Source organism: Euphorbia lathyris, chromosome 10 (genome assembly GCF_963576675.1).
Source record: "Euphorbia lathyris chromosome 10, ddEupLath1.1, whole genome shotgun sequence".
NCBI classification, from domain to species: Eukaryota; Viridiplantae; Streptophyta; class Magnoliopsida; order Malpighiales; family Euphorbiaceae; genus Euphorbia; species Euphorbia lathyris.
The window spans coordinates 58,539,830-58,611,918 of NC_088919.1; the positions used below are offsets into that span (position 1 = coordinate 58,539,830).

Below are 72,089 nucleotides of genomic sequence, written 5' to 3' on the forward strand. Positions count from 1 at the left end.
GAAACGAGTTCATATTGTGCAATACGAACTCATATTACGAGTGGACTATTTTATCCTGGAGGCGACTAGATTTTTGATCTGCATGCACTTTTCTGGCAGTCCCGCGAACGTCTTAAAGAAAGCGACTTAGTCCGCGACTCTGCCCATTATTTTGTTCGGTCTTTTTCTGTGTTTCTCAATTCTGATTCCAACAATTTTAAGACAATTCATTAGTACTGCTATGGCCACCGAACAATCTAATGGGATTGCTGAAATCAACAAGTCATTCCGGTTTGAGGGAGCTCACTTCCGAAGGTGGAGACATAAAATGCTCTTCTATCTTACCATAAAAAGTTGTATCGATTCTTACATCTGAGAAGCCTACTTTTCCTGAAGAAGCTATTGAGGTAGAGCTTCGTCTTGCTGAAAAATGGACAGAAACAAACTTTCTGTGTAAGAACTACATTCTAAATGGGTTGATAGATGACATGTATGATTACTACACTGTTGAAGATAAAACTACGAAAGAGATATGGGAAGCTTTGCAAAGGAAGTATGACACAGAGGAGGCTGGATCAAAAAAATATGTTGCCAGGCGCTACCTCAAATTTCAGACGACTTATGACAAATCAGTGGAGGTTCAATCTCACGAACTCCAAAAAATTGCACATGAAATTATCTCAAAAGGTATGCCTCTTAATGATCAATTTCAAGTTGTTGTAATTATTGACAAACTGTCTCATTCTTGGAAAGATTTTAAAAATATTTTGAGGCACAAAACAAAAGAATTTTCTATGTAAAGTCTGATTACTCGCCTCCGTATTGAGGGGGAAGCCTGAAAACAATACCTTGAAGAAGAAATGCTTAGTCTCGAATAACACCAAAAAATCCACTTTTGCTCTGAAACCCATTCAAAATTTTTTTAAGAATCAGAACCGCAAACCAAACCAAAACCGCAATACTCGAGTTAATCTGAATTGGAACCTGCAAAGGAACCAAAATAGACCACAACAACAACCACCTAAGAATAATGCTGATTTCTTCTGTTTTAATTGTGGAAAAACAGGCCATATGGCACGTAAGTGCAGGAACATGCCAAGCAGTACTCCTAGTATTAGCCTGACTGAAGAACAAAAAAAATTGTTGCAATGATTTTTGAGATCAACCTCATAGGCGGATCATCCAGAAACGAGGAGTTCCACCGCACACCGAATACTAGGTGAAGTGGAAGAATCTACCTGATGAGGAAGCGAGCTGGGAAAAGGAAAATGTCTTATGCCAGTTCACCGACCTTATTTAACGATATAAGGATGAAGGCGCGATAAGGACGTCGTGAAATTGAGTGGGGGAGGGAGTTATGTAACAATAGAAGCAAACTTTTGTTGCCTTTGAAGATGAGCCTTGGGCTTGAAATAGGCTAACGAAGCAAAACATACCAGTTTGGGTGTCAACTGGCAGGAATTGGCCCAAAAAACCTCAAATTAGGCCTACTGGCGAGAAATGGGCTCGTGGGAAAATGGACAGGCCCAGTGGAACCTCGGGTTGGGCAGGCTGGCTAGTCAACTGGATCCAGAACATACTAGAAGCTTTTGGAAAACTGGCTGGACGGGGTGAAGTTTCCTGACAACACCAAGGAGGATTCTAGGAGGTCCTAGGCAAAGATATTTTGCATGGAAAAAGTCTAGATACTAATTTATAACCACATGTTGTAAATAATCTTGTATAGTTCATAGATTAATCTAGAGAGTAAATCTAGACTACATGTTAAGGAGGTGCCTCAACTATAAATAGGCAACACTCCTCATTTGTATCACAGAATCCGTTGCATTACTTCAAAGCAATACAAAGTTATTCTTTGTAAACTATCTTTCTATGCATTCTCCCAAACTCTAAAATGTTCATCTAGCCTAATTCGTTCTTGCATACTTAAATGAGGTTTACTTAGCGCCTTTGATAGCAAGTCGTCTAAGTGTCGCACGGGTTGGAAAAATAGCCCCGTGACAGGTGGCTCTGATACCACCTGTCACAAGGCTATTTTTCCAACCGACGTGACATTTAGACAACTTGCTATCGAAGGCGCTAAGTAAGTCTGATTTAAGTATGCAATAACGAATTAGGCTAGATGGACGTTTTAAAGTTTGGGAGAATGTAGAGCAAGAGAGTTTACAAAGAATAGCTTTGTATTGCTTTGAAGCAAATGCAACAGATTCTGTGTCACAAATGAGGAGTGTTGCCTAATTGTAGTTGAGGCACCTCCTTAACATGTGGTCTAGATTTAATCTCTAGATTAATCTATGAACTATTCTAGATTATTTACAATATGTGGTCATAAATTAGTATCTAGACTTTTCCCATGAACAAACAGTACTAAATAATAAGAATTTTACATCCCTATCAAATATATGATATAAACGATTGCAAAGGTACAAATGGATACATGATCATTTTAGGAGGAGGAACAGTGTCCTCAAAATCTTCAAGAAAAACAAACAATCATTACCAAATCCATCATGAAGTTGAAGTCTGTAGCTTGGATAAAATCATAGAAGAAGTTAAGTCGCTATGAAACTTCTTAGAAAATATTTATAAATGGCCAAAGCATGTGCCAACAATTTGCATACATTAGGATAAACAAATGGCGATTAAAAAAGAACATAATATGATGTATAATGGTAAAATGGGACACATGTGACGTCAATAAAACGCCGTTAGGTAACTAATCTCACTTGATTTATTTATATTGATTTTTTAAGATCAAAGGATAATACTGCAAATCTTCTAATAAAAGGTTTGAACCGAGATCAAGTTGAAATGACATCAAAAAGAATAAGAATGAAGCCCATTAGAATTTAATGTCATATGTGAAGGAAAACCCAACCTTGCTGGCTAGGGATTTTAAGATCCAGGTTCAAATGGACAATCTAATTAGATAGGCCTTGTAAAGTTACTGTAGGGGTCAAACTCATGTCCATTCGTGTGATGTAAATAGTGATAAAAGATGGAAGGTTAAGCTGTAGTTTTAATGATTCATTGTGCATCAAAACCCGATAAGAGTAATCACCTACGTAAGAGTGAAGTGGAGTCGCTTCAAAGTATACTAATGAGGCATAGTTCTCTAAAAATCTTGCAAACTATCGTTTACACAACATAATAGTCAAAGACATCACATCTACTAGCTAACCAGTAAAGTAAATGTACTTTCACAAGGAAATATTCAAAGGTTGTTGCCTATAGCTATCTTATACAAATAACATCTCTAGAGAGTTATCACCACATCGAATTTGTTTTTCCTTTTCAACTTCATTATTATGGGGGATTTTTGGTAAAATGACAATTTGTATTGTTATTATTTGTCAAATTGAGATTTAAAAATATAATGGATAGATGAAGTTTACAACAACAAGCAATAAGTCTTTGTATTTTTCTCTATGTGATCTTTCCAACGACATATTGTAAGCTCAAAACAGATTTGAAAGAACTGTTTCCGTGTCTTATTACTGATTTGATTTAGGTACTTATACAAGAGGTAAAAATCTAAATAAGGAAAGTTAATACAGTAAAACCTCTATATAGGAATATACTTGGGACCAAGCTATTTGTATAACAATTGAGAGGTTATTACTAAATAGAGTTTGATATAATAAAATTTCTTAACACATAAAATTTTAAATTTTTATCATAGACATGCATGATTTATATATAATGTATAACAATACACATTAATGGAACAAATTAAATATTTAGAATTTCAATTTAGAGTTTAGGTTTTCAATATATAGATAATTGAAAGAGTTTATGGAAAAAATGTAAACATCAATGATAATACTAAATATTTATAATTTCAAGTTGTAATTTGTTTCCAACTCATAGATAATTTCAATAGTTTTTTTAAATATTTTATAATTTAGTTTAAATTCTTAATATATATATATATATATATATATATATATATATAATTATTACTATATAGAGGCATAGTTTCTAAAGATGGGACTTGAAAAGTGTATAACAAATAACGTTTGGGAGGTTATTCCTATTTATAACTGGCCCAAGTTGGGACCGAGTTTTTTTATAACAAAATAGAGGTTATTCCTATATAGAGTATTCTTATATAGAGCTTTTACTGTAAAAGCTAATAAATTTACACATATTGATTATTGATTGTTGACTATAACTATTATTGACTTATTGATTGTTGATTAGGACTATTGACATATATAAAATAGGCAAAAGCATAATTAAGCCCCTGAATTTTGGCTGTTTTAAGAATTAAGACTCTGATCATTTATTTTTCCATATTGAGTCCTTATCATTAATTCTATTATGAATTAGGCCCTTATTTAATTTTTTCGTCGAGTTTGGACTGCATACATCGTTAGGAGATTCGGCTTGTTGACGTGGACAAATAAAAATAAGAATTCCTTGACTAGGAGAGATAAAAGTTAAAAACTAAAATGAAATTATAGAAATTAATTTCCAGTATATTCTTCCAAACTCGATTTTCTTCTCTCCAATTTTGTGATTTTCAACATTAGAATCGTCAAATCGATATTCTCATCTCCTAAACTTGACGGAAGAGTTAAATAAGGGTCAAATCCATAACAAAATCAATGATCAATGGCTCAATGTGGAAAAATAATTAATCATGGGCTTGATCCTTAAAACAGTCAAATTTCAGGGGCTTAATTATGCTTTTTGCCTATAAAATATATTTACAACTTATAGTCAACCTAATAATATATTCACATATATGCACCCCCCGCAGTCGAAGCGAGAGGTTTATAGATGCTAAGATTGTCCTTAAAATCTTTAAAAAAATACAAGTGGTAAACCCTTTATGAATATGTAGGAAATCTGATACTGGGAGGAACATGTAAAAAACGAACTTTCCCACATGCAACCTTTTTGTGAACAAAATGTATATCTATTTCAATATGCTTGGTTCATTGATGTTGTACGAGATTACCGGAAAGGTAAATAGAACTTACATTGTCATAATTTACCAAAGTTGCTTTACGTACCAGACAATGTAGTTCTAAAAGAAGATTTTGAATCTAGAAGGATTTTGAGACAACATTAGCTACTCATATGCATTCGGCCTCTGCATTAGACCAATATAATATAGGTTGTCGCTCAGTCAACCAAGAAATCAAGTTGTCACTAAAAAATACACAATATCCAAACTTCATAATATCGGCGCATCGCCCCAATCTAACATCTGAAGGATAAAAGGTAGTGATCCTTTATTGTGGCTCATTGAGTTTTCTGTAGTCGATGCACACCCTTCACCTAGTTATAATTCTTGTGGGGATCAACTCATCCTTCTCATTTTTCATCATCGTTAAACCTTCTTTTTTAGGCACAACCTGGATAGGGTGGTCAATGTGTTGTCTGAAATTGGATGCATTATACCCGCATCGAGTAACTTGATGACTTGCTCCTTAATTACTTCTTTCATCTTGGGGTTCATTCTTCTTTTGGTTGCACAGTGGGATGTAGTCCTTCTCCATAAAAATCTTATGTTCGCACAATCCCGGTGAAACTCCCTTGATATCAGAGATCTTCCAAGCAAGTGCCTCCTTGTTGTTTCTCAAAACATTGAATAACAAAGCTTTCTGATATGATGTTAAGGAGGTCAAGATGATCACCAGAAGTTTGTCCGGTGGCTCTAAAAAGGCATACTGTAAATGATCAAGTAGCTCCCTAAGAATTAGCTCGATAGAGTCTTCAATAGAGGGCTTCATTGTCGGCTTTATTTCTCTGTCTAGATGTTCAAATTTTGAATATCTTCTTATGGGATAGGAAATTTAAATGGAATTGTTTTTATAAAGGGAAAATTACAAAATTAGGTCAAATGGGAGGCCCATTTACATATTTAACCCATTTACTCAATCTACTACATATCTAGACTGATTTTGTGTGACTTTCCCATAATACCCCTAACCTTCCCACTTCCTCCCTTACGCGAACGTTCTCTCCCCTCTTCTCCTTGGTTGCGCGAAACGGTGGCAGCTCCTCCATTAATGATTCTAAGACTTTTGATCTTCCTATCTTCCTTTAAATTCCACGAAATCTGGTTCATTTCTCCAAATCACAATGAATTTCTCTTCTTCCTCTCTTCATCTCTTGATTCTACAACTTCCTAATCCTAGAAAACGAAGTCATGGTTCTTCATCTTCCATTTCCTGCTCGTTCGAAGAAATGGTGATTCTACGTTATTTTGATCGTTTTTCCCAGTTTATCATATTGGGTTCATCAAAAAATGTAAGTATATGCTGTTTTTTCTGCGTTTTCCCTCATAAATCCACTTAGCATATGCGGTTATCGCGAGGTCTTCGAGGAGAAATTTATCGATTTCACTTCGCGAAACGCTGATTACGCGAAGTTTGTGAAGTAATTCGATAAATTTCTCTCGCAGACTCCGTGAAATCAGCGTTTCGCGAAGTCAGAGCGTCACATTCCTTATACATTTATGTTCGCATACTTAGCGAATCGTCGTTTTGCGAAGCCAAATTTTTCTTTTTTCTGACTAACACGATTAAATTTTTCTGAAGGTGGTTGAATACATAATATTCATTCCTGGAAGCCGGTGTGTTAGGGTGCCATGAGAGACATCCATTAAAAAACGCCCGGACTTCCATCCCTCTGTGGTTAATAATAGCCTATGTATAATGAAGTGATTTGTTAGGAGTTTATTGTGGTAATCTTAGTGAATAGTAGCCTATGTATTATGAGGTGGTTTGTTAGGAGTTTATTGTGGCAATCTTGTTGTAAATTTTGATAATGTTATGATTTTAATGTTAGAATCTGTTGTTGTTTGCCATTTTTTTTGTTATATACCACTTCGCGAATTAGCTACAAAACATATCCAGGCTTCGCATATGCGAATTAAATTCATCAAATAAATCAAACTCTAGCTTCGCAGGCTTCGCATATGCGAACTAAATTCATCAAATAAATCAAACTCTAGCTTCGCAGGCTTCGCATATGCTAACTAAATTCAACAATTATTATGAACATTAGCTTCGCAGGCTTCGCATAATATTGAATTTGCGAAGTCAGACGGGAGGGGATGAGACGCGCGTAAATATTGAGGGTATTATGGGAAAGTCACATAAAATCAGTCTAGATATGTAGTAGGATGAGTAAATGGGTTAAATACGTAAATGGGCCTCCCATTTGACCCAGTTTTATAATTTTCCCTTTTATAAATGCATGTAACTAAGGAGAAGGAGAAACTGCACGACATCCTAACTAGGTTAACGCTTCAAGCAATCCCATTAAAAAAAAAAAGAAAAAACAAAAAGTTCATACAAAACGAAAGAAAACTAAGCAAAATAGAATTTCTCAACATATCGGAAATAAAAGAGTTGCAACAGTCTAGATGCAAGTCCCACCAATGCACCTCACAAGAAAATAAATCAAACTATTGGCTAAAATTTGCCACCCAATTACTCTCTATAAAAAACCATACATATAGCACAGAGAGGATTGAGATAGAACATCTACATCATATTTCCCAAGTTAAATGGAGGTTAATTATAAATTATTTTTATTACTACTAAATTGGTGGAATTTGAAGATTCCTTTTGGGTTAAGGTGCCAAAATACCTCTAACATTTTGGATCAGGAGCAATTTTAGCCCTAACGTCTAAAATGGTGCAATTTTACCCCTAACGTCGGAAGCCAAAAGCAAATTTATCTCTAACGTTGATAAATTGGGTCAATTTGAAAAATAATTCATCAAACTGTCTTCTCGGTTATGAATCTTGTCATCTACACTTTGCACCATTTTATCAGTAATAAATCACAAATGTGAAAAAAAAATAAAAAAAATATATTGTCTTTTGTACGAATTGGACAAAAAAATCACCGAATTCATAAATATTAATTTCCAATTCTATTATTAAATTATAAAAAAACAAGAAATCCCTTTGTTAGAACGAACTCATATGTAATTGGTGCAGAATAAGAAACACAAATATTTGTGTTTTATATATAGTGTTTGAAATTGGCTACCAATGTAGGGGTAAAATTGTTCCTAACCCAAAACGTTAGAGGTATTTTTACACCTTCACCGTTTTCCTTTATAAAACCTTCAAAATAAAATAATTCAATTTTATAAATCTTTTACCTCCATGGAAGAAGATTGATTATTTATCTTTCAATAGCATAAATTCTCGGAGATGAGTACTGATTTAACTGCAATTATAGTAACAAATCAATATATAGAGAAATAACTCCTTACTACATGAGAGGATACATGATAAGAATCACAACGCACTCCAACTGATTTGGAAAATAATAGTAAAAAAATACAAAAGTGGATAGAAATAACACTCCAACAGAAATAAAAGAAATTGTATAAAATAATAGCAGTACTCTAGCTCAAGAAGCAGCTGAAGATCAATAAGAATGAAACATAGATCATAGAACTAGTAGTTAATTATTTAATGAGCAGGTGGTTTGATATCCTTAGGAAAATTTGGAATATGAGGTAATTCTGGCTTTGGTAGCTCTGGTAGTTTAGGCAATTCAGGCTTTGGCAGTTCAGGAATTTTGGGGAGTTCAGGCTTTGGCAATTCTGGCAATTTGGGCAATTCCGGCTTTTGTAACTCTGGCAGTTTCGGCACTTCGGGCTTTGGCAACTCAGGTTTGGGCACTTCAGGGTTTGGCAACTCTGGTTTGTGCAGTTCAGGTTTCGGTAACTCTGGCAATTTAGGCAATTCAGTCTTTGGCAACTCAGGCTTTGGAAGTTCAGGCTTTGACAACTCTGGCAGTTTGGGCAGTTCAGGCTTTGACAACTCAGGCTTAGGCAGTTCGGGCTTTGGTAACTCTGGGAGTTTAGGCAGTTCAGGCTTTGACAACTCTGGCAGTTTGGGAACTTCAGGCTTTGGTAACACTGGCAGTTTGGGCAGTTCAGTCTTTGGCAACTCAGGTTTCGGCAGTTCAGGCTTTGGTAACTCTGGCAATTTGGGCACTTCAGGCTTTGGCAAGTCAGGTTTCGGCAGTTCAGGCTTTGGTAACTCTGGCAATTTGGGCACTTCAGGCTTTGGCAACTCAGGTTTGGGAAGTTCCGGCTTTGGCAACTCTGGTAGTTTGGGCAATTCGGGTTTTGGTAATTCTGGAATTTTTGGAAATTCGGACGGCTTGGGGAGCTCAGGTAACTCCAGAAGACGCCTTGCTTCAACCTGGAATTTGCAGTTCATCAGTGAGGAACTGATCACCAGCAATATTGAAAAAACAATATTAGATGAGATACCAAGACTAGCCATAATTATAAAAAAAAAATGAACAACTTTGCAATATAAGACTTGTTAGAGGGAATTTTAGTTTTTTTTTTGTACTTGTGTTTTAGTTTTGAGGTTCAGATGAAGTTTTTATAGGTGTGGGAAGAGGAAAAAATGAAAGAAATTTGTGTTGATATTGGTTAATTAGTTGAACTACTTAGCTGAATTATTGTTTTTTTTTATACGCCACGAAAGTATGTGTCATAATATGGTGGATTGAATTTGCTTTTTTTTTTCTTGCTTGCTGTCGCCAAATTAATTTGCATTAATTCATTATTTTACTCTATTTGGAATCACAAATTAATTTCTTATATATAAAATATTAGCATAATTGCATTCCTTCCCTACTTTATGCATATTCTTTCGTCCCTAGTAAAAAAAAAAATGTATAAACACATTAATATTTTTAGTAATAAGAAATTTATATTTATATTTAAAAATAAATTACAATTTATATATTTTTTATTTTATAAATTATACTATATAATTATAAATATATATTCATTTCACAATCAATATTAATTAGTCGGATAAGACCAGCTCATCATAATTTTATAAAGTCGAATTCCATCCTAAAAATAATTGAATTTAGGCAACTTTAGGTCAAAGTTGTCATAATCGAAACATACATTAAACCGGATTTATAATTGGATACTGAGATACATTATTCAGCTAAATGATTCGAAATGGTCGGATCAGATTACGAGATAAAAATATATATTAATTATAAACCAGTTATACACATTTGGAAATTAAAATTGTTTTTTTTCAACTATAACCAATAAGTTCTATTGATTCATAAGCATCATATTTCAATTTGATTGCATTAATTTTTATATCAAATTCTTAGTATTATTAAATTAAGGTTTTTTTTTATTCTGGTAAAAAGAAAATAATCAATGAATTATGAAAGTAATTAAACTTAAAATCTAAAGTTTTTCAAAACTAATTGTTTTATTTTATTATTTTGTTATTTAATTGAAAAATCGGAGTTACACAGGTTTTAATTTGACTGTCGGATCTCGAATTGACTTCGGTTCTCAATTTTTGAAGATTAAAAACCCCAATAACCCAAGTCAAACCTAGACGATTTTCAATCAATAAGGTGTTATGAAGATCAAAAGTCAAAGTAATGCAACCATATTTTGTTTAATTCCTTAAAAAATAAAGGCTTATATTTGTTCTCGAAAGTACTGAATCCAGATCTTGTGCATTTGCTTCCTGAAATAATAAAAGTTTAGCAATATTATTATTGTACTCATTTCAATCTACAATAAAACTTTAATATAGGAATACACTTGGTACCGGACTATTTGTATAACAATTGAGAGGTTATTACTAAGTAGAGTTTGGTAATAGAGATTAGGGTAAATTTCAAATAAAACCCATATGGTTTCACTAATTTTCAGATAAAGGACTGTGATTTACTTTTTGTCAAAACGAGGATTGATGTTTCACACTTGGATTAATGCTATTAAAACTATCTTTAACGACCTGAAAATGAAAATTTTCAAGACGTGATTTTAATAGTATCAATCGTAAAAGTCCTTATTTTGCTAAAGTTGAAAACCTCAATCCTCGTTTTGACAAAAAGTAAACCACAATCCTTTATCTGAAAATTAGTGAAATCACAGGGGTTTTATTTGAAATTTATCCTAGAGATTATTAGCAAGTTAGGACCGAGTTTTTCTATAACAAAATAGAGGTTATTCCTATATAGAGATTTTACTCTAAGAAGATAAAGAACAAACTTAATCCTAATATTTTAAGAAAAATGTAAATTTAGTCACAACGTATGAATTGTGAAAATTTAACCCCAATATTTTTTAGCAAGATTTATTTTAGTTTTACGTTATCGAAAATAAAAAAAAATCTAATTTGACTGGTATTTAATGGTTACTTTAAAGGCTTTAAAGCATTATTTGGATTCTGACCTATCCAAAATTTTGTCATTTGACCTATAACCTATTATTTTGTCACATTTGGCCCCTGACCTATCTCAATTGGTGAAATTTCACCAAATTTGAATGAATACTTAACTGAATCGTTATCTCATTAACAAGTAATAGTATTTTGACACTTGAAGTTGACACGTGATATTTTTTTTATAGTTTTTTTTGCCACATTATGTGGACATAATTAATTAGATTAAAAAAAAACAAATTCTAAACTAAAATCTATTAAGTTCAAGTATCAAAGTATCATTACTTATCAATGAGATAATGACTCGGTTAAGTTTTAATATAAATTGGGTGAAATTTCACCAATTGGGATAGATCATGGACCAAATGTGATCAAATAATAAGTCATTGGTAAAATGACAAATCAGGAGGCCAAATAGTAGGGCTGCACATAACTAACCGGAAAACCGAAAAACCGATTTCCGAAACCGAAACCGAAACCGAATCGAAAAATAGGTTAACTGTAACCGGTGACTAGTTTACGGTTTTTCATTTTAAAAACCGATGGTTAACCGAGACCGAAAAATAAACCGATTATTTATCGATACACATAAAACTATTATAAATATGTGTAGAAATTTAATTATCAATATATAAATATACATATTTATATTGAATTTTTAAGTTAAGAATATTAAAATAACTTAAAATTTATTTGTTTTATCGATTTTGTTAATTAAATTTGAAGTTCAATAGTTTTATTTAATATTTAAATAATTATATATTTATATTAAAGTGAATAATTATATATTTAAAGTGATATTTGCTACGAAAAGTCACTAATGATTAACCGACCAAAATATAGGTTAACCGACCGAAGTATTAAGCTAACCGAAATACAGTTAACCGAATTAAATGGACTGGTTAACCGACCATGTGTACCCCTACCAAATAGTGCTTTAATTAGACCTTCCAAATATAATTATATCTAAGATATTTAATGTATTACTAACAAAATTATAATTTTTTTTATTAAAATGCTAAAAACTAAATCTACTATATATATAAGTTGAATACGATTTTTTTTTTGTCAAACTGTCTAAAATATTTGCTATATTATTAATACAGGTACAAAAAAACCAAACAAAAGATATACAAAACTGCTTCAATTTATTGACAAACTTGTTTGGAACGTCCGTTGTGACAACTAAATATTATCAATCCGCTCGTGTGAGATGTGGGCTAGCGTGTTAGAGAAATCAATTCTCCAAAATATGTTTATGATAACAAATAAGATATGCACGTAATAGCTTGATTTCTAAATAATCACAACAATTGGATTGAAAATGTAAGGATTGAAAAAATAATTTCTCTTAGGTTTTTAGTTGCACTAAAGGTAAGTTTAACCAGATTTAAAGAGATTGCTTGATTGAAAAAAAAAAAACGACATACAAATAAGTTTTTTTTTCTTTATATCTATTTTCTTTATAATAATGCTTTTATTATAATTGGAAGGAAATGGAAGCAATTACAAAGTGGAATAATTGATAAAAAAGACAATAGTTCTATCACGAGCTATTAAATAAACATGAACTTATACGAAATTAATAAGTACTTTGTGGTTTGATGTGGTATCTGTAGTATTTTTTTTTTACAAACACAACTCTATGATTGCAAAATTTTACGTGTTTTTTTTACTTTGCCAAATTTGACCGATAACGACCTCAAAATAAAAATTTGGAAGAATTAAATTTGTTTGGTATTATATTTACTATGTAACCATATTCTTAATTTTTCAAAATCATCATTTTTGGAGTTTTCTCTCTCTAAGCACTATTTTCTCTCTCATAAAAAAACAACCCCTAAATGACCTCAAACCTAAAAATTTGAAGAATTAAAGTTGTTTAAAATATCATTTAACTCTTGAAAATTTTCATTTTGAAGTCGTTATCGATCAAATTCTGACAAAGTGAACTCAAATGCAAAATCTTGCAAACCACAGGGTTGCGTTTGAAAAAAAAAATACCATAGATACCACATCACAAATCGGTCAAACCACATGGTACTTTTTTATAATTAATCCTATTTTTAATAATAAAAAACTGAAATTTATATTTAAAAATAAATTATAAATTATATATTTTCTATTTTATAACTATATAATTATAAATATATATTCATTTCATAATCAATATTAATTAGTCGGATAAGACCGGTGCATCATTCCAAATCCATCCTAAAAATTGTAGAATTTAGGCAACTTTAGATCAAAGTTGTCATAATCGAACCATAAACCGAAATTATAATTGGATAATGAGATACATTATTCAGCTAAATGATTCGACGTGGTCGGATCAGATTACGAGATAAAAAAATATATATTAATTATAAACTAGTTATATACATTTGGAAATTAAAAGGAAAAAAACATAATTAAGTCTCTGAACTTTACATGTTTTAAGGATCAAGCCCCTGGTCAATTATTTTTCTACATTGAGCCATTGGTTATTGATTTTATTATGGATTTGGCCCTTATTTAACTTTTCTGTCGAGTTTAGGAGATGAAAAGATCGATTTGACGATTCTAATGTTGAAAATCACAAAATGAGAGAGGAGAAAATCAAGTTTGGAAGAATATACTGGAAATTTCTATAATTTCGTTTTAGTTTTTGAAATTTATATCTCTCCTCATCAAGGAAGTCTTATTTTTATTCGTCTATGTCAACAAACCGAATCGTCCTAATGATGTATGTAGTCTAAACTCGACGAAAAAGTACAATAAGGGCCTAATTCATAATAGAATCAATGATCAAAGACCCAATATAGAAAAAATAAATGATCAGAAGCTCAATCCTTAAAACAACCAAAATTCAGAAGCTTAATTATATTTCTTTGCGAAATTAAAATTGTTTTTTTCAACTATAATCGACCAGTTCTATGGATTTATTATGATAGTTCAATCTGTTTGTATTAATTTTATATCAAACTATTAATATTTTTAAGCTAAGTTTTTTTATCATTTAGGTAGAAAGGAAAAAAATCAAATGAATTAAAAAAGTAATTAAGCTTGAAATCTAAAGTTTTTCAAAACTAATTGTGTTATTTTATTTTTTACATTTTTTTTAATTAATTAAAAAAATCGGAGTCACACATGATTCAATTGGACTGTCGGATCTCAAATGTAGTTCAGTTTTGAATTTTTTAACATTACCTAATAATCTGACCGAGGTCAAACCTAGACGATTTTCGATCAATAAGGTGTTGGAAGATGAAAAGTCAAAGTAATTCAACCATATTTGGTTTAATTCCTTAAAAAAAAAGATAGGCTTATCTTTGTTCTTCAAAATATTGAGGGGGCGTTTGGTTTGAGGATTTCAGGAAAGGGTAAAGGAAAGGAGAGGCTCCATTCCATTTGTTGATGTTTGTTTTGCTAAATCAATGATTCCTTTTCCCCTCTTTTAGTTTTGGGATTACCCCTAACTCCTCTAACTCATTCCCCACTTCCCCCTAAGGTTTTGTATTCCCTTTCCCCTCTCTTTCTAACTTAAACTTCTACACTCCTTATAAAATTTTACTTTACTCCCTATTTTATTTTTTATTTTTATTTTGGTCTCTATATTTTTTTATTTTTACATTTCTTTATCTTTGGATTAATTTCATTTTCGTTATATATTTTTAATTTTTTTACTCAAAAATATTTTTGACTAAATTTTACTTTTTTTTATTTTTGTTTAATCTTTATATTTTTTTTATATTTTTTTATCACTAGATTAATTTCACTTTTGATCATTATACTTATTTATTTTTACCTTTTTACTCTGAAAAATAATTTTAACCAATTTTTTTTCTTTTATCATATTATTCAGTTTTAATATTTATTTTTAATGATTTTAAAATAATTATTTTCTTTTTAAATATAATGTTTATGCATTTCCTCTAGCAAGTGAGTGATGTTCAGGATTGTTTGGATGAAGTTATTTCACGTTTTATGAAAACTATAGTAAAAGAGTTGAATCTTTTTTTTATTATATATGAAGTTAAAAAAATAGTTTTGATTTCCTATTTGAACCAAACATCCACAAAGGGAATGGGGTGGAATTGCATTCCCTTTCCTAAACATATCCAAACACATAGGGGTATGAATGCTTATTCCTTTCCTTTCATTTCCTTTAGTTTCCCTTTCTTGATTCCTTTTCCCTTACCCATTGTGAACCAAACGACCCCTGAATCTAACATCTTGTGCATTTTGAATAATTAAATTTTAGCAATATTAGGAGAGTGTTTGGGTGTTTCTTTTCGTGCTCATGTTTTCCTTTTCAGTTCGAAATGGAGAGTTTTAGGTGTTTGGTGAGTGACATTCATGTTTGCCTTTTACACTTGAAAAGCAGTATTAGGCGTTTGGTTAGTGATCTCCTGTTTGTTTTTTACATCTGAAAAACAACCTTTTACAAAAGCAGAGAACCTTTGCTTTTTGGAAAAGCAACTTTTTCCAACAGCAGCAGCAACAGCAAACAGCAAACCATAACAGCAAACAGTAGGTAAAACAAATAGACCCTTATTGTACTAATTAATTGACAATTTCATATATATAAAAAGATAAACACCAAACTTTTTTTTTTTGAAATGGATAAACACCAAACTTAATCCCAATGTTTTAAAGAAAATATAGATTTAGCCTTAACATATCAACCGGTTAAATTTAACCTCAACATTTCTTAGCAAGATCAATTTTAAGTTTACGTTATTGAAAATTAGAAAAAAAAAACTGATTTGATCGATATTTAACTGTCACCCACTTCAGACCTTTTTAAATATTAATTATATCTAAAATATACAGTCTACTACTAACAAAATTACAGTTTTTTTATTAAAATGCTAAAAACTATTTCTGTTACATATAAGTTAATCACAATTTTTTATTATCAAAATGTCTCAAAAATTTAATATGTTATTAATATAGTTACAAAATACCTGTACGAAATGGCTTTGATTTATTGTAAGGGATTGTGAGGAAAAGGGCTTTGATATGTGTGAGTATATTTATAATTGTGATTTTGCTCTTAGGAGCTCTTTTTCTATCCCACATGAGAAACTTATCAAAGTTTCCTAGGGTATATAAAGATTTGGGCTTTATAAGCCTTTAAATTGTGTTTAGTGGGTTTTCGCAAATATACCACACGCGCTCGCTCGCTTGTTCGCGCGACACCCGACGGGACTGGCCCCGAATTTTATTTTAATTTCTTTTCACAATATCCGTTTTACTCCTTTGAAGTTTTCTTCAACAAATTATTTAGTTAAAAAATGGATCCTGATTTTCTCTTGTGTTATATCCTGAATCATATGTCCAACCCACTGTTCGATATTTTTGTCAATAAAAAAGCAGCCAAGGAAATCTGGGATACCCTGAAAGAAAAATCTATGTCTGGTGATGTTGGTAAACGAAAATATGTGGTTGGCAGATGGTTGAATTATCAAATGATTGATGAAAAACCCATCATTGATCAGATTCATGAATATGAAAATCTTGTTGCTGAAGTTCTGGGCGAAAGCATGACTATGTCTGATCTGCTGCAAGCGAATGTCCTCCTGGAGAAATTTCCTCCTTCTTGGAGTGACTTCAGAAACCACCTGAAACATAAGAAGAAAGACTTCAGTCTCTAGGAGCTTGTCAGCCACATGAGAACTGAAGAAGCAAATAGAATGAAAGATAAGCAACTTTCCTCAAAATCTGTTTCAGTTAATGCTAATATTGTTGAATCTGCTGTGGTGCCAAAAGACACGTCCAAAGGACAATCAAGCAAGTTCCAGAAAGGCTCAAACTAAAATAAGCCTTTCAAGAAAAATGGAAGGATTCAAAAGAGAAAGGTTGAATGCTTTGTGTGTGGAAAACCTGGCCACAAGGCATTTCAGTGCTACCAAAGAACCCACAGAACACCAATCAAAATCCAAACAACATAGCTGCTCCAAAATCCAATCTGGTGGAGAATGAAGAAATTATTACTATTGTTGTGGTTGAATCGAATCTGGTGGAAAATAAAACGGACTAGGTACTGGACACTGGAGCTACAAGGCAGTTATGTTCAAACAAGGAGCTATTTCATCACTTTGAGGACGCTGCTGATGGAGAATGAGTCTATATGGGAATCACCACTACTGCTGGTGTTGTCGGTAAATGAACAATTTTAATTAAATTAACTTCTAGAAAAAATCTGTCTTTAAATAATGTGATGTATGTGCTTGCTCTTTGTAGAAATCTGATTTCTGGTAGTTTACTAAATAAGGCTAGTTTGAAAATTATTTTTGAGGCTGATAAGGTTATTCTCACTAGGGATGGGACTCTTGTGGGAAAAGGGTACCTAGCTCATGATGTACTTTTTAGTTTGAACACTGTCTATATGAACTCTGTTGGAATTAATGCAAGTACCCCTGCTTCTATTTACTTGTGTGAATCTATTGATTTATGGCATGGTAGATTAGGACACATAAATTTTGCTTCCATTAAAAAGTTGAAAAATATGCATGTGATTAATGTTGCTAATTCTGAAATTAAATCCAAATGTTCTGTATATGTGGAAGCAAAATTTGCAAAGAAACCTTTTTTACCTGTTGAGAGTAGAAGTACAGAACTGCTTGGTTTAATTCACTCTGATTTGGCTGATTTTAAAAATTCTGTTAGCAAAGGTGGTAAAAGATATTACATGACATTTGTTGATGACTTTTCTAGATATACCAAAGTGTATTTATTGAAATCAAAAGATGAAGCTCAACAAATGTTTATTAAGTTTAAATCAGAGATAGAAAATCAATTAGATAGGAAAATAAAAAGGCTTAGGTCCGATATGGGAGGAGAGTTTGAAATTTTTTTCCTTAAGTCCTTCTGTGAGAATAATGGCATTATACATGAGACTAGTGCACTGTATACACCTCAACAAAATGGCTGAAAGAAAAAATAGGACTCTCAAAGAGATGATCAATGCCATGCTAATTAGTTCTGGTCTATCTGATAATATGTAGGGGAAGTTGTCTTATCTGCATGCTATATTTTGAACAGAGTTCCTCACAAAAAGTTAGATAAGACTCCTTATGCACTTTGGAAGGGGTTTACAATCAATTTGAATTTCTTGATAGTTTGGGATTGTCTTGCTAAAGTTGCATTTTCATCTTTTAGAAAGCCAAGCATAGGACCCAAGACCTTTGATTGTGTTTTCATTGGATATGCCTCAAACAGTGCCGCCTATAGGTTTATGACTCTAAGCGACTACACTATATGTGAAACTAGAGATGTAGTATTCTTTGAAAATGTCTTTCCCCTAAAGAAAGACAAATTGTGTGATGCAACTAGTGCTTCTAATTCATTATCTATTCCTACTCCACCTGTGTCTGGTTCATCTCTACCTCAGGATGAAAATGAAAATGAAGATGATAATGTTTTTGAACCTAGGAGAAGCAAAAGAAGAAGAATAGAAAATAGCTTTGGACCAGACTTTATCTCAGTGTTTCTATTAGAAAATCCAGATACCATAAATGATGAGATTATGTCTGCTTATCTAATAGAGGAAGATCCAAAAACGTATAAAGAAGCTATTACCTCTATAGATGTTGATTTTTGGAAAGAAGCTATTAAGAGTGAACTAGATTCCATTATGATCAACCATACATGGGAACTAGTTGATCTGCCAAAATGTTCTAGACCTATAAGGTGTAAATGGATATTTAAACGAAAATTGAGGCATGACGGATCCATTGAAAAATTTAAGGCTAGACTAGTTGTAGTGGGGTATAGTCAAAAGAAATGAATTGACTATTTTGATACTTGTACTCCTGTTACTAAAATCTCTACTATTAGAGTTCTGATTGCTTGCAGCAATTCATAACCTTGTGATACATCAAATGGATGTAAAGACGACATCTCTAAATGGCGATTTAGAAGAGGAGATCTATGTACAAAAACCAGAGGGACACGTCGTACCTGAACAGGAGGACAAAGTGTGCAAATTGAGAAAATCACTATATGGGTTGAAACAAGCACCCACGCAATGGTATGACAAATTTAACAGTGATTTACTTTCCAATGGGTATGTGATAGGGGTTAAAAACCCCTATCTTTGGGTACGGTTTTAGGACGGTTTTTAGGTTTATTTGGCTAATAAGCGAGCAATTCTCGCATTTAAATGCTTTTGTGTGAGTTAGTTAGAAATTGGAAGCATTCTATTTACTTTTCGTCGTTTAGGCTCGTTTTATGATCAATTTAGGCAAATACGGCCGAAATAACACGCATATTAGAATTCCGTTATCTTTTGAAGCTAATTGGCCCGTCAAAAGTCGCACCAAACGAAGCGTTTGCTCAAAATAAGCGATTGACGGATCAATTCGGCTTTTGGACTAATGTTTTCTGGAGTTTTTATGCGTGTGCAGGTGTAAGTTCGGACGAAAAAGGGTTTGGAAGTCATCTGGCACGGATCGAGCGTGCTTCGGGCGAAAACGCTCGGCGAGCAGGGCCCCCCGGGCCATTTCTGCTCACCGAGCAGGCCGCCAGAGGCCTGCTCGGCGAGCAGGGCGCCAGGCGCCTGCTCGGCGAGCAGGGGCTGCTCGTCGCAATTCTGCTCGGCGAGCAGACCTGCGGGAATTGGTCAAAAAGACCAATTCCGCCCCCACAAAGCCACGTTCGGCCCCACGTCTTCCTACACCAACAAGGACACGAAATTAGGTCAAAACGAGGCCCGAGACGCGTCTATAAATAGGAATTTCCAATTGTAAATTAGAAATCTTTCGATTTTGTAAATTATTTAAGCTTTCCCCTTATAATTCCTCTCCATCTTCTCCATCTTCCTCAAACTCCATTGAAGCTCCTTCAAAGCTTTCTACCGAGGAATTATCAAGGTCCGTCCTTAAGATCAAGTCGCCGGCTGCAGAGTAAACAGGTTCCCTGAAAGGGATTTTTGTATCTTCTTTCATCTTTCTATGTTTGTACTCTTTGATACAGTTGCCGAACTTGTCTTATTGTATCTTGTGACAATCATCTCGCCTTTAATAATAATTTAGCTCTTGTTTTGTTCTATGTTTATTGTCTAATTCTTGTCTTACGCTTTATTCAATTGGTTTAACTCATTCAAAAGCCCCAAAATCTAGTAGGCATATATTGCGAGCTGAATCTGACCTAGTCAGAGCCTAGGAGATTGACGACCTCTTAGTTGATTAAGCGCCAATTTACTGAGCCTTAGACCTAGTTTCGGCCTTAGGAAATCACGCGCTAGGAACCTCAGGAGGGTAAGTAGGGTTAATCGTCTTGAATACAAGTGACTTGGATTAGGTTTTACTCAATAGACTTGATAATCTATCTTAATTATTATCGATCATTCCATGTTCCTTCGAATAGTTTCGTTAATGAAAGATCAATTAGGGGTAGAGTAATTTAGTTAGGCTTAGAATAACTTAGCTAGAATTAGATAACTTAGTTAGAATTAGATAATTTAGCTAGGATTAGCACAATTCAACCTAGGAGTAGATTAATTTAACAAAACCAAACTCAAAACCCCCTAAGCCTAGATAACATCCGAGATCGAGTAGCTTGATACTTGCAGAAATAAATCCTGTGGACGATAACCTGGACTTAAACCAGAAATTTATTACTTGATAACGACGGGGTACACTTATCCCTTAGTGAGGTTTCGCGAGAAACCGCATCAAGTTTTTGGCGCCGTTACCGGGGATTTATTTCTTCTGCAATATCGAACCAAAGGTCAACTTGTTAGTTTAGGCACTCTTTGTGAATACTTTCCTTGTTAATATCATATATACTTGTTTATAATCATGATTCTTTGTACTACATACCTATACCGATTATATTTGTTTGTATACACTTATTTATATATACTCATTTATGATAGCCATCCTTATTTATACTTACGCTTGTGTATATTCGTTTGTACGAATATGTAGCTATCAACTTCACCTATACGTGTCTGTATATGTTTATCTGTACCATTCTTATACTTGTACAAAACTGTATGATTTGTATGATTTTCTTTCAGCTTTCATTTATTTCTGTATTTATCTTTTCTCAGCGTATGCCTACGAGATCAGCAAAAATACCGGTTGTCCCTCTTAACCCTGAACTTGAACGTACTCTTCGCAGGAGCAAACAGATCGGAAAGCTGAAGCAAGACGAGATCATCGAGCCTATCGAGCCCGTCAAGATGACTGACAATGAACGGAACAATGAGAACACCGGACCAGAGAGCGACACTCGTCTGATGAGTGAGATCCTGGCACCCCACCGACATCAGAATCTGTCAGGCATTGCTGCTCCAAACATTCCGACAAACACATACGAAATCAAGTCTGGTATAATTCACTTGATCCAACAGACTGGATTGTTTGGAGGAGAAGCACATGAAAGCCCGAATGATCATCTGGATCGCTTCCTAATGTGCGCAGACACTGCAAGGACCAACGGGGTCCCCCAAGATGCTGATAGACTAAAACTTTTTCCATTCTCTCTGACGGGGCAAGCTTTGGAATGGCTGAGAACACTGGAGCCTGGTTCAATCACAACATGGGCAGGGTTGGAGAAGGAATTCTTGTCCTACTACTTCCCTCCCTCAAAAACAGCAATGCTCAGGGGTGAGATCACATCCTTCCACCAACCTGAACATGAGGCGCTCCACACATCTTAGACTCGATTCAGGAAAATGCTACGCATGTGCCCTCATCATGACATACCCAAGCATCAATTAGTGAGCGTCTTCTATCACGGACTGACACCCACCAACAGAGCCATTGTTGACTCCGCAGCGGGTGGAGATTTGTTTAGAAAGACAGCAGCAGAGGCATATGACATGATCAATGAGCTGGCCAGAAAGAGTGTGCAATGGCAAGAACAGAAGCTCGCCGGCCCCACTAGGCAGCGGGTATTTGCTGTGGAAGAACAGGAGCAAAATCCAGTTGTTGCAGATTTGAGTAGGAAGATGGATGTACTGTTGGCTACGCTTAGCCGACCTCCCACCTGTGTGCACTGTGGCGGTGACCACAATGGTAAGGATTGTCAAGCAGGTAGCCCTTTCGCTGGAGATGGGGTGGAAATGGTAAATTATGTTGGGGGGCAACCAAGATACAATCAGAATTACAACAACGGTAACCCCAACAACTACAACTCCTACAACAACAATGGCAACTACAGGAGGCCTCAGCACCCGAACCTCTCTTACGGGAATTCAAATCAGAATGTGCTCCGACCTCCTAACGGATTTGTTCAAGAGCATAGAGAGCAAGGGCTTGGCATGCCCCCATACCAATAGCAAAATCAAGGGCCAATGCAACACCCTAAGGAATCTGAGGAAGTGATCACTCTTCTGAAGGAGATCTCAGCTAGGCTTGCCAACAACGAAGCCTTCTGCAAGGACTTGAGCAATCAGGTGGCTCAGATTAATAGGGACAGGCAGGAAAGGCCACAGGGTTCTCTCCCGAGCACAACGGAGAAGAATCCAAAGATCCTGAGAAAGGATTGAGTAAGGGGGAGAAATCGGGTTCCCCTCGGTTTTAATCCAAAGTTTGAACAATTTGATTCTGCATTTTCTTTTCTCGTTTTTATCTTTTGCTCTTATTTCCTTTTATTATTTTTGGTTAATTAAATTTTGATCTCGTTTGTGTTTACTGCCAAACTTTGTTCCCCCGCACTCTATAAAAACAAAACAAAACAAAAAAAAAAAGAATTTCGCCCAGCCTAGGCGAATTGGGCACTGCCCAACTCACCGGGTTGGTCGGCCGAGCCAGCCGGCTCAGCCGACAAGGGCTGTTCGGGATTTTAAAAATCCCGAGCCAAAAAAAATATGAAAGAAGGAAAAGAATAAGAAAAAAGAAAAAAAAACAAAAAAAGGGGGGGGATGACTCATCATCCCCTTCCCCACCTTCTTCTTCCATTCTCTCTTCTTTCTTTTCTTTTTATCACAATTTTTTTCTTTTCATTCTTCTCTTCTCCTTCTCTTTTGCTTCTTCAAAACCTAACCCCCCAAATCCTTCATTCTAACCCGAATTCAAGATATAAGGTATGAATCTTTACCTATTTTTGATTTCTAACATGTTTATAGGCCTAGATTTTAGCTTAGGGTGATAATTTTTGAGATTTAAGGAAAACCTAAGTTTTGGGTTTTTTCCCCTTTTCTCAAATTAATGTCTTGTTTGCTTCTAAATTCTTGATTTCCTTGCAATTTATGTTAACATAATGATTAATCTATAGTTTGGGTGTGATTTTTATTCCTAATTTGTGAATATTTGGAGAAATTGCTCAATTTGGGCAAAATCTCCATTTAAGCTCAAAGTTCAACTATTCAATTTATAGTTAGAAACTTGTCAAAAAGGTTGGGAATTGCATTCTTTTTGTGTTTTAGTCATTGGGTATCTCCAATTTTGTATGAATTTTGTGAATTTCGGGTAAAACACTTAGAAGACCAAATGCTTATGATTTAGTCCCTAAGTGCCTAAAGCTATGATTATGCCTATGAATGATTTATTGGGGGGTTTATGTTGAAGCTTGAGAATATTTTCTAACTCTCCCATTTTTGGTCTATTCCTCAGGAAATATGGGTCGGAAAGGAAAAGCTAAGATCGTCGTCGAGAACGAAGCCGAATCGGAGGTCGAGTTCGATGAAAGCCTCCAAGCTAAGTATGATCCACCCTTTGGCCTTATTGATGAGCGTGAGGGTCTTTTGTATGATAGGTTTTCCAAGCAAGACCTTGCTACACATATAATTGTCGATCAAACCTATTTATCGAGTCTAGGTCTAAAGAAGGATTTCAATGAACTCCTCAAATTCCACGGCTGGTATAGACTAGCCACAACCCAGACTCCGGTTTATCACAATTTCACCATAGAATTCTTGACAACTTGGAAAAAGGAGCTACCCTTGGGCGGTGGGAAGCATTCCTTTAGGTTAAACGGTAAACCTTATCGCATTGATGCTACCACACTAGCAGCCTTAATGGGGGTTTATAATCACCCAGAGGCAATCTCAGACTTTGAATTGCCTCTAACAAAAGATATAGCTTGGGAGCAACTCACAGGCATATTAAGCTTTAACTCCAAGACTGCTAGCCCGGGCGCTCTCCGAGACCCGCTTCTCAATCTCGTCCACAAGTTTGTGGCCCATAACTTGTTGGGCAAAAACGAGAGCAATAAAGTCTCAAAGACGGAATTGCTCATATTATGGTGTGTGGCCAACCACAAACCCGTGGACACTGTCAAGGCCGTATTTGAAGGCTTCTCGAGCCAAACAAGTAGAAAACGTGGTTCCCTAGGCCTTGGGCATCTAGTGACCAACCTGCTTGAGAGCCAATTCAAGAACTTAGATAATCCCGAAATTGCTATTTATCCTACTCTGCTAAACTCCAAGTTTTTGGGGAAATCTACTTTTCAAGAAGTTTTAAACAGGAACCTCCTCCTAGAGGAGCGAGCTCCAGCGGAGGAGGAAGAAAAAGAGCACGAGTTCCACAACAGAGAAGGGATAAAGAACCTGAGGAAGAAGAACCTGCAACGGCAGGAGACCAAAGGGAATACCAAGCGTCGGGGACGGAGGCCCAGTTCCAAGCCATCAACACCATGATGGCAGAAATGCGGGATCTTAACCTTCGGACTTTTAACACTGTTCAACAGATGGACCAACGGTTCACCAACTTTGAGCAGAATATGGACCGAAGGCTTTCGGGTCTTGAATACGTAGCGGCTGATTACTGCGAGCGCTACAACATGCCTTGGCCTTACCCCCCGGCCGATCAGTAAGTTGTCTTCTCCACCCTAACTTTTTTACACTCGTATTTCATGATCTATAATGCAATGTTGGAACTTATTGCATATTTTAAGTGTGAGGAGGAGGGGTAGACAAACTTACAAAAATTGTATAAATTTTTAACTTTTTGCTGCGTCGTGTCTAGTTTAGGTTTGCGTTTTGGCGTTTTATTATGTTTTTGCATGTTTAGGACCTAAAACCGTGAACCTCCTTCGAATCTAAACTTCGTTATTTGTCTTTAAGGGCTGAAAACCGAATCTAAAATTGCATGACAACTAGTTTAGGCGTAGGACACAACTCTTGTATCTGTAAAAGCATGAGCTACAGTTTGCATTTAGACCCTACTTTTGAAGAAATGCTAAAATCATTACTTAGGTAGATAACTTAAGAATTGAAGGCATGTGATATTAAACTTGAGTTTGGGGAAAACTAGTAAACACAAATTGAAACCCAAAGAATTGTGAGCTGAATTTGAGCCTAAGAGCGAACATCAAAAAGCTCTTTTTCTTGACATTTTTGTGTGAATGCTTTGACTTGTGGAAGATCACAGATTTTTCACCTAATACTGTGTTGAACCTACATGCAATGATTTGAGATGATAAACGATGAATCAGCCTCATTAGAATTAACCTTTTCTTTACCTTGTTTTTCTTTTTCATCCACTCTAGGAAGCCCCTTTGAGCCGACATTTTTGTAGTTTGTAGATTTTTCTTTCGTTCTAACCCGTTTTTGCGAACCACAACTTGGTTCGCTACTTAACCTTTGTTTTTGCAAAGCTCAAATTGAGCCTTTGTTTTTCTCTAGCGCTTTATCGTTGTTTATGGCATTATAGTAGCAAGCCAAAAGGCTAAGAAGTGAATGAGCATCACTATCCCAAAAGAAAAAAAAGAGAAAAAGAAAAACAGAAAAAGAAAAAGAAAAGAAAAGAGACGAACAAAAGGGAAGAACTCCATTCCCCAGTTCTTAGAAAAATAAAAAACGTCTCAAAGAAAACATCCCAAAAAGAAAACAATAAAGGACGAATAAAAAGCTCAATCACTTCATATTTGCTAAAGCCATTTAAACATTGTTGTTGTAGCGCTAGAACACTTAACCTTTGTTGTACCTTTAACCCTCTAACCACATTACAACCCCAATTAGAGGATGTTTTTGATATCATCAGAGTCATATAGCATAGTAGAGGAACTCGGATGAACGTTCAAAATCAACGTAATCCTAAGCAAGAATATAAGCCGAGAGTAAACACTTTAGCCACCAAAATTGTGTGAATGAGTGAACTACCTATGGTGAGGTGTTTTACTTAGCGATCCCCTCAAGCTCGTTCAATTGAACATGTGTCCTTTTACTTAAAACTATGACCTATTGTAATTGAAATGCGGCTTTTGGATATCGTGTCTCTACTTTGTATTTCCGAATGCATGTAATTACAGATGCTCGAAATTGTGTCAAGCACCTAGTCAAACTGGGAAGTTTTCTAGCTTGCTTGTGATGGCGGGTTTAGTTTTTTAGTTTACTTGGGGACAAGTAAAGTTTTAAGTGTGAGGAGGTTTGATAGGGGTCAAAAACCCCTATCTTTGGGTACGGTTTTAGGACGGTTTTTAGGTTTATTTGGCTAATAAGCGAGGAATTCTCGCATTTAAATGCTTTTGTGTGAGTTAGTTAGAAATTGGAAGCATTCTATTTACTTTTCGTCGTTTAGGCTCGTTTTGTGATCAATTTAGGCAAATACGGCCGAAATAACACGCATATTAGAATTCCGTTATCTTTTAAAGGTAATTGGCCCGTCAAAAGTCGCACCAAACGAAGCGTTTGCTCAAAATAAGCGATTGACGGATCAATTCGGCTTTTGGACTAATGTTTTCTGGAGTTTTTATGCGTGTGCAGGTGTAAGTTCGGACGAAAAAGGGTTTGGAAGTCATCCGGCACAGATCGAGCGCGCTTCGGGCGAAAACGCTTGGCGAGCAGGGCCCCCCGGGCCATTTCTGCTCGCCGAGCAGGCCACCAGGCGCCTGCTGGGCGAGCAGGGGCTGCTCGTCGCAATTCTGCTCGGCGAGCAGACTTTCCTGCTCGACGAGCAGACCTGCGGGAATTGGTCAAAAAGACCAATTCCGCCCCCACAAAGCCACGTTCGGCCCCACGTCTTCCTACACCAACAAGGACACGAAATTAGGTCAAAACGAGGCCCGAGACACGTCTATAAATAGGAATTTCCAATTGTAAATTAGAAATCTTTCGTTTTTGTAAATTATTTAAGCTTTCCCCTTATAATTCCTCTCCATCTTCTCCATCTTCCTCAAACTCCATTGAAGCTCCTTCAAAGCTTTCTACCGAGGAATTATCAAGGTCCGTCCTTAAGATCAAGTCGCCGGCTGCAGAGTAAACAGGTTCCCTGAAAGGGATTTTTGTATCTTCTTTCATCTTTCTATGTTTGTACTCTTTGATACAGTTGCCGAACTTGTCTTATTGTATCTTGTGACAATCATCTCGCCTTTAATAATAATTTAGCTCTTGTTTTGTTCTATGTTTATTGTCTAATTCTTGTCTTACGCTTTATTCAATTGGTTTAACTCATTCAAAAGCCCCAAAATCTAGTAGGCACATATTGCGAGCTGAATCTGACCTAGTCAGAGCCTAGGAGATTGACGACCTCTTAGTTGATTAAGCGCCAATTTACTGAGCCTTAGACCTAGTTTCGGCCTTAGGGAATCACGCGCTAGGAACCTCAGGAGGGTAAGTAGGGTTAATCGCCTTGAATACAAGTGACTTGGATTAGGTTTTACTCAATAGACTTGATAATCTATCTTAATTATTATCGATCATTCCATGTTCCTTCGAATAGTTTCGTTAATGAAAGATCAATTAGGGTTAGAGTAATTTAGTTAGGCTTAGAATAACTTAGCTAGAATTAGATAACTTAGTTAGAATTAGATAATTTAGCTAGGATTAGCACAATTCAACCTAGGAGTAGATTAATTTAACAAAACCAAACTCAAAACCCCCTAAGCCTAGATAACATCCGAGATCGAGTAGCTTGATACTTGCAGAAATAAATCCTGTGGACGATAACCTGGACTTAAACCAGAAATTTATTACTTGATAACGACGGGGTACACTTATCCCTTAGTGAGGTTTCGCGAGAAACCGCATCAGTATGTAGTTAATATATCGGATACATGTGTCTACTCTAAGTCTTGTGATATGGATTATGTGATAATATGCCTATATGTAGATGACATGATTATCTTAGGGACAAGCTTAGATATGCTTAATGATATAAAGTCTTTTCTATCCTCTCAATTTGACATGAAAGACATAGGAGAAGCGGATGTAATTCTTGGCATCAAAATTACTAAAACGGAAAATGAGTTTTCATTAGGACAATCACATTATGTTGAAAAACTGTTGAAAAAATTTAACAGTTTTGATGTGGTTCCAACCAGAACTCCTTATGATCCTAGCGTAAATCTAACAAGTAATAAGGGAGGAAATAGTGTCTCCTAAGAAGAATATGCTAAGATCATAGGTAGTGTAATGTTCCTAATGAAATATACTAGACCTAACATAGCCTATGTAGTTAGTAGATTGAGTATATACACTCACTGTCCCAATAATGAACACTAGAGTGCACTTTATCGCTTACTCAAATACTTGAAAGGCACCATGAATTATTGTTTGCACTTTAATAAATTTCATGCTGTTTTAGAAGGATATACTGATGCAAATTGGGTGTCTAACAATGATAAAGTGAGTTCCACTAGTGGATATGTTTTTGTTCTAGGTGGTGGTGCAGTGTCTTAGAAATCATCTAAGCAAACCATGGAATCTGAATTTATAGCCATTGAACTAGCTAGTCAAGAAGCAGAATGGTTGAGGGCTCTAGTAGCAGATGTTCCGTTGTGGGGGAATTCTTCTACGCTTATCTCAATGCATTGTGATTCACAGGCAACTATTGGTACTGCAAAAAAACAGTGTCTATAATGGAAAGAGAAGACCTATTCGTATTAGACACGGTATATTAATTGAAACAACTCTTGAAGAATGGGGTAATTGCCTTAGGCTATATGAGATCGGAAAAGAATCTAGCAGATCCTTTTACCAAAGGGTTACCTAGAAGAGTTGTTTTAGTCATTGAGGGGAATGGGGCTAAAGCCCGTTGACTAAAGGAAATATGGTGGACACCACTCGTGGTCAAACGAAACCATATTATTCTTGGTATGCATGTTATTATCATAATTTATAGCATTTTTAGTATTTAATTACTAGTTATTTTGTACCATTTTAATAAAGTTTGATAATGGTTTTTGTATATTTTCTTCATTTTATGTATCTAAGCCACTTTGTGTGTTTTTTAGACACTCTCGCAAGGTTTTCGGCACAAATAACCAAGCCGGGGCTTAAGGCGACAACTTGGGAGTAAAAGGGACCATAAGAAAAGATTTTTAGTGACACCCAGTGTGCACCTCATCATGGATTGGTGCTGTAAGATAAAAGTCCAATTGTTCACACTTGGACAGATTTGACACATTTTCGTATTTTCAACGTATCTCCCTCATACGGAGTCGGATTGAGGCGATTCAAAATGCATTGGAAAGATAAGAGAAAGATGAACAAGTGACTAATAATAATCATCTCTAAATTCGAAGTGTATCAGGCCCAGGAAATTATCCAAATTTGATGAACATGTTGGAGCCTATGATTCCTTTCCCACCTTTACACATTTCAACTCCTAAATCGTCAAAGTCTTCTATCACCCTCTCTTAATGGCTGAATTCAGAAGATTAGGGAGTGGGAGGCCATAAGGAGACTTGGTCTTTGGAATTATTGTTAAGCCCAAAATATACCTAAAATATCATCAATAATTACATCAATATTACTACGAATTTATGCTATTTATAACTGTTTAGGAAGCTTTTACTCTCGAATATGTTTCTTTCTTGTAAGGTACATAAATATTTGGTAAAATCCAAATAGGAATGAAAAGAGCTCAAAAACAGAAGAAAAACCCTACAAAAGGAGTCGAAGACGACAGAAATTAATAACGCCAAATCGAGGACGCGAACGAAAGCCAAATAGGTGAAAAACGTTCCGTGCCGCGACCGCGGCCCCCAAATTCACGGTCGCGACACGCGTTCCCCAGCTTCTCCTTCCTTCGTTTGAAGACCAATTGATGCTCCCCCATTCTCGATAGAGAATTTAATATTCTCGGTACGAGCAGGAGATTTTAGAAGCCTAGTTACACACTTTCGTTTTCGACGAAACGCGATCGTTCGGGTGGATAAAGACGTCCTTTCGCAACGGACACAATCCTTCACAACGGACACGACACTTCAATCAAGACTCTTCAACATCTATAAATAAAGAGTTGATGGAGAGTTGAAAATATGTAGAAAAAAGAGATTAGTATAGAATTTATGCAGAAATTCCGAATCAAGTGATTCAGAAGTTAGATTTCGATTCTGTAAAAAGCAATATGCTGTACACACATTGTTTATTCAATAATAACAAGTTTAGTAGCGTTTAGACATTGTTCCAGTTTAGTTTTCATTTTGGTAGTAGACCGACCCAGTCTCTATTACGAAGATTCAACGAGAAGATTGAGTAGAGGATCCGTCCCTGAGCCTGACAAACTCTAACGAAACCCAAGGAAAGGATTGATCAACCCGTTCACTTGCAAGCCGTCGAATGTTTCCATGCTCCATGTTCTCTGTAAACTTGTATCAATTTATATTTCATCTAATAAAGTCCGTTCTATTCGATAGATTTTTATGCAGCACTTATGGTAACCAATCCACTAAAGTGACTGCTGGTGTTTTCGTTAAAACGTATTTAATCCAAAATCTTTATAAGGAAACTTTGTTGAACACTTAGGCAAATTATTATCTCGAAAGAGTTTTAATTTGATTAAGGGCAACTATCCCGAAAGGGTTTTGTCATGTTCAAAGCCAATTAATTAGAGGTTCCGTCATTTATTTCATCTTTATAATTCGTACAAAGTTTAAAGTTGTTTTCTTTGCTTAATGCAAACAAATACATTCGTTTACTTTTCTAAAAAGTACTAAACGTTCCTATCTTGCAAATTCATTCTTAAATCAGAGTATTTTCTAACATTTTCATACTCTAATCTAATTCTCATTCTAGCAATTTCAAAACCAAAACCGATTAAACGATTTTCCCATATTATAAACCTTAAAGTAAATTTAACCGATTGTAAATAAGTTTTGTTAAAAAACGTTCCCTGTGGGATCGATATCTTTTATTACTACAAGCGTATACCGTGCACTTGCGGAAACCGCTCAACAAGTTTTTGGCGCCGTTGCCGGGGAACGCCAAAATTTTTGACAAAATTTTAAATTTTTCGTGTTTTATTACGAATCTAGGTTTATTCATACTTATTCAAACTTTTATATTTTATTTATTTTCAATTACTAACATATTTATTTTTCAAATTCTGTTTTGTAGGTAGTTTCGGTTCGTGCGAAATTTCAAGTTCATGCGCAGTTCTCGAAGTTCAGGCACGTCACCAGATCCTATTGACCCAGAAATTGAAAGAACTCTTAAAAAGAACAATAAAGAAAAGAAAAAGAAAAACAAAACCCCAATAAAAACTAAAATTACCGAGCCAGAAGTTATGGCCACACTTATGGATTACGCTAGGCCAGGAGTGGCCGGTGTAACAAACAGTATAGTTAGACCCCAAATTAATGCACATCATTTTGAAATTAAGCATGCGTTGCTTAATATGTTGCAAAATAATGTAACGTTTTACGGGTTACCTAACGAAAATCCTAATACCCATTTGACAAATTTCTTAGAAATTTGTGACACTTTTAAAATTACTGATGTAACTGCAGAAGCAATCAAACTTCGCCTTTTTCCTTTTACTTTGAAGGATCGAGCCAAAGAATGGTTAACTTCTATGCCAGCCGCATCAATTGAGACTTGGGAGCAATTAGCCCAAGCATTTTTATCAAAAATTTTTCCTTTAGCAAAAACCGCAAGAGTCATTAAAGAGTTAACATATTTTTCTCAAAATGATAATGAAACTCTTTATGAGGCTTGGGAACGTTTTAAAGAACTTCAACGTTTATGCCCACACCACCAATTGCCCGCCGAACTTTTAATGCAAACATTTTATAATGGACTAAATCCTACAACTAGAGGTTCATTGGACGCTATGTCTGGAGGGTTATTCATGAAGAAAACATCTGCCCAAGCAAGAGAACTTTTGGAGGAAATGGCAATCAACAGCAGTATGTGGCCCGCAGAACGTGGACACGTACCATTAGCGAAACCATCATCCTCAACAACATCATCAGTTAAAGGTATAGTGAATCTTGATCCAGTAGCGATGTTGCAAGCCCAATTTTCTGCCTTATCGTACAAAATTGATAGGTTTATGGCACCGTGTGATTCTAATGGTAAGCCAATCCAAACAGATGTGGATTACGAAGGTATGAGTGAAATTGAACAGGTAAATTTTGTCCAAGGGCAAAACCAAAATAATAACCCTTATTCCAATACATATAATCCTGGATGGAGAAATCATCCTAACTTTAACTGGAGAGATAATAATAATGCTAATGCTAATCAAAATCGTACTACTAATTATCAAAATCAATCAAGAGATTTGATTAGCACTTTATCTTCTAAAATCGACAAATTTATTGATGTTATGAGCGGAAAAATAAGTAATCACGACGATGGTTTTAAACGGATCGAGAATAAATTCGATCAGCTTATTAAAAACCAATCATCTAGCATCCATAATTTGGAGATTCAAATTGGACAACTCACTAAATCAATTCTATCCCACAAAAAGGGAAGTCTTCCAAGCCATATGGAAGAAAATCCGAAAGAGCATGTTAAGGCTATCACTCTTCGTTCAGAGAAAAATTACTTAGGCCCGAAAATGCCCGGAAATTCGACCTTACCTGGAACTGATTTACCGAAGCCCAAAGAAGATACATTAAAACAAAAAGATGCACCAATTGACTCTAGTACAAAAACTTTTATACCCAAACCACCTTTTTCCACACAAAGTCCGCAATAAGGACTATGATAAACAACTTTTAACATTTTTAGACAAACTTAAGAATTTGCATATTAATTTAACGTTTATGGATGCGATTACACAAATTCCCAATTATGGTAAATTCCTCAAAGATTTAATTTCAAAGAAAATCAGTTGGGAAGGAATTTCATCCATTTCGCTAACTGAAGATTGCAGTTCGATTGTGTCAAGTAATTTGCCCACAAAACTCAAGGATCCCGGATGTTTTACCATTCCGTGTAAATTGGGAGATATGGAATTTTCCAGTTATCTCTGTGATTTAGGGGCAAGCATTAACTTGATGCCATTATCTATTTTTAATAAGTTAGGCTTAGAAGAAGACATCAAACGTACCAATATGGTTTTGCAATTAGCGGATCAAACCACTAAAAGACCATACGGTATAATTGAGGATGTTCTAGTTAAAGTTGACAAATTTATTTTTCCTACCGATTTCGTTATTTTAGATTTTGCTTATGACGTAAATTGTCCGTTAATCTTTGGTAGACCGTTCATGAACACGGGACGTGCTCTAGTGGATGTGTCGGAAGGGAAAGTAGTTTTAAGAATAGGCGATGATAAGATTGAGTTTGATATGAATCAAGCGATGAAATATCCTATGGAGGATTTCGCTTGTATGAAACTTGATTTAATTGAAGAATGTGTAAATGACATTGTTCAAAAAGAAGAAATAATAGAACCTATAATGAGTGAGGAACTAGAAGATAAGGACCCAGAAGCTTTGATTCGAGAAGATGGACCAGTTCCGCCTTCAACTATAGTTCCACCTAAATTAGAACTTAAAGAATTACCAAGTCATTTGAGGTACGCTTTCTTAGGCGAAGGCGATTCTCTACCTATTATTATCTCTAACAAATTAACACAAGTCCAAGAAGAGAAATTGAAAGAAGTTGTTAGAAATAGGATAGGAAGTATGGGTTGGCAAATTTCAGACTTAAAAGGTATTAATCCGAGCATCGTAATGCACATAATTCACTTAGAAGAAGATAAGCCACCTAAAGCGGATAGGCAAAGACGCCTAAATCTGAATATGAAAGAAGTAGTAAAAAATGAGATTACTAAACTTCTGGACAATGGAATCATCTACCCTATTTTGGATAGTGAATGGGTTAGTCCAATCCATTGCGTACCTAAAAAAGGAGGCATAACAGTTGTAAGGAATGAAGAAGGTGAATTAATACCTACGCGAACCACCACTGGTTGGAGGGTTTGTATAGATTATAGAAATCTAAATAAAGCAACTACGAAAGATCATTTTCCTCTTCCTTTCATTGATCAAATGATCGAAAGGATAGCTGGTCATGCTTTCTACTGTTTTCTAGATGGTTACTCCGGATTCTTTCAAATATACATTTACCCGGATGACCAAGATAAAACAACCTTCACATGTCCTTACGGAACATTTGCATATAGGAGAATGCCTTTTGGTCTATGTAACGCACCTGCAACATTTCAACGTTGTATGACTGCGATTTTTAATGATTTCATTGAAGATATCATGGAAGTTTTTATGGACGATTTTTCAGTTTATAGAGATTCTTTTGATTCGTGCCTAGAAAACTTGGATAAAGTTTTGTCCAGGTGTGAAGAAACAAATTTAGTATTAAACTGGGAAAAATGTCATTTCATGGTTGACGAAGGAATTGTTTTAGGTCACAAAATATCTGAAAAAGGATTAGAAGTAGATAGAGCAAAAACCTCTGTAATAGAGAAACTACCCCCTCCAACTACTGTTAAGGGAGTAAGATCATTTTTAGGACATGCCGGTTTTTACAGAAGATTTATTAAGAATTTTTCTGTAATTTCCAAACCACTCACTAATCTACTCATGAAAGATTCTACTTTTGATTTTAATCAAGATTACGTTAAAGCTTTCGAAACATTAAAAACAGCTTTAGTCAGTGCACCTGTTATTGCTAAACCCGATTGGGATTTACCATTTGAAATTATGTGTGATGTAAGTGATTTAGCTGTCGGATGTGTTTTAGGACAAAGGAAGGATAAGAAACTTCATATCATTTATTATGCAAGTCACACACTTTCCGGTGCACAATTAAACTACACCACAACTGAGAAAGAAATGTTAGCTGTAGTTTTTGCATGTGATAAGTTTAGGTCATACTTGTTAGGTTCGAAAGTTATTATTTACACTGATCATGCAGCATTAAGATATTTATTTGCTAAGAAGGATGCAAAACCACGTCTAATTAGATGGGTTTTATTGTTACAAGAATTTGATATAGAAATAAAAGACAAAAAGGGAGTAGAAAAACTTGTCGCCGATCATCTATCGAGACTTGAAGATGAAAACGGTCCCATAGGTGAAACTAACAGTATACGAGATGATTTCCCTGATGAACATCTCTATCAAATGAAAAGTGTCATATCACCATGGTATGCAGATATTGCTAATTATCTTGCAGCCAATATTGTTCCGGAAGGATTAAATTTCCAACAAAAGAAGAAATTTTTCTTCGACATTAAACAGTATTTTTGGGAAGATCCTTTTCTGTTCAAAACTTGTGGTGACGGGATAATTAGGAGATGCGTTGGTGAAAATGAATTTGAATCCATAATGTCGGAATGCCATTCTAGCTCTTATGGAGGACATAATGGAGCTAACAAGACAGCAGCTAGAATATTTGAATGTGGTTTCTTTTGGCCTACGATGTTTAAAGACGTCCGTTCATTTATTACTCGTTGTGATAAGTGCCAAAGAACAGGAAATCTAGGAAGGAAAGATGAGATGCCCCTCACAACCATATTAGAAGTTGAAGTCTTCGATATGTGGGGAATAGATTTCATGGGACCTTTTCCCCCTTCTAATGGTAAAACTTACATATTAGTTGCCGTTGATTATGTTTCAAAGTGGGTTGAAGCAATTGCAACCCCGACAAGCGATTCTAAAGTTGTTGTTAATTTTCTTGACGATATATTTTGTAGATTTGGTTGTCCAAGAATCATCGTTAGTGATGGTGGTGCTCATTTTATAAACCGAAGTTTTGAAACGCTTATGAAAAAAGATGGAGTACGCCACCGCGTATCAACGCCATACCATCCTCAGTCAAATGGTCAGGCGGAGATATCAAATAGAGAACTCAAATGGATTCTAGAGAAAACAGTTTCATCCTCAAGAAAAGATTGGTATTGTAAACTAAATAATGCATTATGGGCATACCGTACTGCATTTAAAACACCAATAGGAATGACTCCATACCGCTTAGTGTATGGAAAGGCATGTCATTTGCCTGTCGAATTAGAACATAAAGCCTATTGGGCTATTAGGGAACTTAACTTTAATTTACGACAAGCAGGTAAGAAACGTTTGCTCGATTTAAATGAGTTAGATGAGTTACGCCATCTATCTTACGAAAATACAAAAATTTATAAAGAAAAAGTGAAAAAATGGCACGATGCCAAAATTAAAGTCAAACACTTTAACGTTGGGGATAAAGTGCTGTTATTTAATTCACGACTTCATTTATTTCCAGAAAAACTTAAGTCCAGATGGATAGGACCATATTTAGTCGTCAAAACATTCGATTATGGTTCTTTAGAACTGGAAGGTCCTAACAGAATTCGTTTCAAAGTTAATGGTAATCGATGTAAAATCTATTACGAAAATATTTCACAACTAGAAATTTCGTTCGTAACAAGATTTTCTGACGTATAAATCACTCAGTTTTTCGATCACAGTTTATTTTGTTTTATTTCTTTTTATATTTTTGTTCATTTTATTTTATTTTATTTTATTTTTTTTAAATGCCAATTTTTGTGATTAGATGCCTTTATGTTATGATTTATATGCATAAAATATGTTTATTTCATAATTTTAGAATTAATTTTAGGAAATTAGATTGAAATTGGAGTTTCAGGCAATTCTCTGCCGAGAATTTGGAATTCTCTGTCGAGAATTCTATTTTTCAGATTTGTCCAATTAGGTTAGATTTTCTCTGAACTTACCGAGAATTATAAATTCTCTACCGTGAATCAGGACATGGCTTTCGACGCCTGATTTCCGTAAGGAAATCAGCGTGTCGCGACCGCGGCTTTGCTATTCTCGGTCGCGACACGCGAAATTCCTGCACACTCAGGTCTGAATCAACCTAAACCTTTCAACAAACCTCTTAACAACTGAAACCTTAAGTTTCTTCATTCCTGAAAGGTGTCATTTTATACATTTTCATGATTAAAACAACACCTCTTTTCATCTAAAACTCTTATAAATTAGTCCTAGAGGATTCAAGTTCTGTTACAATTCTTTTCATCTTTATCAGAACTCTGATTTCTTCAAAACACCATTTTTATTTAGTAACAGAAACTTTGTTTCTTTCAAATCGACACCATGCCTACCAAATACAAACATTCAAGGCACAATGCTGCCTCAAGCAACAAACGCCCAGACTTATCCAAGCGATATGGGGCGCCTTTTCCTATCTTCAATCACGATGAAGGTAGGCGTTATTGGAATCACCGTTACAAATTCTTCACCAGAATGTTGTATATGGATGAATTTCTTAACAGCCAATTAGGCATTACTGATGACATGAGCCGCTATATGGAACGCCTAGGGTGGAGAAAATTCGCCCAAATGCGATTTCCAATAATAAGCGATTGGATACTCGAATTCTTCTGTACCGTGCGTTTCACTAATAAACGACGAGTACGTCTCAGTTTTCATCGGGAAGGCGAAATCTTTACTTTCGGCTATCCTGAGTTGCATGCTTGGTTTGGTTTTCCCCCGAGGGATACAATCAAACGTCATCCTGGACGAGACATGACATCCTCGGACATTTGGAGAATGCTCACTGCATTCTGGCGATTCAATTCAAAACTCGCCTATAATCACTCTTTTCGCTCCAACTCCATGCTATATCTGCACAAATTCCTGTGTCACAGTTTATTCGGTCGCACATTCAGTAGTGTGGTCCGTGACACAGATCTTTATGTCCTTGGAGATATATTCCAGGGAAATGCAGTAGATTCTTCAAAAATTCTGATGGAGGGTCTTGTCGCCGCTTCTCGATCCAAGGATAAGAAGATTGGGTTCGGCAATATAATCTGTGGAATAATTCTCGGTACAAAGGGTACCATTGATGTTCCCTAGAGTGATGATGAATTCTTTCCGACAATTGACTATGAGTTTCTCGAGCACGAAGGACTTGTAAAACGTGTCTTTCGAGCAGGGCCTCACTTTCTGTTTGCACCGGAACGTGAAACTTTCGTGCAGTTTCAAATTGATCGTATTAAGGCCAGAAATATCCCACTTGATAGGGATGAGTATATAGAATAGTTTAGGTTTATAGGTTTTCTTTTTGTAAATATTTTGTGTGTTTTTGTATTATTTCATTTTATTCTTTGTTTTTATAGTTTGTTTTATTCAATAAAGTTCTATTTCATTTTAGTTCATTTACTATTTTTACAAGGTAAGATATATGTTTGATTACATTTCTTATATAATCATGGTTAAATCTATATAAAATCTATAATATTGAACAAATCATGGTTTTCTTAATTAACACATATATTCACACTTAATCCAATTTTCACAAACTTTATTCATTGAGTTTAAAACATTAATTCATTCAATTGACTAAGTTCCTATAGTTAATATATATTTATATGCACTTATTATGCACTTAATATGATTCTCTTAACTTATATGCATTAATGACATTTAAGTTTCATTAATTATTCATAAACCAATTTATTACACTTTACTTCAATTTATTAAGGTTAAACCTTTGGTTTTCCTTGCAATTAATGTCATTTATTTTAGTTTTTAAGTGCAGGCACACTTTATATTAAGTTCAGGAACCAAATCATCAACAAAATTGCACAAACCATGTCAATAGGCACCCAAATAGCCCATTTTGACCAATTCTCTACCGAGAATTAATAATTCTCGGTATGAGCAGCAAACAATGGACGAATTTCAGGAGGAAAATTCCCTGAAAATCACGTGCCGCGGCCGCGGCTTTGCTATTCGCGGTCGCGACACGCGTGATTTATGCCCTATTGATTCCGATTTTGCCAATATTTTTGCCTATTCCTATTCCTATTCTACCTATACATTCACCTAATCACCCTATATAACCCTACCTCTTACACAAACCTCACATCACCTCTATTTTTACCCAATCCCTTACTCCAAACTCTTCCCCAAAAACCTACTTTTACTCTTCCCAATTTATTCACTCCAATTTCTATCCTCTTTTCTATTTCAATCACTTCCAATTCAAACCCCCAAACTCATCTTCAAGCTTTACTCTTTCTCTCAATTCCTTTTTCTTCTTCTTCTTCTCAAACCCTAAAAACACTAAGCACCATCACCATGGTTAGGACTAAGCGTGTTGGTAACAAGCCCGCTGTTACGGAAGCTAATCGCCTTCGGGTTCAATGTGGAGCTTATTTTGACATCGCTTCGGAGGAAGAAGCCGCTCGTTTCAAACATTTTTCACAAGCCGACCGCCAATTTATGGATTTGCACTTCGTTAATATGCGTTTTTCGCCTATTAATGAATATGTGGTGGAATTTTTTGTCACTTTGACCATGAATAAGAAGAAACCTCAATCTCTTTTAGGAATAATGGTATCACATACACCATTGATTATGATGCTATGGAAAATATGTTTGGTTTCCCTACCTCTAATTTTTATGATAAGCCTAAAGATTTTGATAATGATGCGGTTTGGCAAACTCTTTCGGACCAATACTATTTTAATTCTAAGAACACTTCAAGCAAGTTGATTAAGGACAATTGTTGAGAGTTCAAAGGTTCAGGTTCGGGATTTATATGTTTTGGATAGATTGTTTAAAGGTTTGAGGATTGATAGCATTGGCATGATGTTCGATAATTTGTTCCGTGCTTCGAGGGCTACTACCATTCAGATCCCTCTTTGTAATTTTATCACCGCTATTGTGTTGGGAGCTCGGGGTGAATTGGCTGATTTTGACATGTCCACCTACCGTGGGTATGTTCCCCTTTTGGATATCTCCGCTCTTGAGCGAGCTCATTTATTGCTTCCGCAAGGTCCCCCCGTCTTTATCTCGTATGCCTCCCGTATTGCCCACCTTCGTGGCACTATGGGTGGTGGCGCTTCAAGTTCTCAATTTGCAGGTACCGAAGGCGGCGGAGAGGCGGTAGGAGAGGATAATGAACCCCAAGCTCAACCACAACCCCAAGCACCTCAAGCGGATGATCCGGTGGATTTGCGGAGAATTTTGGACCAAATCAATTCCAACAATCGTCAAATGAACTTAAGAATTGATGATTTGGTAGAAAATAATATGGTGATGAATGACAACCTCAACCTTTTGAGGCGTGAGAATAGATCGACTCGGCATCAGATGCTTTCCTTTTTCCGACGCCGTAATGTGGAGACTTCACCTACACCTTCGGATTCCCCGCCTCAAGCATAGGTTGTTTTCTTTCATTATTTTTATTATCTTGTTATAATTTGGTACAATTTTATTTTTCACATGTTTGGTACATTTTCTCTTTCTAATTTTATGTTGAATGCTTAATTTGCTACAATTTCCATCTTTGTTTCGTATGCCTTATTTCGTATTTATTTTTTATGTTTTCTCCTTTATTTTTGCACCAATGAGGACATGGTCCAATTTAAGTATGGGAGGAGACATACATATATCAATTTCTATACGTATACGAATAAATGCAACAAAGATATTATTTTTCAAAACGAAAAAAATGCAACGAATATAAATTTTTATGCAAATGCAACACTAATATATTGCAACACATTTTCATATATTTATAAATTAACCATAAGTTAATATGATTATTTGTTTAGGTTATCATTATCGTTAGAAAGAATATTTCTATACGTATACGGGTAATATTTTTCAAAAATTTTCACAAATCTCCGATACGATTTTAAGTAAAATTGTCTCGAGTGAATGTATTTAAGTTAAATAAATTCTTTATTTTCAATCTCTATTTTATATCATGCAATTCATGATACAATAAATCTTATTTTAAATTTTCAATTAGGTTTATAGGCATTAAATTGAACTAACGATTTTTAGCTCGGTTTGATTTCGTCTTACATTAACACCAATTGAAGTTTTTAAGGAAACTTTAGCCATAATACATGTTGAATTTTAAGTCGATATAGGATGAATGTACTATCTTTCTTTTTCCCAATTTCAATATTATATTTCATATTAATTAATCAATTAGTTGAATTCTTAACTTTTGGTCACGATTGAGACCAACCTTATCACAATCGATGTATGAAAGGGAAGAATAATTAAGTACCGTTTACTTTTGGCCATGGTTGCGACCACCCTTATCACAATCGAGGTATGGAAGGAACGTTTAAAGCAAAAATTATAAGCGTGTATAAGTTTAAAGTAACGATTGCGTCCACCCATGGCATGGTCGGTACCTCTTAAGCAAACACTAAGCAATAAAATACGTATAAAGTTACGATCAAGACCACCCTTATCTCGGGCGTAACTAAGTAAATAATTAACCCAAGTAATTATTTAAATTTAATATATCTCATATATTAGTTTAGGTTTGGAAAAGGAAATTTTGTGCTTTGAAATGCCTTGAGACGAAAGACTCAATAACATGCGTGATTATATCGTCCCGAATGCTTCAATTCAAAATTAAAAATACAAGACAAATGATATATCGTATATTATACTAAGTTAGTTTGATATTTTGCGTATAAATTTGCCATGCGAAGTTAGTCTTTTCGGCTTAACTAATTCAAAAGGTAATACATAGATATATGTTTTATTTTCGTAAAGAGATTAGTTAGAGGATAAATTCAGTGAAATTTTGCTCGGGACTAGCAACAGATTAAGTGTGGAGATTTGTTAAGCCCAAAATATAACTAAAATATCATCAATAATTACATCAATATTACTACGAATTTATGCTATTTATAACTATTTAGGAAGCTTTTACTCTCGAATATGTTTCTTTCTTGTAAGGTACATAAATATTTGGTAAAATCCAAATAGGAATGAAAAGAGCTCAAAAACAGAAGAAAAACCCTACAAAAGGAGTCGAAGACGACAGAAATTAATAACGCCAAATCGAGGACGCGAACGAAAGCCAAAGAGGTGAAAAACGTTCCGTGTCGCGACCGCGGCCCCCAAATTCACGGTCGCGACACGCGTTCCCCAGCTTCTCCTTCCTTCGTTTGAAGACCAATTGATGCTCCCCCATTCTCGGTAGAGAATTTAATATTCTCGGTATGAGCAGGAGATTTTAGAAGCCTAGTTACACACTTTCGTTTTCGACGAAACGCGATCGTTCGGGTGGATAAAGACGTCCTTTCACAACGGACACAATCCTTCACAACGGACACGACACTTCAATCAAGACTCTTCAACATCTATAAATAAAGAGTTGATGGAGAGTTGAAAATATGTAGAAAAAAGAGATTAGTATAGAATTTATGCAGAAATTCCGAATCAAGTGATTCAGAAGTTAGATTTCGATTCTGTAAAAAGCAATATGATGTACATACATTGTTTATTCAATAATAACAAGTTTAGTAGCGTTTAGACATTGTTCCAGTTTAGTTTTCATTTTGGTAGTAGACCGACCTAGTCTCTATTACGAAGATTCAACGAGAAGATTGAGTAGAGGATCCGCCCCTGAGCCTGACAAACTCTAACGAAACCCAAGGAAAGGATTGATCAACCCGTTCACTTGCAAGCCGTCGAATGTTTCCATGCTCCATGTTCTCTGTAAACTTGTATCAATTTATATTTCATCTAATAAAGTCCGTTCTATTCGATAGATTTTTATGCAGCACTTATGGTAACCAATCCACTAAAGTGACTGCTGGTGTTTTCGTTAAAACTTATTTAATCCAAAATCTTTATAAGGAAACTTTGTTGAACACTTAGGCAAATTATTATCTCGAAAGAGTTTTAATTTGATTAAGGGCAACTATCCCGAAAGGGTTTTGTCATGTTCAAAGCCAATTAATTAGAGGTTCCGTCATTTATTTCATCTTTATAATTCGTACAAAGTTTAAAGTTGTTTTCTTTGCTTAATGCAAACAAATACATTCGTTTACTTTTCTAAAAAGTACTAAACGTTCCTATCTTGCAAATTCATTCTTAAATCAGAGTATTTTCTAACATTTTCATACTCTAATCTAATTCTCATTCTAGCAATTTCAAAACCAAAACCGATTAAACGATTTTTCCATATTATAAACCTTAAAGTAAATTTAACCGATTGTAAATAAGTTTTGTTAAAAAACGTTCCCTGTGGGATCGATATCTTTTATTACTACAAGCGTATACCGTGCACTTGCGGAAACCGCTCAACAATTATGTGTGCCATTTTACTATAAAAGGAGACCTTGGGTGCCATTTGAAGACACACCAAGCTTAGGCTTAATTCTCCCCTCTATGATGTTATTGTTGATTCTTCTTCTTAAGCATCAGTTGTTTTTGTTGTTGTAATTGTTGTTATTGTTCTCAAAGTGTTGTTTGTGCAAAAGTTCATCCAATAAAAGTAAGTTTCAAGTTACCGAAGAAGTTCGTTCGATAATCGTCATTGCGGTTTCTTCTAAACTTTAATCTCTTTTATTACTATGAACTCCACTATTTATCTTTTATAAGGTGTGTTTTAATCTAATCATGGGATAAAACCCCCTTAACTAAGGATAAAAGCGGATCTTAACCTTAATTATGTGGTAATTACGTTTAACCTATTTAAGTTATCGTTATCCTTTTTAAGAACTAACTTATGATTCTTAATGCTTGTAGGAGATGGACCAACTCTCTATTTGAATATAATTAATCGTTTATATTGACCGTGATTAAATTGATTAATCGAAATTCATAAGTTGGACCTAATGACCATTTAGTGCGGCTTATTGGTTTTCCAAGGTTTTTCATGAATCTTATTATAAATCTTAGATTTATTACTTGAGCCGGACTAAGGGAAAGTAATAAATCGAAGGTTTGGAACTAAGAAAACTTAATTCTTCTTTGGATTAATTACTTGAGCCGGACCAAGGAAAGTAATTGATCAAAAGTTTAGAACTAATTACTCGAGCGGTTTTTCTTGAATCTTAAGTAATCACTTTAGCCGGACCAAGGTAAAATAGGTTAAAAAAGTTTAGATTAATAAAACTTAATGCTTCTCTAGATTAATTACTTGAGTCGGACTAAGGGAAAGTAATTAATCGAGAGTTTAGAGCCAATCTCGAGAATCTATTAGTTAATAAGAAAAATCGTCATCTTAGAAAGAATAACACAACTTAAAAGGGGTTAAGTGTTGTTACCAAGCAAAGAGGTTAAGTGAAGCTAGAAGCCTTAGTCTCTTTCATTATAAGTAATCTCTCACTTAATTTGTGTAATTTTCATTTCATTTCTTGCTTAAGTCTTAGCTTGGTTGTCCAACAAACTCTACATTTCGGTTGTTTAAATAATAGATAGTAAGCAAAGAGATTAGTACTTATAATCACCATCCTCGTGGGAACGATACTCTACTTTCACTTTATTACTTGATACACAAGTAAGGTACACTTGCCTTCACATGCACATATACGTAAAACGCGCATCAATGCACCATACTTCTCCCACTCCTATGGTGAATAATAGTGCGTGTGTAATCCATAGCCCGTATAGTGGTGGTTCATGATCATGGATTTGATGGATGTTCTTTGAAGGTTGAGTTATGAGAAACTCTTAATGGGCTGTGGAATGCTTAATAAAAAAAATTATACTAATTTTTTTTAGAACTATAAAAAAATAAAATTATAGTAATTAATTGCGCCTAAACAATTAATTTCTGTGTGTAATTACGAAATAGCTTGATTTCTTTGCACACACGAAAACAATTCACCAATACTCGCTCCTCAATTGAAAGTGAATACAAGACAGTTGTTAATGCCGGAAGGTACTATGGCTCAATTTTCAAGTTTGTATTAGATATTATTAGATTATATTACACTATCTAGACAGTTAGTTAGCTTATGCTATTTATCCTTTAGTTAGTCATTCACTACAAGGTGAATTGTACTTTGTATATATAGAGAATTATACATCAATGAAAATTCAGTGATTCAAACACTTACATGGTATCAGAGACCAACTCTACCTCTCCCAAACCCTAAACCTCTCCTTCTCTCTCTGTCTTTCTCAAACACCGACCCCTATCTTCGCCGAACCCTATCTCCGCCGTAATGACCACCACCACCGGCGCCTCACACACCACACCCAATTCCGGCCATTCCTCCACCAATACCAACAACGCCGGAAGTAACCCAAACACCCACCCATCTCTCACTGTTTCCAACATTTCGACATTCATTAAAATTACCCTCGATATAGAGAAAGGTCACTACCCGACCTGGGCTGCCCTATTCAAGCTTCATGCTAAAGCTTTCCAAGTTCTTGACCACATTCTTCCCTCTCCAACCACGACTCCTTCTGCTACCTCTCTTCAAATTACAAACCCTAAACTATGGTCCTGCATCGACGCTGTTGTCCTCCAATGGATCTACATCACCATCTCTCTTGACTTAATCCATACCATAATTGGAGCCGACTCTTCAGCAGCCATGGCCTAAACGCGTCTCCAGGATATATTTTCCGACAATAAGAACTCTCGGGCCCTTTTCCTTCAACAAGAGTTCTCTAAAGTTAAGCTTGATGATTTCTCTGACATATCCTCATACTATCAGCACCTCAAATCATTATCTGATCAGTTGTCCAGTGTGGACCGTCCTGTTACCAATGACCAAATGGTCCTACAACTCATCTCTGGCTTAACCGATGCCTATGATACTGTCGGCACCCAGATTCGACACGGAGATCCTCTTCCTCCATTCCACAAAGCAAGATCCATGCTGATTCTTGAAGAAACGGTGAGAGCCCGCAAAATTAGCACATCTCCTTACCTTGTCGCCCTGACCGCTACTTCTGAGGCCGCCGACCCACCGTCGCACTACGCCTCCGTCCGTCCTGTGCACGGCCGCTCGCCTCACAGTCATCGCAGGGGCCGCCATGGTGGCCGAAATTGTTGCGGCAGAGGAGGCCGACATCAGTATCGCAACTCGGCCGGCTCCTCATACCGTCCACTGCCACAAAATCATTAGGCCCCATACTACCCCTGGGCACCGCATCAAGAATGGGCTAGCCCGCCGTGCCCCTTCCCAACAGCTCCCTGGAATCCACAGTCATCTCCCGGCCGCCCACAACCACATCCGGGCATTCTTGGCCCGCGCCCTAACATGCCACAAGCACATCTCAATATGGCCAGCCCCTCTTATGCACCAACAGACATTGAACAGGCCATGCACACTATGACCATATCACCTCCTGATCAGTGGCACATGGACACCGGCGCCACTTCCCACATGACAGCTAATAAAGGTACAGTCACTTCTTATTTTGATTCGAGCCTCAATGGGAATATTATTGTTGGTAATGGTAATTGTGTACCTATTCATGGTTCTGGTAATGCATATTTAGCCACTAAACACCATCCTCTCCAATTGAAAAATGTTCTGCATGCCCCCCAATTAATTAAAAACCTTATTTCTGTCCGTCAATTTACTACTGATAATTACGTTTCTGTGGAATTTAATCCTTTGGGTTTCTATGTGAAGGATTTACAGACGGGAAGGCATATTATGAGATGTAATAGTACGGGGGACCTCTATCCAGTCGTGTCTAGCCCTCTTCCTTTAACTCCATCCCATTCAGCTCTTACTGCTCTTTCCTTTGATGTTTGGCATCATTGCTTGGGACATCCAGGACCCCCAATTTTGGACGCCCTGATGAATTTGATTTCTTGTAATAGGCATAGAAATGTTTCTGTTTGCTCTTCTTGTGTAAATGCAAAACAAGTTAAATTACCTTTTCAGTCCTCCAATAATTCTGCTTGTATGCCATTTGATATATGGACGTCTCCTAAATTAAGCTTTAGTGGTCATCGGTATTATGTGTTATTTCTTGACAATTACACCAATTTTTTATGGACGTTTCCTTTAGCCAATAAATTACAAGTATTTTCTGTTTTTCTCACATTTCGCACGTTTGTTCGAACACAATTTGAACGTGACATCAAAACTTTTCAGTGTGACAATGGTGGTGAATTTAATAATAATTCATTTCGTCAATTTTGTCATGATAATGGCATGCAATTCCGCTTCTCTTGTCCATACACATCACCTCAAAATGGTAAATCTGAACGAACCATTCGTACAATCAATAACATCACTCACACCATCATGAACCATGCGTCTATTCCATTTCATCTTTGGCACCATGCTCTTGAACTGGCCACATATCTTCTAAACATCTTGATGACTTGGGGAAAAACCTTGATCGGAGCACTTCCCTGTGAGGCACCGTTGGGATCAGCCGGGGATACTCCGATGCCAAAGTCAGTAATATTTCTGAGAATAAACTGTAAGCACAAAAGTAGAGAATCTGTAAGTGTACCTTGATAGCCTAAGGATGTAGGCTATATATAGCTTGGAAGTCGTAACCTTTGGCAACCAGAAAGTCTCCATTAATGGCGGTTATAAGTTATCCTTAAACTGGCGGTTTAGCTAATTGATAGCTCATTAATGGCCTTTATGGCCGAGTCAGCTTTAGCTGTTACAGTGACGAATCAAGTAGATGAGGAGATCCGCCTTATAGGTTCGCCAGCAGATCTCTTTGAGTGGGATCGTGGAGATCCGCCATCCGGATCTCCTTTGGGGATTAACACGCGGCGTTCTCTAGGTGAATATCCCTTTTGGTCCTCAGGATAATATCTCAATGTTATCAGAAGCCCCCCCAAAGTTCCCTTAAAGTCCTTTAGGGCTTTTGATCTTCTGGGCGCCGTCACGATTACCTGCATTAATGAACACTCCATTCGATGCCAATCGTAGAGTGACACGTGTAAGGAGCGCTCTGTTCAAAGAAAGAAAAGACGCCTTCTTCTTCCTTCTCTCTCTCTCTCTTCCTCATTCCATCTTCATTTTCATCTGCGTGAAGCTTTTTTCTGGGAATTTCGGAGTTCAAAGCTTTTCGATTTCATGTAAGTTCATCTTTCCTTACTCGATTTGTTCTGAATGTTTAGGAGTTCTTCATCATCTTCTAGATCAACTTTGGAGCTTTTTAATTCGACCCCTTCTCCTGAAATAGTAGTTAATTTTAGTTGGACCACTTCGTCATCGGAGAACTCATCTTCCTCCGAGGCCTATGTTAGCTCTGAGTTAGCTGGGTTGTGTAACTCGGCGCGTAATCACTATCAGACTCGTTCAACTAGAAGTCAAGTCCTTTCTACTTCTGTCTCCGGTACCGCTCCGGCCGTTAAGTCCAGGTGTTTTCCGGGGGCAATGGTCTCTTCTTCAATCCAACCTAAGAAAAAGAACCCTCGAGCGGAGTCAACTCCATCTCGTATGAGTGCCGCGGATCTAGCGGATCTAGCGAATCGCTTCCATTGGATCGATAATTATGAGACTCAGTTAGCTGCAGCCCATCAACGACCCTCCTGTCCGCCTAGCGGTTTTCTGACCGTATATTATAGTCATGTGGAGCGAGGGTTCCGACTTCCTCTCCCAAAGATGATGGCGGACATCCTCTCCTACTTTGATATTACTGCCAGCCAATTACACCCTAACGGTTGGTTGGATATCGTTTTAGACTGCTACCTCGCCTCAAATTTAGGTGTGGTTTATACGGGTCGTGTCTTTAGAGTTTCCATAAACCCTCAAAACGGAAGTCCGAGTCTTATCTCACTTTTGCCAAATTCGGAGTATATTCGCCATTCAGTGACAAAATGTCCAGTGTCCATTGCTGGGATGAGAAATTCTTCTATGTGAAGATAAAAGAGGGCGAATCACTGGGTTTTCCCTCGTTTTGGAATCCCAAGCCTTTACACATGACAGGCGATATGCGAATATTGACCGATAGCGATGAAGTGGTGGCGGAGCTCATGAAGAAGGTCAAGGCGGATGCATGGACATACGCGGACGCTTTAGCCTTCGTGATGAGTGATATTCCGTTGATTCGCCGAGAGGGGGAGCAGTTCATTTGCTCCAAGATTGCGCAATTTGACCAAGGTAACTTTTATTTCTTCTTGAACTTTGATTACTTTATTGTTTTCTTTGGCAGGGGTTTATCTAAGGCCAATCACGCTATTGCAGAGAAGCGTAGGAAGTTTCTAGAGGCTGAGGCACGTAGGAAAGATCAAACGGCGAATCCCCAAAGGGATGACGGGAAGCGTCCCGCTGGAATAGTGGTTGAACCGCCACTAAAAAGGAGGAAGCCTATAGTTACTGGAGGCCCCAAGCTTATGGCGGATGCCATGAGGTCCGACATGCCTATAGGGGAGATAGAACAGGTAAGTTGCCTTTTATTTCTATCTGTTCATCAAATTTTGGATCTGAGTTTTGATCCTTGAATATTTGTGCAGATGGCGAAGCCTGATCTGGGCGGATACTGGTCCGCCAAGTATGGCGCCCAAGGAACTTTGGAGAATGAGTCCGTCATAAACGACTTAGATGAGGCCCTGGGCCAGTTAGGCGAAGTGCAAAGGAATCAGAACCAGATCCCCAGTTCCATTCATGCACAAAAGGGGAAGACGGAGCTCCTCACGGTAAACCCCTTCACTACAAAGGATTTCGTTTCGCTGAAAAAGTTGTTCTTTTGTTCTTTTCTTTGACGAAACTGTTGGTTTTTGACAGGTGTATACTCGCATACGTGCTATGGAAGCTGAGGTTCTTCAGAGCGTGGCGGATAAGGCTACCATTGAAAAGTTGGAGAAAGAGGTAGCGGATGCCAATGCGAACAACGCCTCTACGAATGCGAACATTGCCTCTGCCACGGCTGCCTTGGTTCTTAGGGACGCGGAGATCAAGAATTTGAAGGAAAAGATCGTGACAGACGCTAAGAACTATGAGGTGGCGATAGGAGAAGCAGAGTACATGGCTGGTGAGCAAGCTTTCTACTATGGCGAACTACTCATGGCGTACTTCTCTCTAGCGCATCTCGAGGTTGATTTCACAGACCCACAGTTCGCCGTTCCAGACCCAGATGATGTTGCTAAATATAACAAAATGCCAGACGCTAAAGACTACCTCCGTGACTATGTTCGGAGATGGATGAAGGGACCCATGGAAGAAAGAAAACCCCCCACTAATGTTGAACTAGTGGAGCTTGAGGAAGTGCCCCCTAAGGCGGGTGAAGAACCGATCAACGATAACGCCCCTCCTCTTGGTCCCACATCTTCCGTGGAAAAGGAGGTACCCTTGGTAGGCGTATCTGAGGCTGTGGAGAAGGAGGCTTCTCAAGCAAGTACCGCAAGTGAGAAGAGTGCAAAGGAGGATGCTCCCATTATTACTTAGTCGTTTACTTTTGACTTGTAAAAAATCGTTAAGTACAATTTGTTTAATCCTTTGTGGCAGCTATTTATGTTACTGTTACGTTTGCGTAAGTAAATATATAGGCGTCTAGGATTTATTCTGGAGTAGGTGGCCAGCCATACTCCATAGTAGGAACCTTTGTGAAGGTTAGAAGCTGTTTTATTCCATTGAAGGAAGTAAAGCTGCCTAGGGGATCAATTTGCTACCTGTCTTTGAGGTGAAGTGATCCGCCCGTAGGACTTGTGAATCCTTTTTTGGGAAGGATGTAAGAGAGTGTAAAGACCTTGCGTCCAATGATCGTTTTAACTCTATCTAAAATGGGGATCATCACAGAGATGGATCCGCCCATGAGATTGATTCTCCTATATCCGAGGAGAAAAAGTAGCTACGAGATAGCAATACTTTTTTAATGCGGAGAGCGTTGGATGCCCCCCTTCTTTTTAAGACTGGAATATTAATATTACTGCAAGAAAAACCTTAAAAAGAACATAGAGAATAGAACAATATTTGTTTATTGATAGGAGAAATGCTTTATTACAGTAAGCAGGTCTTATATGTGAGCCTCGTTAAAACCTTTAATAAGAAAAACCACATGGGAAAAAGCTTACTAAAGGAAAAAGAGTACTCAAGACCGTATGTACACTTTATTTTCTGACAAGATATTTGCGGAGATTTTGGAGGTTCCATGTGCGCGGCAATGTGTTCCCCTCCATGTCTTGAATTTTAAAGGTGGCGAATCCAATCTTGTCCACTATCTGATACGGACCCGTCCAGGTGAGCCCTAACTTGCCCTTTCCCTCTTGAGACTGGATTTTGTCGGCCTTGCGGAGCACGAGATCACCTACATTCAGGTCCACAAGCTTGGCATTTTTGTCATGGTAAGCGGCGATTCGCTGCTTGTAAGCCGCCATACGTATGTAGGCCTGTTCTCTTCGATCTTCCACTTGATCAAGACTCTCCTTTAACTTGTCACCGTTGTCCTCCTCACAATAGAATGCAACTCTATCACTTGGAACCTGTATCTCAATTGGGATCACGGCCTCTACCCCATGAGAGAGAGCGAATGGCGTTTCTCCTGTCGTCGTGCTAGGCGTTGTGCGATAGGCCCATAAGACGCTGGTTAGCTGATCCGCCCATTTTTTATCATGCTCCCCTAATCTCTTCTTTATGCCTTTTACGATCGTCCGATTCGTAACTTCAGTCATTCCGTTGGATTGGGGATAGTAAACGGAGGTGAATCTGTTTAGAATGCCCAATTTCTCACAGAAAGTTTTGAACTCGCCGCAGTTAAACTGTGTTCCATTATTGGTGATGATGGTGTGGGGAACGCCATATCTTCCCACGATCTTGTCCTTGACAAATTCCACCATTCGTTCAGCAGTGATGGAGGAAACAGCTTCGGCTTCTACCCACTTAGTGAAGTGATCTACTGCCACTATCACGTACTTCTTCTGCCGGTAGGAGGGAATGGCCCTACTATGTCAATTCCCCAAAGGGCGAACAGCTGCCCTTCTATGATGGGCCTCTGGAGATTTTTGGCTGTATGTGATTCATTCGCATGAATCTGACAATTATGGCAAGTTTCCACCAATCTTTGCGCATCAAGTTCGGCCGTTGGCCAATAAAATCCTGCTAACCTGGATTTCTTCAAGATTGAGGCGGATGCTTCATGGGCCCCACACGATCCCTCGTGCAACTCCTTGAGGACGTGTCGTCCTTCTTCTGGCAGGATGCATTTTAACCAAGGATGGCTAAAAGATTTTCTATAGAGGCCATCATTGATTATGGAGAAATAAGCCGCTTTTCTGACGATCTGCCGTGCCTCTTCTTTATCCTCAGGTAGAGTTCCACCCAGCAGATATTGGCGAATGGCCGATCTCCAATCATCTTCTACTGTTGTGAGTAGGGATACTTCTTCCGAGGCGAAGGCTGGAGCTATTTTAACTTCGAAGGGACACTGTGGATCCATCCAGTTCTCCTCACTAGAGGCCATTTTGGCCAAATGATCCGCCTCAGTGTTGGATGCCCGGGGGATATGAATCAGTTCCCATTTAGTTTCTTTAGCCTCGAGGTGATCTAACAATTTTTTGACTTCTGCTACGTATTTGGCCAAAACATCATCTTTTACCTCGTAATTCTTGATCACTTGATTGACCATTAGCTTGGAGTCACTATAGATCACAATCCGCTCGGGAGTGATTTCTTTAAGTAGGCGTAATCCCAATACCAGAGCTTCATATTCAGCGGCATTATTAGTTGCATGAAAATTCAATTTTGATGCGTACCGTAACTTTATGTATTGGGGACCCTTGATCACAACGCCTATGCCAGCTCCATCCGCCGAGGAGGCACCATCGGTGTACATTGTCCACTCTTCCATTTGAGGTTTGGGATGATCTATCCCCTCTTCAGTGAATTCATTCACAAAGTCTGCCAAGACCCGACTCTTTAAAGCTGACCTGCTTTCATATCTCACATCGAATTCACCAAGGCGGATTGCCCATTCCATCAACCTTCCAGAAGTGTTCGGCTTCTGCAACACCTCTCTCATTGGTATATTCGTTCGAACCACCACAGTATGAGCCTGAAAATATGGCCTAAGGCGGATCGCTGTGGTGACAACAGCCAGCGCCATTTTATCAAGCTTAGAATATCTGGTTTCGGGATCTTTTAGAACCTTGCTCATATAATAAATCGGAAACTGCTGGCCATCCTCCTCTCGTATCATGACCGTGCACACAGCTTTATCCGTAACCGATACGTACATGTAGAGGTCCTCACCTTTCATCGGCCGACTCATCATGGGCGGCTCCGTGAGAAACCGTTTGATCCCTTCAAAGGCCTTTTCACAATCTTCGCTCCATTCGAACGCCTTTTGCTTTTTGATGACCTCGTAAAAGGGCTGACATCTGCGCGCTGAACAAGAGATAAACCTGCCCAAGGCTACGATCCACCCATTAAGGCGTTGCACTTCTCTGATGTTACGTGGTGCTTGCATTTCTAGGACAGCCTTAACCTTATCAGGATTTAGGCTAACTCCTTTTTCGCTGATCATGAACCCTAAGAATTTTCCATACGTCGCACCAAAAGTACACTTCTCTAGGTTCAGCTTAATATTGTGGCGTCGGAGTACGTCTAGTACCTCCTTCACATCATCCGCGTGCTTTTCAATGGTTGTGCTTTTAATGATCATGTCATCCACATAGACTGAGTAGTTATCACCCTTGCTTTCCGCGAATATTTTGTTCATCATCCGCTGATAGGTAGCTCCTGCGTTCTTAAGCCCAAAGGGCATGACTTTAAAGCAATAAGTGGCTTGATGAGTTACGGACGAGGTTTTAATTCTATCTGAAGGCTCCATGGGAATTTGATGGTAACTTGACTTCACGTCTGTAAAGGAATACATTGCATGCCCGCCAGTTCCATCCACGAGTATGTCAATACATGGCAAAGGGTAGTTGTCCTTGGGACAAGCCTTGTTAAGATCTGTAAAGTCGATACACATGCGATAGGATCCGCCTGCTTTCTTCACCAGAACGACGTTCGCCAACCAGTGAGTATAAAGTACCTCCTCAATGGCATCCGCCCGTTGGAGCTTGGTGATCTCTTCTTCTATCACCTTCTGTCTTTCAAGCCATGGTTCATTCGCTTCTGAGCTACGGGAATTGCATCTTTATCAATATTAAGCTTGTGAGTGATCACGTCTGGACTGATCCCGGGGAGGATCTCATCCTTCCAAGCAAAGACATCCTCCGACTCATGGAGTACCTTGGTGATTGCATCTTTAATTTCTCCCTTGAGCCCCTTGGCCATTCGCACCTGTTTCTCATCCGCCATGAGGTACATTTTTGTCTCGCCCAAGGCCATTGTAACGAGCTCCTCCTCATCCACCTCCTTAGATTGAGGGCGAATCCTTAGTGAGGCCGAATACGTCTCCTGAGCCACCTTTTGGCTCCCTCTGACCATTACACCTCCCTTGACCGTGGGGATGTAAAGCATTAACTGGCGTATGGAGATAAGGGCTGCTGCTTCGGAGATAAAGGGTCGTCCAAGGATGATATTGTAGGCTAACTGACCATCCAAGATAGAAAATTACAGCTCACCTTTCCAAACCTGATCATCGTCTGCAAGCTCGCAATCCAGAGTGACTTGGCCTTTTGTCTGGATGGTGTGTCCTGTCACTCCTAGGATATCTACCACAGTTGGCTCCACTTGGACCAGATCAATTATGAGTTTGGCGAAAGCTCCTCTAGTGATGACATTGCACGAACTTCCAGTATCAATCATCACTCTTTTCATCTCCCAGCCTTCCACCATCATAGTGACGACCAATGCATCCGCATGAGGAGAGATTTCAGGACCTACATCGACAAAGGGGTGATTTAACGATGTCCTGTCAAGAGCGGTGGTCTTTGCCTTCTTCAGCATTGGTTGATATCCAGGTCCGCCCGCTATGACATTAATGGTACCCTTTCCTTTCTTCTTTGGGTCCTCTCTGGATCTATCGCCATCTCCCTTCTTGCTATCATTTTCGATGAACCGATCTAATTTGCCTCTCTCAATGAGACGTTCGATTTCCCGAGCCAACTCCCAACACGCATCGGTATCATGGCCATTTTTCCTGTGATATTTATAATAATTTTTAGGATTTTTACCAGTATTGGTGTACTCCCCCCCTTTTGGTTCGGGGTATGAAATGCTCCGTTTGTGTTGAATGTTCTCGATCCACATAAGTACTTCACTTTTAGAAGCATTGAGAGGCGTGAAAGAGGTGACAAATGCCGATTTGTTCTTAGAACCTTTTCGCCGACCTCTAGAGGAGGAATCCTGGTGCTTGTCCTTTTCTCTATCTCGATGGCGAGAATCGCTTCTGTCCCTTCTATGCGGAGATAGAGATTCGCGGCGAATGTCATCCACCTCCATAAAGTCCTTGCAGCACTCTATTAGTTCTGCCATGCTGGTAGGCTTCTTGCGAATTAGATCCTCCTGTAAACTCTTACAAGTGGTATTTTTTACCAGAGATTCCACTGCCATGGAGATATCTACATCCACAATTTGTATACACAATTTGTTGAAGGAGTTTATATAATCTCGAAGGGATTCATTCGCCTTCTGCTTTAATTCAAAGAGCTTCCTGGATTTGACCACTAGAGGGATACAGCCAGCGAATTTAGTGCAAAACTCTCTGCTTAGTTGGTCCCAACTGTTAATCGAGCCAGGAGGCAATGATTGGAACCAGCCATAAGCGGGACCTCCTAACGTGGTGACAAACATTTTGCACAGCACTGGCTCGGTTGCACGATTGAGGCGAAGCAATATTCGGTATTTTCTGACATGTGCCTCCGGGTTGTCAGCACCTGTGTATATAGCGAGATTAGGTATTTTAAAATGCCTATCCGTCTCCTCCGCTTCAATCCAAGCCGTGAAGGGCGAATCACGATTGGTGAATGGGTTATGCCTGGCATTTTCCTCATTCATGCGGAGCACCGCTGCTCGAACTCTGTCATCAAAATTCTCCGGATCCGCCCTTGGGCGACCCCTCCGTGGAGATCTACTTGGAGAAGATGACGAACTGGATCCCGAAGACGGATCCGAGGGTGATTGTCCGTCACGTCCGCCTCCGCCTCCATGCCCGCCTCCACCTCCACCTCCACCTCCTTCGCCTGGAGGAGCCTGACCATTATCTCCTCCAGCGCCTCCTGAAGGAATATGCTCATTATTTCCCTGGCGTGGTGGTGGTGGTGGAAGCCCACTTGGATGTGGTGTGACTACTGGCCTTTTACTCTGCCTACGTCCAATAGATGGGGGTGACCTGCCTCTACGGGAAGATCTCGGTTTTCGGGGCGAAGGTGATTCAGACCGCCTACTTTTCTCCTTTCTACGCTTCTTATGCTTCCGCCCTTCTGATCCACCCATGGAGAGGTTTGTCCACGGTCGTCTTGGGATATCTGACCCGCCCAGATCAATCCTCTGGCTAGTGGATCCGCCCACCAGAGTTTGAGTGGTTCTTTGACTCCCTTCTGCGCCAGCAGAAAATAACTCTTGATTGATCGGTCGTTCTCCTAACGCCGTCGTGGTGGTTACCATGGATTCCGTATTATGGGCTTGGAGAAACGAAGAATTATGGGCGTTTCGTCCCAGATTCATCTGAGGCCAAGAAGATATCGTAGATGAAGGCGCTAGGCTCCAAATCAGAGGAATGATCATGAACGACCTTAGGTGATCGCCCGTTTCAGAGCCAAATCTTTCCCTTATAGCTTCTGCACACATGTTGATGAATGCGTCCGGAGGCATACTACTTTCAGCTTGTGTTGTGGGAACATTCGAATCAGTGCGGCCAGCACTCGTTATTGGCGGTGTTTCGATCCCTGAGGAGGGGTTATAATCTCCATTTGTCATATTTCCTATAACCGTGAATGAAAACCCTTTATTTGTTTAAGGATTCCACCTTCACCGCACCAATTGATGACTCGAGGAAAAACCTTGATCGGAGCACTTCCCTGTGAGGCGTCGTTGGGATCGGCCGGGGACACTCCGATGCCAAAGTCAGTAATATTTTTGAGAATAAACTGTAAGCACAAAAGTAGAGAATCTGTAAGTGTACCTTGATAGCCTAAGGATGTAGGATATATATAGCTTGGAAGTCGTAACCTTTGGCAACCAGAAAGTCTCCATTAATGCTCCATTAATGGCGGTTATAAGTTATCCTTAAACTGGCGGTTTAGCTAATTGATAGCTCATTAATGGTCTTTATGGCCGAGTCGGCTTTAGCTGTTACAGTGATGAATCAAGTAGATGAGGAGATCCGCCTTATAGGTTCGCCAGCGGATCTCTTTGAGTGGGATCGTGGAGATCCGCCATCCGGATCTCCTTTGGGGATTAACACGCGGCGTTCTCTAGGTGAATATCCCTTTTGGTCCTCAGGATAATATCTCCATGTTATCACATCTACCCTCATAAAATATTGGGTTACAATTCTCCAACTAAAATACTTTACCAACGGGATCCCACATACACTCACTTATGTATTTTTGGATGTCTATGTTTTCCCCTTATTCCGTCATCCAATCGTCATAAACTCGAGGCTCGTTCACGACCTTGTATCTTCCTAGGATATCCTTCTAATCATAGGGGTTACAAGTGTCTTGATCTATCCACGAATAAGATACTGATCTCCCGCCATGTGGTTTTTGACGAGTCAATTTTTCCATTTACTTCTACAGTTACAAACCAGGGTTCTGCTCTTGCTCCTATTCTTCCCAACGATGCCCTTTTACATATTGTCCCCCATATTCCTTCCAGTCTACCTTCCTCGACAGTCCCCTCGCCAGTCCACCCTCCCAGTCCATACCCGTCACCCAGTCGCAGTCCCTCGTCCAGCCTTTCTGCCATCCAGTCCGCATCCCCAGCGTAAATTGAGTCGTCCCCTGCGTCAGTTGCGTCCTCCTCTCCCTTAGCATCTTCATCCCAGTCCGTCTTCCCGTCTGCATCGTCCACATCATTTTCGTCATCCCCGTCCGCGTCTTCTTCCCCACTCGTGTCTTCCTCTCCTATGATCCCCTCCTCCCACTCGTCCCGTCGCACGGCTACTGCTGATGCTTCTGATCTAATAACTCCACTTCTTCCTGTGGCCAATCACAATCAGCCTATGACCACCCGGGCACAGAACGGAATTCATAAACCACGCCGCATGCTTAATTTATCCACATCGGCACCACCTGCAATATCTCCACTACTCAAAACACCAGTGTTAAGCCCAAAATATACCTAAAATATCATTAATATATACATCAGTTTTGCTATGAATTTGTGCTGTTTATATCTATTTAGAGTACTTTTACGTCCGAATATGTTTCTTTCATACAAGGAACCTAAATATTTGGTGAAATCCAAATAGGAACGAAAACAGGTCAAAAACGAAGGAAAACCCCTAAGTTAGGAGCCAAAAGACGAAGAAATCAGCACACCGATACGAGGAAGACGAGAACGAAGTCAGAAACGGGAGAAAAATTCCTATTCTCGGTAGAGAATTATGGGTCGCGATCGAGAATCTAAAATTCTCGGTCGCGACACACTAAATCCTGGCATTTCTCCTTTGCGTTCTGAACACTTAAAATTGTTTCCCTATTCTCGGCCAAGAATTTCCATTCTCGGTAAGATCAGAAATTCTGGCAAACACTACATTCACATGTTTAAATTCCAAGAAACGCATTCATTCGGGTGGATAGGAACGTCTCTTCGTAGCGGATATGACTCTTCACAACGGAAACGACACTTCAATCACGACTCTTCAACATCTATAAATAAAGAGTTGATTCAGAGTTGATGCCAGAGAGTTAGATTTGTAAGATTAGTGCAGAAGTTATGCAGAAACTCTGACTCAGAAATGAGTCAGAGATTAGATTTCATTTCTGTAAAGCAATTTGCCGTACACACATTGTTTATCAAATAATTACAAACACAGTAGCATTTAGATTTAGATTAAGATCTGTTTATATTAGTTTACATTTTGGTAGTAGAAGTACCCGTTGTAGACACCGAGTCGGAGGACCTGTGACGAAAACCCATAACAAGATGGTTGGAGTGGTTGATTCCGGGAGTTTTAAAGAAAAAATATATAATAATAAAAAGACGTGAGGTCAGTAGGAGTTGCGGTCGTCGAATGGACGGCTCGCGAGTGCTCAGCGACGTGATGCGACCGCCTAGCGGCAGCCGACGCATGTCCGACGACAGTTGGACGCGCGCCCGGCAGCGCGGGGCGCACGCGGGGCGCGCGCGCCTGACAGCGCGGGGCGCACGCCCGACGGCCGCTGGGCGCGCACGCCCGGCAGCCTCTAGGCGAGCGCCCAACGAGGTTGGGCGAACGCCCAACATAGTTGGGCGGACGCCCAACATGAGTTGGGCGTTCGCCCAACTAAGTTGGGCGTCCGCCCAACTCAAGTTGGGCGTTCGCCCAACCTACTTTGGGTGACGCCCAACTTTAGCCGGGCGTCGCCCAAAGATTCCGGGATCCGTGCCTATATAAGGCACGGATCCCCATGCATTTGGGGGAGGATTTTTGGAGCTTTCTCACTCTAGACATTTTTAGAGAGAGAAAGTCAATTTTTGGGGAAAATATTTTTTTTCCCTAAAAAATCCAAATTTTCTAAAGTTGAATATTTTATCAAAAACACAAAAATACCGGAAAATCACAACTAGTGGAATCAACCGACTTCGACTGTCAGATACCGATCTTAAGGTATTATCCGAGGACTAGACTCATTTTATTTTATTTTATTTTATTTATTTTTCCTTATTTATTTATTTTTATGTTATAGTTTTTTATTTATTTAGTTATTTATTTATCACGTTTTATTTATTATTCCGTATTTATTTAATTTTCGTCACGTGTTAAATAAACGTTCGGTTTTGTTTTGAAATAAAAACCTCGTTTTAATATCCCAATACGAACCGTGATCCGATTCAAAGGTAGTTCGGGATTAAAAAACGTTGTAATTATAAGTTTTTAAATTTTTTTTAAATAATGTTTTAAATAAAAAAAACATCGTTTAGGGATCTCCGTTATAGACTATGATCCAATTTTGGTAGTTCGGGGACCCTAAACGATAGAATAGATCTAATTTAAGGTGTTTGAATAAATCTGGAAAGTTTTGGACTGCTGCTGTAATTCTACCTTTTCTGTCACTAATAGCAGATTGGCGACAGATTTTCCGTCGGTAATCTGCTGGAAACCGAAAATCACCTCTTAAATCCATTTTTTTTCATTTTTTTTATATTTAATCTCTTATATACATGCATATAATTAGGTAATATATTGGTTAAAATTATTTTTGAGTTACATAACTACTAATTATATATTATGTAGCTACTTACTTCATTTTGAGATTTAATTTGTTTTGGTCTAGTTTTATAAAGTAGTATATAGGTATATATATATGGTTTTGGCTCATTTGAACTATATTAGCTATTATTTAGAATGAAAGTTATTTTTTACATATTTATTCTATAAAACTATTTTGAGATAAATATTATTTTCCATTTATGGATTTGGCCCATTATTTTCATATGTTTTTTTGTAGGATAAAAATGTATTATACTTAGTATTTTGTGTTATCATTATTATACTTATATCTAGTATCTTTACTTATCTTTTAAATTATATCCTTATTTTTAGATAAAATATATATATGTATATATGTATATTCACCTCATTTTTTAGATAAAATGTACATATTTCAAGTTTGTGTTATTTGGTAAATCTTGGGGATTCAAATGGTTCATTCTTGTATATACATTCAAGTAGGGTTCAATTGAGTGAAAAAAGGAAAATAAACCACAAAAAGAGAGTTTAATTTGCTTATTTAAACTTAAGTTTTCTAGAAGTTTCCAAATTAAATAAAAGGTTTTCGTATTACTTTAAATCGTTTCCTAAAACATCACGTGTTAAAACCTTAATTCATTCCAACGGCGGATTAAGCGAACTTTGTAATTAAAATCGTTTTCATTGTAAATAATAGAGTTTTGAATCGTTTTCTTAACTAAATATTTTTTTGGTACAAAATAAATTGACTTGTATGCCTAATCACGCTTTTAGATTAAAAATGTTTTCTCAAATGTTTTCAAAGCGCTCGAGTCGTTCCAACGGCGATTCAGTGAACGTCATTAACGGGGTTTTTGAAACGTACCTAAATCGTTCCAACGGCGATTAAGGTACGAACCATGTAAATAAACTCGTTTTTGGAGAATGAGATTAGCTTAGAGTTAGTGTATAGTTTAAAGTATAAAATCACACTGTGAATAAATCAATTCTTTCTTCTCCCCCTCTCTCTCCTATGTATTTTTAATTAATGTAAATGGGTGATTCTTTATTAAAGTGGCTTTTAATGACATGCTCAAAACGGTTTTCAAAGCGAGAAAGAAAAGGTTTCAAATGAATTTTAAACTTAAAGAAATATGCGATTAGTCCGTTATCGCCTAACACGCTGAGTAGGAGGCCGGTGGTTCATAACCGGGCGATGTCGGGGTGCCTAGTAGCCTTTCTCCGGAAAGGAGCTAGCCTTCTCGGCTCGTACCTAAGTTTCCCGAACCCTCACCGGTCTCCTGCAAGGGATCGGTGTTCATTTTCCCATTCGTGGGTGGCGACTCTTCCATACTCCGAGCTCCGGTCCCGCCGAGCAGCTTGATTCCACGATTGGTTGCTTTCGGCGCCAATCACCGCTTACGTCGCCATGAGGTGTCCACCCCTCGGTCCGCCCGGGAGATTAGGCCGCGACACCTTGTCTAACAAGTGGCGACTCTGCTGGGGAAGCGAGAAATTTGATTCCGAAAGGCGTGTATTAAGCCCTTAACGGGGACGGATCGTATTATTTCTTTTCGTATGCATTCATAAGCATTATTGCAAACCTTTTGGGTAATTTCCGCGAAACCTCTAGCGAGAGTCCATTCGTCGCTCGAAAGAGGCTAGTGTAAGTTCCCCCTTACAGTAAGGCGCCAAAGGGTCCCCATCCATTCGTTAAGGGTGAATTTGTGCGGTCCTGTGAGGTCCCGCGATCAGCCGTGTCAGCATATAGTAGCCTTAGAAGTTGCCATAGGATTACCCGTTACTATTTTTGATGTGATAAATGAATCAGTTCGTGTTTTCAAATTGTCATGATACGTGTCTAATCCTAAAATATGTAAAGAAGATGAAATGATACGTTAATATATACTCTTAAACCGATGTACAAACTACCCCAAAACATCGAAGCGATTCGAACTAAAGACGACTTAGTCATCTTGTATGAATGGACTTGTGCGACCCGCCTGGTCCCTTTCCGTGTCCCGAAGAAAGCACATGTTCAGGAAATGCGTTATGACGTAAGCACGTATTGGTATGAATCGGTTTGGTATTAAGGATAGTTATATCTCGATTCAAAAGACTATATTAACAGTAGCCGTTATTCACATTCTTTAAATAGGTTGGGATAAAATGAGATTATGACGAAACGAAAACGAAGAACATTTCTGTTTCGAATGACCCTGTTGTAACGCAAAGAGTTTTGCAAACGTGGCCCGTCCCTTCCAAATAAAAGACGAGCTCTTACGTTATGCCTTGTGTCGTTCTTAAGAGAAATGGACGTGTCCGCAAAAGTGACTAAGAAAATAAAAGAAAAACAAAATAAACGACCAAAGTCATTCTGTATCTACGATGTATATCCATCCCGAGGGTAGTTAAAGAAAATAAACCAATGCCGTTAAATACGTGCCTCGAGCCGGTATGTACGCCGTTTAAAATCATAAAGCCGAATGAAGCTAAACTACATAATTGCGCCATATGGACGAGACTGTGGGTTTGATTAATGGCTCGATCATTTCGACCGTTACCAAAACTACAAGAAATATGGCCCGATCTGCATGTTTGCTTAAACTCGCGCCTAAATGAAAAAGAACGGTAATATCCCTGCTTCGAATAAGCATGCGATTAAACGAAACGTTGATTTTCTATAACCACGCTAGGATGATATATCCCGTAAATTGGAAGAAATAAAGAGTTGTTATTAGCCGAAAGATTATCGTGCGCTCAAATAAGACTCGCCGTCTTTTCACGTAGCAAAAACGAGCAAACGGATTCTTAATGCTAAAAACAAACACGTTACATGATGAGTCCGTTCCTTAAAAGTGCTTTCATCACTAAATAAACACGTGGTTACGTCTCTCGATAGATCCAAAAGATCCCGTCATAATCCAAAAATCGAGACACGAACCCACGCGAATAAAAGGGAACGAGTCATCGTCAATAACGAACGATTGAACCAGAAGAATAACTCGTACCGCATCTAAATCCGAGATACGCTCAAAGGGGAATCAAAACCCGAACAAATGCGTATCGCGAGATAACAAAAGACGAGTTATTCGAAAGGACAATCCATTTGGTCGATTTCTTAGTCACTGGATGTTGATACGTCAAAACAAACTGTATTGTCTGATGAATGATTTATTTTTCCGCAATAATCGTCGGCATCACGCGTCCCCTGGGCCGCAATGTGAGCCCCGAACCAAAATCCTAGGAAAGAGACTTGGACCATCGAGTGTGTGGAGGAATAAGGGTGGAAGAGAGATGTTGTGATACGTGTAATTAGACTGACGTTTGTTCTTCTTATCTTATATATCCATAAATAAATGAACGTACACACCACGAATCATGCATATAAAATCATGCATACATACTAATGGACACCGTTCACGCAGACTTCATCATTAAGCGGTTGTGGTTCCGCAAGAGTAATCGGCTAGTCAGTCAGTTTGATCAGTTACGGATCGTCAGTTCCGAATCAGCAGTTGTGACGTCCGAATCATCGTTGTCCGAATCAGCTCAGTCTTCGGTCAGTATGTCTACGCCAGATGAGAGAATATCAGGGTTAGAAAGAGTGGTAAACAACCTCAATGATCAGTTAACCGCGATTTTAGTCCAGCTGGACGAGCTTGCAATTAAGAGTAACGAGAGCGGCAGTAAACCAGCTAAGAGCATTGTGAGCACGGGTCCCCATTTTGGAAATAACTATCAGGATTGCGTAACAAGCAGTTTGGGAAAGAGAAAACAAAGGGAAGAGGAATGGAAGCAACACATCACTCAGGAAGTGCATGATCTATGCGGGGTAGGCTCTGGGAGTCAGGATTTTTATAACTTGAAGAACTACTTATCGGCGACTGCTTTGCCTTTAAAATTCCAGCTCCCGAACATGAAGAAGTTCGATGGAACTGGGGATCCTACCGCCCATGTGAACCAATATGTGGCAGCAATGAAACATATAATTCTGACGGAGGAACAAATCCTAGGGTTGTTCAGCGCCTATCTGGAAGGAGTTGCCCTCATGTGGTTTCATGCATTGCCACTAGGAACGAAGAGAGATTGGAAAGAACTAGCGAAGGTATTCATCACCCAATTTAGCTTCAACACTTGTTTGAGGTTACTTTGAGGGAGCTAGAGAGCACCAAGCAGCAGGTTGGGGAGTCTTTGTCCGACTTTGTGAGTAGGTGGAGAGCTAAGGCAGCAGTTATGAAACAAAAGCCGTCAGAGCAGGATCAGATCCGGGTGGTAATCAGCAACACTTTACCGTATGTTAAGAATGAGTTGCGGTGCATGCCTTTCACCGATTTTAATCAGATGTATGGCTACACTTTGACAGTTGAGGGGGATGGAGAGCCGAAAAGAGCTTGTGCTAAATGGACGAAATTGGGGTATAGTGCCGGAGGGCCAAGTACTAATATAGAACCTACCGCAGTGAAAATGCTTGAACTTAACGCTATCGGGAAAAGGCAGTTCGCCCAATTTGATCTGACCTATGCAAAAGTTTTCGAACGATTGCAGAAAAAGGAGTTGCTGAAAGCCCTTACTCCCAAGAACAAGACAGGACCCACACCACGGATGATAACCAGGGGGTATTGCGAGTTCCCTAGTAACTACGGGCAAACCATTGAAAATTGTGAGAGGCTAAAGCATGAGATCCAGGATCTGATTGATAAAAAGAAAATAGTCGACCCATCATCAGCAAACCCTCCCCTTAGGTGCAATCCATCGCCTAGTCATAGGGTGAGTGCAATTGGATCTGGGTTGGAAGAGAGCTTTGTGGTGGAGTCATTCTGCGAATTTAAGGAGGAGCTGTTGGACTCCAATGAGAAAAGGAATGTGGGAAATGGTTTATACGTGTCTGTTTTGGAGGAAGAGCCAACGGAAGAAGTGATGGATGATAGAACTAAAACTAAGGAAACCGAGGAAGTATCATCTCGGAGGATCATGCCTGTGTTGAAATTGTTTAGTGGGGTAGAAGACCCCGAAGCTCATTGGTATGGATATGTGTGTGCTATGTTTGGGGAGCCATACAAAGTGGAAAAAGTCGCTCCATGGTTCTATCTTTCGCTGGTGGGCGAACCTTTGAAGTGGTTTCAATCGCTACCTGACTCGATTAAGCATGATTGGTCACTGATGTCAAGCTTGTTTTTGATGAAGTATCGGAGAGATAAAACACAGGCAGGGGAACATAGCGCGATGCAAATTGGGCCTATCAAACGTCCGTTTCCGACTGTCAGCAAGTATAATGAAGGGAAGGACCCCATGGAGCACCTGCATTTTTATCTGTCGGCTATGGGTCCTCTAGGTTTCAAAGAGGAGGAGATTACGAGCTTGTTTTGCAACTCATTGGCAGGAGAGTCACTGGTGTGGTACATGTCTCTTCCAATGCACGTTAAAGCAGATTGGGCAAAAATGACTAAGAGATTCATTAAGAAGTACACCGCAGGGGGATACCCAGAGGAAGTGCCGATGTTACCCGATGAGGAGACACCTGAGGCGGTGTTAACCATGGCTAAGTACAAAGGAGATGAGAACCCCATCGACCACATAAACTGTTTCCGTGCTTACATGTTTGATGCAAGACTCTATCGAAGTGAGTTGGTTCAGCATTTTCCGAAGACACTCGTAGGAGAATCTTTGATGTGGCACCGAATGCTCTCGGCAAAGGCAAAAGGGGACTGGGGGTCCCTCATGGAGGCTTTCGTGCAGAGATATGAGATGTACATCCCGTGGACTGGGTCGTTGGAAGATTTAGGAAGGATCAAGCAATTTCCCGAGGAAGCATTCGTGGATTATGCTAGGAGATGGAGGTTCAAGTATGCCTCATGTCGGGTCACCTTGAGCGATCAGGAGCAACTCATGTGTATCCGAAGGGGTGCTATTCCACTCGTCGCTAGAAGAATGAATGGAGTGTTCCTCAGGGACTATGAAGAACTGATAGGCTGGGCTCGGTATGGATCGTCGGACACTTCCTACGTAAATCCGAACGTCCCTCACATAATGGATCTGATGGTCGTGGATATTTGGGGAAGTTCCTCCGACGAGGATGGTATCAATCAGAGAGTTCTGATCAACATCTGGGATGAGTCTGATGATGAGCTGGAAATGGCTGCTAGCACCGAAGGAAAGATTCTGCCAGGTTTTGAGATCTTCAATGATGTTACCGACTGGGGCAAAGGAGAAGCAAGCTGTTTCATCGAGGAGATCATGATGTTAGATCTTAATGTCGAGGAACAGGTGATCACTATTGAGGCCACTGTGGAAGCGGTGGATAAGCCCAGTACCTCTAAGACTTATGAGAAACTCGAGAACCCTGTTGATGACAACTAGATTACCGCTTTGTTTGAATCTGATGATGTACTCACCAATACTATCAATGAAATGAATTCTGATTTTGCTTACTTGCTTGATGTTGATTCTGATCATTCCATGCATTCTCATTCATATAACATGCCTACATTTGAAATCAATACAATAGAAATGTCAACTTTCAATCTTGGCACGGATGAAAATCCTAAACTTATACAAATTGCTCAAGAATTAACTATTGAAGAGAGGAAAGAATTTGAGAGAATAATTAAAAAAAAATACGAAATAGTGTTTGCTTGGACGTATGAAGACATGCCAGGAATCGATAAATCCATCGTAGCTCACCGTATTCCAGCATACCCCGATGCTAAGCCTGTGAAACATAAGCTCCGACGCATGAGGCCGGAATGGGCAGATAAGATCAGGGAAGAAGTGAAGAAACAGTTAGAGGCAAGTTTCATCAAAGTAATTAAATATCCGCCATAGGTGGCAAATGTAGTGCCAATCGCAAAAAAGGACGGTAAGGTGCAAATGTGCGTCGACTATAGAGATCTCAACAAGGCTTGAAGATGAATTCGCATTGCCTCACATCGATTTAGTGATCGATAATGCAGCATCAAGCGTCTTGCACACGAATGTGGATGGCGTCATGGGCTACATGCAGGTTCAGATGGCCGAGAAGCACAAAGCAAAGACCTTGTTCACTACTGAGTGGGGGACATATTGCTATAGAGTAATGCCATTTGGTTAAAAAAAAAACCCCGGGGCAACTTATCAGCGAATGGCTACGGCACTATTCCACGATATGATACACAAAGAGGTGGAGGTCTATATGGATGACATGATGGTTGAGTTAGAGACAAGAGAAGGGAATTTCGTGGCACTTGGGAAGTTTTTGGCCCGAATCGCAGAATTCAAGCTAAGGTTGAACCCAAAGAAGTGCTTCTTTGGCATTTCCTCAGGGGAAATCCTAGGCTATGTAATCAACAACAAGGGGATTGAGGTGGATCCTGATAAAGTGAAATCCATACAGGAAATGCCGACACCAAAGAATGAGAAAGAAGTGAGAGGATTCCTGGGGCAGGTTCAATATATCAGTCGGTTCATAGCACGACTCACTGCGATCTGCGAGCCGATCTTTAAGCTGCTACAGAAAGATCAACCCATGGTTTGGAATGATAAGTGCCAGCAAGCATTGGAGTGCGTCCGGAACTATTTGTCTAATCCCCCGGTTCTGAGACCGCCTAAGCTTGGAAAATCGCTTCTCCTCTATGTAGCGATCGAGGAGCGATCTATTGGGGCAATGCTGGCCCAGGAAGGGGACACCGGTGTGGAGCACACGGTGTATTATCTGAGTAAGAAGTTCCTGGAATACGAGCTTAAATATAACATGATTGAAAAGACGTGCGTGGCAGTAGTATGGCTAACAAAGAAACTGCGGCACTATTTTCAATCTTACAAAGTGATCATTATTTCCCGGATGGATCCCGTGAAGTATCTGTACCAAACTCCGTCTCTAACAGGGAAGCTAGCCTGATGGTTGTTGCTCTTGTCCGAATTTGACATCGAATATGTAACGAAAAAGATTATTAAGGGGAGAGCCGTAGCAGAATTTCTGGCCAACGAACCTCTGAACGCAGAAGAGGAAGAGATAAACTATGATTTCCCCGATGAGCACTTGAACGCAATAGAAGTTATACCGTGGAAAATGTTCTTCGATGGAGCGGTTAACTCAAATGGAGCCGGAGTAGGAGTGCTACTTATTTCACCAGAAGGAGAAAGGATCCCAATGGCAAAGGAGCTATCCTTCCCTCTCACCAATAATATGGCCGAATATGAAGCGTGCATCTATGGGTTGGAGTCATTAGCAGCACTGGGAGCATCATATGTTGAAATCTGGGGTGACTCAAAACTGATTATCGAACAAGCACAGGGAAACTGGGAAGTGAGGGAAGAAAGGTTGCGTCCATACCTAGACCAGCTGGAAGGATTGGCGCGAAGATTCAGCGAGTGTCGTTTTTATCACATTCCTTGAGCATAGAATCAGGCAGCGGATGCTTTGGCCACTTTGGTGTCGGTATGGGATAATTCTCGGAACCTTGCCTCAAAGCCTTTGGTATTGAGGAGGTCTCACAAACCGTGCTATGAAGATGTGATGCTATTGGGAGCAGATGAAAAGCCTTGGTATTTCGATATCGTAAACTTCATGAAGAGTGGGGCGTACCCGGCTGAATCAGAACTTAGGGATCAGGCTGTGATTAGAAGGTTAGCTCAGCAGTTCGTCATCCACAATGATTTGCTTACAAAAGACATGCCGATGGGTTACAATTAAGGTGTTTGGATGAGGGAGAAGCCCGTGAAGAGATGGAGTCAGTACACTTGGGAATCTGCGGGGCCCATATAGGAGGAGCGGTGTTGGCGAAGAAAATCATAAGGCAAGGCTTCTATTACCTCACCATGGAAAGAGATTGTAACGAATATGCGAAGAAATGCCATGATTGTCAAATCCACGGAGATTATAATCATTTACCAGCTATGGAACTGCACGTGTTAGCACCCGTTTGGCCGTTTGAAGCTTGGGGCATTGATATCATCGGTGAGGTGAGGCCTAATGCATCAAATGGACACAAGTTCATCGTAGTTGCCATTGATTACTTCACCAAGTGGGTAGAGGCAGAATTGTTTAGTAAGCTAGGATCGAAGCAGATGAGAAAGTTTATTGAAAAGCATCTAATCACCAGGTTTGGGGTGCCTCACCACATGATCACGGATAATGGGATCCAGTTTCAAGGGGAAGTGAAAAGTCTCTTCCAAGAGTACGGTATTGAGCATCATAGATCGTCTCCATATCGCCCACAAGCTAACGGGGCAGTAGAAGCGGCCAATAAGAACCTTAAGAGGATTCTCGTAAAGACAGTAGCATCGCATCGGAATTGGCACGAGCAGCTTCCGCTCGCTTTATGGGCTTATCGCACGACGGTTAGAGCGTCAACTGGGGCAACGCCGTTCTCCTTAGTATATGGGGCAGAAGCAGTTCTGCCTATTGAGGTTGAGAAGCGATCGCTGAGGATCGCGGCAGAAGTAGAGATTCCTAAAGCGAAATGGGTGAAGAAGCATTATGAACAGCTGGCATTGGTAGACGAGAAGAGGATAGAGGCCCTTTACCACATACAGCTATATCAAAGGAGGATGGCCCGGGCTTTCAACGAAAGGGTTAAGGTCAGTCCTATCAAAGAAGGAGACATGGTGCTGAAACAGATCCGAATGACGCGCACCGACACTAGGGGCAAGTTTAGGCCAAACTGGGAAGGACCGTTTCTCATGAAGAAGATCCTAAGCAAAGGGGCGGTGAAACTAACCACGATGGATGGCATTGAGTTCTCCAAACCTACCAATCTGGATAGGCTTAAGAAATACTTTTCGTAAAAAAAAAAAAGAGAAAGAAATAAAAATTCCCGATAGGTCGAAAACCCGCAAAGGGCGACCTATGCAACAATAAGGGACATCCCAATGGGTGAAAACCCGAAAGGGCGATCATTTGAAAATTCCGGGATAATAAAAGGAGAGTTGAAAAATCGCTGGGATCTGAAAACCGAAAAAAGGCGGGTCCTAGTAACAGTAGTTGTATCTTGTGCAATTATAAAAATAATGTATAGGCGGCTAAGTATTTCTGTTGTTTGTAAATAAATAAAGGCATGAATATATTTGAAGAGAATGATTGGAATTATTATGATCGACTGAATGCATGGTATTGTAAGTCATGAGTTATACATTTCTTTTCCCCACCACCAAATAAAAAGCCTACCCAAATATCTTTTTCACATATACCCGCCATACATCACGGTAGTACTAATAAAGTTGTAAACCGAAATAATGACGGGACTATCAATGAGAAGGAATCCCAAAGTCCCAAAAGCCCTCAAACGAATCAAAGCCTCCGAAGTAAGGTTCCCACTCCTCGGCAACTCAGCGGCTCTCCACTGCAATCCGCAAACTCCCCTCAGCAGCTCGATGGGCTTCTATATCCACACGGCTCCTCTCCTTGGTTGCTCGGCCTCGCTCCTCCCAGTTGAAGCGCTCATCCTCCCTATCCCGACTACGATGTCCAATCTAAGCGTCAGCATCCAGTAGCCACTCCCTTTACCCAACCGCCACGTTCCCCTGTAATCTTCGGTCAATAGAATGGAGGTCTCCCTGTAAAGAAAATAGGAGGGAAGCAATGTATAAAAAAAAAGAAGAGAAAAAGAGAGAAAAATATTCATTCATAATCATGTGCATACATATCACTACACTAGGTCATACCATAAAAATATTCACCAGGTGATGGGCGTGACTCAAGTCAAGCCGCATGCAGACATACTCGGATAGCTCCAAGAAATCCGTGCGAGTTTAGGCAGGCTCCGATAGGTAAATTAAAATTCGATCAATGGGCATAGGCCCCGCTACGGGCTGCGGTCTACGGCATCATCAATGGGCACAGGCCCCGCTACGGACTGCGGTCTACGGCATCATCAATGGGCATAGGTCCCGTTACGGACTGCGGTCTACAGCATCATCAATGGGCACAGGCCCCGCTACGGACTGCGGTCTACGGCATCATCAATGGGCACAGGCCCCGCTACAAACTGCGGTCTACGGAATCATCAATGGGCACAGGCCCCGCTACGGACTGCGGTCTACGGCATTATCAATGGGCACAGGCCCCGCTACGGACTGCGGTCTACGGCATCATCAATAGGCACAGGCCCTGCTACGGACTTCGGTCTACGGCATCATCGACTCCAGTCAAAAACTCTCGGACGAGTGATAAAGCCCAAATATCAAAGTGACTGTGGTCAAAAACTCTCGGACGAGTGATAAAGCCCAGCTATCATCAACAAAGGACGCCTGCGATCGATGTATAGATTAGGGTCGAATGTTCGATTTGGAGATCTACAATACAAGAAAACACCTTCGATCGATGTAGAGATTAGGGTAGAATGATGGATTTTGAGATATGCAAAACGAGAGGACGCCCGCGATCGATGTATAGATTAGGGTGGAACGGTTGATTTAGAGATATGCAAAACGAGAGGACGCCCGCAATCGATGTATAGATTAGGGTCGAACAGTTGATTTGGAGATATACAAACGAAAGGACGCCTGCGATCGATGTATAGATTAGGGTCGAATGTTCGATTTGGAGATCTACAATACAAGAAAACGCCTGCGATCGATGTAGAGATTAGGGTAGAACGATGGATTTTGAGATATGCAAAACGAAAGAGTACATGCGGTCGAGATAAAGACTAGGGTCGCTAGAAAAAGCAACTTTACCTGCGGTCCAGATAAAGACTAGGGTCGCTAGAAAAAGCAACGTTACCTGCGGTCGAGATAAAGACTAGGGTCGCTAGAAAAAGCAACTTTACCTGCGGTCGAGATAAAGACTAGGGTAGCTGGAAAGAGCAATTTTACCTGCGGTTGATTTAGAGACTAGGGTAGCTGGAAAGAGCAATTTTACCTACGGTTGATTTAGAAACTAGGGTAGCTGGAAAGAGCAATTTTACCTACGGTTGATTT

General features: G+C 38.6%; 1 protein-coding gene and 1 non-coding gene across 2 annotated transcripts; both read right to left on the reverse strand.

Moving 5' to 3' along the window:
• Positions 1–8,126: 8,126 nt before the first annotated feature.
• On the reverse strand, positions 8,127–9,336 carry LOC136209339 (protein PELPK1). Its single transcript, XM_066000784.1, has one exon. It carries the CDS (start codon positions 9,252–9,254, stop codon positions 8,430–8,432), a length of 825 nt encoding a protein of 274 aa, XP_065856856.1. The 5' UTR covers positions 9,255–9,336; the 3' UTR covers positions 8,127–8,429.
• Positions 9,337–31,948: 22,612 nt separating this feature from the next.
• On the reverse strand, positions 31,949–32,055 carry LOC136210270 (small nucleolar RNA R71). The gene has a single exon (XR_010677975.1). It is a non-coding gene; the product is annotated as a small nucleolar RNA R71 (small nucleolar RNA).
• Between the last annotated feature and the right edge of the window lie 40,034 nt (positions 32,056–72,089).

Bases quoted from the DNA above. Each gene is read 5' to 3' on its own strand.
- LOC136209339 (XM_066000784.1), bottom strand. From the start codon at position 9,254: ATGGCTAGTCTTGGTATCTCATCTAATATTGTTTTTTCAATATTGCTG.